Below are 72,089 nucleotides of genomic sequence, written 5' to 3' on the forward strand. Positions count from 1 at the left end.
ATGACACCAGTCTGGGAGAGTTGACTGATGCTTTAGATGCCAAAATCCAAAATAGAACAACAACAACAGCAACAAAACAAGACATACAAAGAGACAGGCAACCATGACATGTTTAAGGAACCAATTTCATCTCTAGATAATAAACCTAAAGAAAGGGAGATATATGAATTGCCAGACAAAAACTCAAACTTACAGATCAACGAATTAACCGAGAGCACAGATAGACAACTATACAAAATCAGGGAAATGATGCATGAACAAACGAGAATATCAACAAAGAGATAGAAACCATGAGGAAGAACCAAACGGAAATTCTGGAAATGAGGAATACAATACTTTATTTGAAAAGTTCACTGGAGGGGCTCACCCAGGCAGAAGAAAAAATCAGCAAATTAAAAGATAGGCCTTTCATCATTAGTGAACCAGAGGAAGAAAAAGTCAAAAGAATGAAGAAAAATGAAGAGAGTCTAAGGGACTTAAGGGATACGATCCACTGAAACAACATATACAAATGGGAATCCCAGAAAGTGAGGAACAGAGGAAGGGACAGAGAAACTGAAGAAAAAATGGCCAAAGGTGTCCCAAATCTGAGGAGAGAAAGAGACATACAAATTTAAGAAGCTCAATAAACTCTAATGTGGATATATCTAAAGAGACCTACATTAAGATATATGATCATCAAACTGTCAAAAGTCACGAATCAAGAGGGACTCTTGAAAGCAGAGGGAGAAAAGTGAGTGTTACATACAAGGGAGCTCCCATTAGATTGGTCAGCAGATCTCTCAGCAGAAATCTCTCAGATATAGAGAGTGGGATGATATATTAAAGTTATTGAAAGAAAAAAGTGTCACCATGAACATTACACCTGCCCAAACTATCCTTAAAAACAGGAGAAATTAAGACTTTCCCAGATAAGCAAAACCTGAGGGAGTTCAGCACCACTAAACGTATCTTAAAAAAATTCTGAAAGGCGTTCCACAAGTTGAAGTGAAAGGACGATAAATAGCAATACAAAAACATACAACCATATATAATTCCCTGACAAAGGTAAATATTTAGACAAATAAAGAGTGCCATAGTATTGTGATATAGGTGAGTTAACAACTTGTAAGTCTGGTATAGAATTTTCTTTAAAACAATTATAAATTTTTGTTAAGGATAAGCAATATAAAAAGAGGTAATTTGTGTCATAAATAAGATAAAGTGAGAGCGGGTAGGGATGTAAAAGAGTAGAGTGCTTACATATGATTTTTTCTTCCATTTATATTTAGTAACATGGGGGCAGGAGAAGTGGCTTAGCTGCTCACACCAAGATTCCTTTTACAGAGACAGACTTTATCTGAGCAGAGCTCTGAGATGAAAGGGAACCTGAGCTGGGGAAGGCACCACTTCAGCTACTCCATACAGCAAAGGAGAGAGAGAGAACACCCGAATTACATTTAAGCCTGTCAAACTTACCTCCTTGATTAATTTACAAAGTATTTTTCCTCTAAGATTGTATATAATTTTATTACATGCGATTGAATTTGAGTTGTTATTGGTTTAAAATAAGTTGTTACAGAGTGGGGGAATGAAGATGGCAGAGTAAGAGGACATGGAGCTCGCCTTCCCCAAGCAACACACCAAAAATATATATACATGTGGAACAATTCTAATGGAAAACTAACTGGAAACTGGCAGAAGACCTCCTATATGACCAAGGTTGCAAGAAAAATTCCCATGTAATCAGGTGGAAGAAAAGCACTGCATTGGGTTGAGACTTGTGCCCTTGGGAGGGGACTAAGAGGAAAAGGGAGACCACAGGGGCAGGCATTCACCCTGGGGAGTGAGTGGGTTGAGCCATAGACTGAGCATCTCAGTCCTGGCGTACTCCAGGGAGGAGACAAGCCCCCTTGGCTACTTGGAGAACTGCTGGGACAGGTAGAAAGGCTGGAGGAGCCTAGACTCCACTCGGGAGGAGTGTGCAGGTGCTGGCTTGCCACCAGACTGGGCGGAAAGAGGTCTGCCCTAGGGACTGCCCCCTCTCTGGGCCCTCCAGTCTGAGCTGAGGGAACACGTTGGACCCGCTCACTCCAAGTCACGGCTTGGCACTGGATCTGGGACAACAAGATCCTGGGAAAAGACTCCATCTAAAAGACACAGAGGAGACCCACAGGCCCAGGGAGAGGTCCAGTTGTGATGGCAGCAGCCGTTGTTGGTGCTTTCTCAAACAGTGCCATAGAAGCAGCCCCGACTTCTGACAGCAACCCAGCTGCTTCCATTCCCACAGCCACAACACTGGGATCCCAGGCCCGGGTGAAGAAATGCTCCAACCCTGCCCACTTCATGCCATAACCTTGCACTAAATCTGGGAAGACCGCAACAGGGGAAAAGACTCGATCTTGGGTTTTGTCTGAACAGAGCTGTAGAAACCTGCACAGACAGCACATCAGACCTTGGTAAGTGCACAGGCACATGAAAAGAGACTCAATGTTGCTAATTATTATAGAAATGCAATTCAAAACAACAAGATATCACCTCACACCTATCAGAATGGCTATTATCAAAAAGTCTACAAATAACAAGTGTTGGTGAAGATGTGAAGAAAAGGGAAATTTTATACACTGTTGGTGGGAATGTAAATTAGTGCAGCCACTATGGAAAGCAGTATGGAGGTTCCTCGATAAACTAAAAATAGAACTACCATATGATCCATCAATTCCACTCCTGGGTGTATATCTGGAATTAATGAAAACACTAATTCAAAAAGATACATGCACCTCAATGTTCATAGCTTCATACGTGCAATAGCCAAGGCATGGAAGCAACCCAAGTGCCCATAAACGGATGGTTGGCTTAAGAAGATGTGGGATATGTATATGCAATGGAATATTACTCGGCTGTTAAAAGGAATGAAATCCTGCCATTTGCAACAATGTGGACGGACATAGAAAATATTATTCTTTGTGAAATAATTTAAACAGAGAAAGACAAATACTGTATTCTATCACTTATATGTGGAATCTAAAATATAATACTAATGAATGTATGCTTAAAACAGAAACAGACACATAGGTATAGAAAACAATCTAGTGCTTACTGAAGAGGAGAGGGAAGGGAGGCGGGGTAAATTAGGGGTAGAGGGTTAAGAGATACAAACTACTATGTATAAAAGAGATAAGCAACAAAGATATATTGTACAGCACATGGAATTATAGCTCTTCTCTTGTAATAAATTTCAATGGAATACATTGTGTAAAAACACTGAATCCCCCACCATGCTGTACACCTGGAAATAATATAATATTGTAAATCAACTATACTTTTCAATTAAAAAATTTTTTTAAACTAGCTGAAGGAAAACAGAAAATTCCACGAAAATGTGGAATGAAACCATGCACTCTTTAAAAGCCAGTGGGTTAAAGAAAAAATTATAAGAGAATTTGGAAAATATCTGGAGATAAATGAAAATGAAGCCACAACATCCCATCTCATGGGATGTAGCAAAAGGAGCACAAAGAGAGAAATTTATAGAAGTGAACACTTATGTTAAAAAGGAAGCAAAATCTCAGACAAATAACTTTACCTTACATTTCAAGGAATTACAATAAGAAGAAAAAAACTAAACCCAAATTCAGCAGACAGAAGGGAAAAATAAAGATTAGAACAGAAATAAATGAAACAGAGAATCAAAAAAGAGTAAAAAAAAAAAAAAAATCAATGAAACTGAGTTGGTTTTTTGAAAATATCAACAAAATTGACAAACCTTTAATGAGACATAGTTAGACAAAAGAGAAGACTCAAATATCTAAAATAGAAATGAATGAGGAAACATTACAACTAATGTCATAAAAATAAAAAGAATTACAAGAGACTACTATGAATAATTATATGCTAGCAAATTGGATGACCTAAGATATGGATACATTTCTAGAAACAAACAACCTACCAAGGATGAATCACAAAGAAATAAAAGATATAAATGGGCCTATAACTAGTGGGGAGATTGACAATTAATCAAAAGCCTGTCAACAAAGGAAAGTTCAGGATTAGATGGTTTCACTGGAGAATTCTATCAAATATTTAAAGAATAATTAACATCAAGACGTCTTAGACTCTTTCAAAGAATTAAAGAGGCAGGGACACTCTCAAACTCATTCTATGAGGCCAGCATTACCATAATACCAAAACCAGATAAAAGATAACAAGGAAAGAAGACCACAGAGCAATATCTCTCATGAATATTGATACAAAAATCCTAAAGAAAATACTAGCAAACTAAATTCAACAGCACATGAAAGGGATCATATTCCATGACCAAATGGGATTTATACTGAATGTAAGGATGGTCCAAAACGTGAAAAATCAATCCAGGTACTAAACCTCATTAAGAGAACAAAGGGAAAAACCCATATGAGTATCTCAATTGATGCAAACAAAGCATTTGAAAAAATTCAACACACTTTCATGACAAAAATTCCCCTCAGACGAGGGAGGGAAGAAAACTACTTCAACATGATAAAAGCCATGAATAAAAAGCTAACAGTTAACATCATACTCAGTGGGAAAGCTTCCCCTTTAAGATCAAGAACAAGTGGGCAAAGATGTTCACTCTTGTCATTACTATTCAACATAGTACAGAAAGCTCTAGACAGAGCAATCAGACATGAAAAAGAAATAAAACACATATAAAATGGAAAAGAAGAATTAAAATAATCTCTGTGTTCAGAAGATATGGTCTTATATACAGAAAACCCTAAGAATTCCACACACACAAAAAAAACCCAAACTCTGTTAGAACTAATAATGAATTTGTCAAAGTTACAGGATACAAAATCAACACTCAAAAATCAGGGGCATTCCTATATGTTAACAATGAGCAAACTGAGATGGAAATTTGGGAAATATTCCCACTATACTACAATACTATAGACTTAAAAAGTATAAAATTCTTAGGAATATACTTAACAAAGGAGGTGAAAGACTTAGACATGGAAAACTGCAAAACATTGCTTAAAAAATTCCAAAGATGCTTCATATTAATGGAATGACACCCCAGGGTCATGGAATGGAAGACTTAATATTGGTAAAATATAATAATTGATAGTCATTATGACGGTTTAGTACTGGCATAAAGATAGATATATAGACCAATGGTATAGAATTGAGAACCCAGAGATAAACCCTTCTATATATGGCCAAATGATATTCAAAAAGAATGTCAAGACTACACAATAAGAAGAATACAGTCTTTTTAACAAATGTTATGATATGTTAACAAATATGTTAACATATGTTATGATATGTTAACAAATGTTATGATATCCATATGCAAAAGAATAAAGCTGGACACTTACCTTACACATGTACAAAACTTAACTCAAAATGGATTAAACAGCTAATTGTAAGAACAAAAACTATTAAATTCCTAGAATAAAACATAAGGGTAAAGCTTCAGGACACTGGATTTGGGAATGATTTCTTGGATATGACACTAAAACCACAGGTAACAAAATAAAAAATTGATTAAAAAGATGACAACAACAGGGCTTCTCTGGTGGCACAGTGGTTAAGAATCTGCCTGCTAATGCAGGGGACACGGGTTTAATCCCTGGTCTGGGAAGATCCCACATGCCGCAAAGCAACTAAGCCCGTGCTCCACAACTACTGAGCCTGCGCTCTAGAGCCCACGAGCCACAACTGCTGAAGCCCGCATGCCTAGAGTCCGTGCTCTGCAACAAGAGAAGCCACCTCAATGAGAAGCCCGTGCACCGCAACGAAGAGAAGCCCCTGCTTGCTGCAACTAGAGAAAGCCCGCGTGAAGCAATGAAGACCCAATGCAGCCAAAAAAAAATAAATTAATTAAATAAATTAATTAAAAAAATAAAAATAAACTCAAAAGGAGGAAAAAGTACTACATATTACGTGATGCATTAAAAAAAAAAAAAGATGACAACAACAAATTTTAAATCTGCACACCAAGATACACTCAAGAGAGTGAAAAGGCAATCTGCAGAATGGGAGAAAAATCACTGCAAATCATATATCTGAGACAGGGTAATATTCAGAATATCTAAGAAACTTCTTCAACTCAGCAATAAAAGTTAAATAATCTGATTTAAAAATGGGCCAAGAGATTGAATAGATATTTCTCCAAAGAAGATATACAAATGGCCAATAAGCATATAAAAGAGTCTCAGTATAATCAGCAAGGAAATGCAGATCAAGCCACAATGATATACCACCTCACACCCATCAGGATGGCCACTATTAAAAGTTCAGAAAATAAGTGTTGGTAAGGATGCAGAGAAGCTGGAACCCTGTGAACAGTTAGTGGGAATATAAAATCGTGCAGCTATTAAGGAAAGGAATATGGAGTGCCTCAGAAAGTTAAAAATAGAATTACCATATATCTAGCAATTGAGTTTCTGGATGTATGTCCTAAAGAACTCAAAGCAGGATCTTCAGGAGATATTTGCACACCCATTTTCATTGCAGGATTATTCACAATAGTCAAGAGGTTGAAGCAACCCAAATGTCCACCAACAGATGAATAACTAAGGAAGTGTGGTATATACATATATGGAAGAGCATGCATGCTTAAAAAAGAGGAAAATCCTGTCACAGGCTACAACATGAAGAAACTTTAAGGATATTATGCTAAGTGAAATAAGCCAGTCACACAAAGACAAACACTGTATGATTCTACTCATACTCAATATTTTAAGTAATCAAAATCATAGAAATAGAAAGTAGAAAGATAGTTTCTATGCGTAGGGGACAGGGGGTAGAATTAGCGATTTTTAGGTATAGTTTTAGTGTTGCAAGATGGAAAAGTTTTAGAGATTTGTTGCACAAAAAATGTGAATATACTTAACACAATGGAAATGTACATTTTAAAATGGTAAAGTTAACGTTATGTTTTTTTAACCACAGTGTTTACAACGTGTTATTGAACAAACTGCTTTACAAGATAATTTGTAAACCAATACAGGATTTTTAGAGTTCTGTTTGATTTTTAGAGGGCTCAATCAATTTGAACACTTGCATTTTCTTTGATCTAACACAAGTCTAAGAATCCACCGGAAGTGGCAAAAAGGTGTGTGTGCGCATGTATATATTTACATATAAATAAATAATATTTAATGCATACACATATTTATCTTAATCACCATAATAGAACATATTTATCAACAAGAAAAATGTAAAAATTTGAAACAATGGTTATACCATGAATACATAAAGGAAATGGTTAAATAAAGAATTATGTGAATACTATAGAATATTATGTATCCGTTAGTAGGCAATGATCTACATCTGTTATTATCAATGGCCTAGAAAATTATTTACAATATATTGTGTACTGAAAAATGGCAGTGTCAAAAATATATGAATAGTATGTACTATTTTTAAATATGACATACTTTCTATATTTTAATGGCATGTGCTAAGATGGAAAAAGCATCATACCTAAGAATTCTAAGTGTTGGGAAGAGTTTATTGGAGACATATGCAGATTGAGGATAAAGGAAAGGCTTGCATTTTCTACTCTATGTAATTCAGGGTTATTTCCACCTTTTACAATATATGTGCATAATTTTTGTAAATAAGGAAAAATAGGTCAAAGCAGGCTATTTCCACAAAGCTTTGTGTTAACAAACAGATGCTGTAGAGTTTAGCCCAAAGACAATTTTGTTGCAACAGTAGTTGCAGAATTAGTGTTTTAATCAAGAAATACTCCAGGGGCCTAAAGGAAAATGGTATTGATGTGAAAATGATGATAAAAGAATGAATACAGGAGATAGATCCCAACTGCCCTCCCCAATATAGGCTGCTGGGGGCTTGAGAAAATCACAGACTGAGGAAACTGTAATTTCTGATTTCCAGTCTGAACTAGGAGCTCAACACATTTGGTGATACCTTCATTTGTCCCTAGTCATCTCTCTGCTGAGTTCTCCTCTTCTTCATCTCCTTTACCTCCACTGTGCCTCACCTCAGCAGCTGACTCTACAGGGACCCTGAACCTTCAGACTGGCCCTGCCTTACTGGCTACTAACTACACTCACTGCTTCTCCTGCCTGCCAACCAGGTCACCTGCACTGTACACAGGCTCGTCCTTTGCTCCCCCCCTGAGTGGGCCCCCTTTGAAGGGATCCCCCATCCTCTCCTGGAGGCTGAGCCAAGCTATATATGGGGGTTTTCCTAACAGCACTTGAGAATGATTAGGATCCTTCCATCTAACAATCCTTTTTAAAAAAATTTTATTTAATTTTTTTTAAACTTTTAATTTTATATTGGAGTATAGTTGATTAACAATATTGTGTTAGTTTCAGGTGTACAGGAAAGTGATTCAATTACACCTATTCATGTATCTATTATTTTTCAAATTCTTTTCCCATTTAGATTGTTACATAATATTGAGCAGAGTTCCTGGTGCTATACAGCAGGTTATCTATTTTATATATAGCAGTGTGTACATGACAATCTGAAACTCCCTAGAACCCCCTAGCCACTGTTGTGTTTCTTCTCTCTCTTTCGCATCCAACTTCTTGAACGTGTGGTCTGGATTTGTGATCTCCCTTCTGAATCCCCCTTTCACATCACAACCTTCTGGCACGTGGCTCCTCAGCAGTTCCCCTAATCGTTCACACTAAAGTGACTAAGATCTCCTTTTGTTAAATTCAGCATTTCTTGAACTCTGCTCGGTACTTCACCTGTTGACCACAGGTGCTGCCCGGGGTGGGGGTGGGGAGGTGGAGTCTCCTCTGATTTTCTCAGGCTCTGGTGATACTCTTGCTGGCTCCGGTGATCCTTCCGTTTGCCTCAAGCGAGCCCAGCAGAAAAGTGGAAATGATGTAACTGTGAAGTGGACACACTGGGCTTTAAAATATCCCACTCAACCCATGGAAAAATCAGGTGTGTCCTAAGGCCTATAGAAACAGAAGAAATGGCCCAAGATACAGTGAACCTTTAACAAGTTCTCTGTAGTGCCTCTTATTCTTTATTCCTTCTCCTTTTCCCAACCACTTCTCTGCCCTTCTCCACCCCTCGTGCAAATAGCCTCGCTTTTCATTTTATTCTCGCGCACCTTCCCTGGATTCTTGCACGTGCGCCCAACGGCACCGCCCAGAAAACGAACTAGTTGCGTTGGACAGGGCGTGCACTTACTGTGGAAATCCGCTGGACTGAGCCTGACCCAGCTTGGACCGAGGCTGCGCTCCCACACAGAGGCTCGGGGAGCTCCGCACTCGCTGGTCCCGCGCCTCTAGCGGCGGTCCCTGGAAGTCTGAGTCGCAAGGCCCTCGTGGCAGGGACTGACTCACTTGGGAAGAGGCTCTGCCATGAGGTCAGTGAGGACCCTCCTCTCCCCAGGCCGTTCGCTCCCCTTGCTAGTCCTGCCCGTGCTCCTGGTTGACTCTCTCGGCAAGGATTTAATTTTTCACCCCGAGTGGGGCTTTGACTCCTATGAAATCACCATCCCCAAGAAGCTGAGCTTCCGTGGAGGGGAGCAGGGTGCGGCCAAGCACGTGTCCTACCTCCTGCACGTAAAAGGCAAGAATCACGTCCTCCACCTGTGGCCCAAGAGGTTTCTATTGCCCCGGAATCTGCAGGTTTTCTCCTTCACAGAACAGGGAAGGCTCTTGGAGGATCATCCTTATATACCCAGCGACTGCAACTATGTGGGCTTGGTTGAAGGAAGTCAGGATTCTAAAGCTACTTTAAGTACATGCGTGGGGGGTCTCCGAGGCATACTGAAAGTTGATGCCAACCATTACCAAATCGAGCCCCTCAGAGCCTCTTCCAATTTTGAACATGTCATATATCTCCTAAAGAAAGAGGAGGAATTTCCCAATCCGATCTGTGGCTTAACTGATGATGAAACAGTAAAGCAGTTGGCCGAGCATGAGAACAGGGCTAGGATACGTGACTTTAGTGAGGCATATATGCACCAAAAGTACTTGGAATTAGCCCTGGTCTTTGATAACAGTAGGTATTTATATTTGAACTCCAATCTTACTCAAGTCATAAATGATGCCATTCTTCTGACTGCAATTGCAGACTCTTACTTTCAAGATGTCCGTACGAGAATACAACTATTAGCTATGGAAGTATGGACAGACAGAGACAAGATAGCACTTAATGCCCCAGTGATATCACAAGTTTTAGGCCAGTTTGTGCAATACAGATCACGTGACCTAAGTCGTCGGATTCCAGCAGATTGGGCACACCTATACCTTAAAAAACAGTTTAGTGACGCGCTTTCACAGCACTGTGGACGTGTATGTAGTACATTGCCTTCTGGATCTACAAGTTCTATTCTAGATAAAAATATCCTTGGACCTGCCACTTGGACTACTCATGCTCTGGGCCATAGTGTGGGAATGACCCATGATTACAAATACTGCCAATGTAAGGGTAGACATAGTTGCATCATGGGCACTGGACGAACTGGGTTTAGTAATTGTAGTTATGCCGAATTTTATTCGCATGTTAGTTCAGGATTAAACTGTCTAACGGATATCCCAGGATTAGGTTATGTGGTAAAGAGATGTGGAAACAAAATTGTGGAAGAGAATGAGGAATGTGATTGTGGTTCAAGAGAGGACTGTAAAGAAGACCAGTGTTGCCAGCCAGATTGTAAATTCAAAGAAGGTGCCAACTGTAGCACTGGACTTTGCTGTCATAACTGTCAATTTCGTCCATCTGGATATATGTGTCGGGGGGAAGAAAATGAATGTGACCTTGCAGAGTACTGCAGTGGGACCTCAGCACTCTGCCCAAGTGACGCATATAAGCAGGATGGAACCCCTTGCAAGTACAGAGCCCGTTGTGTCAGAAAGGGCTGCCAATCCAGAACTATGCAGTGCCAAAATATTTTTGGAGCTGATGCCATGGGGGCTCCTTTTCAATGCTATGATGCAGTTAATGTAATAGGTGACCAATATGGGAACTGTGGTATTTTAGGAGTTCGTCAGTATGAGAAGTGTCCCAGAGAAAAGGCATTATGTGGCAGGCTACAGTGTATAAATGTCAAAACCATCCCTGATATGCCAGATCATACTATTCTAATTTCCACTCACCTGCATGAAGAAAATCTCATGTGCTGGGGCATTGGCTATCATCTAGCCATGGTACCTATGGGGTTACCTGACCTGGGTGTGATAAGTGATGGTACCTCCTGTGGTAAGGAGCGGATATGTTTTAATAGAAATTGTGTGAATAGCTCAGTCCTGAATTTTGACTGTTCGCCTGAGAAGTGCAACCGCCGAGGCGTTTGCAACAGTAACAAAAACTGCCACTGCATGTATGGCTGGGCCCCTCCATTCTGTGAGGAGGTGGGGTATGGAGGGAGCATTGACAGTGGGCCTCCAGGACCCCTAAAGAGGGAGGTGCCCGCCTCACTTCAGGTTGTGTCCCTTATGTTAATGCGCCTGATTTTCTTAATTATCTCAGTGATTGTTGTGCTTTTCAGGAAAATCATAGGAAGCTTATAAATCCAAAGAGAAAGAAACACCACCAATTAACACTGGAGCAGAACAATTCAAGGCCAAAATGACCAAGAAACCAAAAACGCAATCAGGCAATCCACAGTCACTCTATTACACAGGGTCATAAATTGAACAAGCTTCTCATTTATCCAAACACTTCTTCTTCCTTCTTCCTTCAATTTATTTTACCTAATGTTCTTTGAGGTTTTGATCAGTAAATAAAAGGTATTCTTGGTTTGGAAACAAATCAGTGCATTTTGCTTTCCTACTTCACTTTCCCCTTAGTTTGTGATCAAGTTTTGAATATCCTTAAAAGAATGCCCTAACAGCTTTCCGAACACAGAATACTGTGTGTTTCATAGAATTACAGTGGATTTCAGGGTAGAGTCCTGTCTCTCAGTTCCCAGCAAACAAAACCATTGTCTGCCTTTCCCTCTGCCTCCCTCATGAAATCCTCTGTGTCTCTGCCCCATGCTGAACCATAAATGGTAACTACCACACTTTATATATAGAATGCGATAGTTTGCAAGGGGTGTGTGTCCCTCAGTTAAGTATCTTCTGCTGTTACAGTCACTGTATGGTTCACCGTAGCTCCGTAGAAGTGTGGTCTCTGACTCAGTGTTTGGGTTGACCTCAGCTGGGTTGAGGACTGTAATCTACCGTAACTCCTGCATTGCACCACAGTCTACAAATGATGACAAGGTCTGGCAGTGTCCTGAGGACAAGGCTCTTAACAGAATTCTGTGCTTTGGGTTTCTGCTTGCAGGGGCGAGTCTTTTGTGAATGTGTGCTGGGGGACATCTGGCCCCAGGTTTGCCACACCCCTAAGGAGAGCAGAGGGGAGTGAGGAATACCTTCCATCCCAAGTACACCCAGGTCTGCCTCCAAGTGTTCTCCCCCACCCTTTTGCCTGGTGCTTTGGCTGGGAGGAGAGGAGGACTGCGTGGGCCCTTCGGAGGAGTCAGTGGCCACTTCTTGCTCAGCGAGGGTCTCATCACCCCAGACCTGTGTCAGCCCAAGTGTTTTGATCTTGTTCTGGGCTGAGTCCTCCTGCTGTTCCCTCACCTTGCCCAGGCAGCACTGCAGGTCCACTGTACCCCACCCCAATCTCCTCTTTTCTTAGCCACATAATTCTTCTAACTAAAGAAGGTGTGGGAGGCTCATGATAAAGAGTGGTGCCCTTAGACTATCTGGGGACTCTTCTTACTCAGAGGAGAAACACCGAAATAACCCCATCTTTGTGGTGATCATAATTTTAACATTTTTCAAGCTTGGCCATCATCAGAAAATGTCCTAGAAAACAAGGACATGTGCTTATAGCCTCAATACTGATAATGGTGGCTACCATTTATTGTGAGTTCACAGTGTGTCAGGCAATGTTCTAAGCACGTCACCAGTGTTAATGTGCGGAGTCCTGAAAATAACTCTGTGAGGTAGGTGTTATTATTTTACGGTTTTCCAAAAAAGAAATTGAGAAACATGAGGTTAAATAACTTGCTCAAGATTACATAACAGATATGTAATGACGTTATTCAAGGAAGCAGTATATAAATATTAGGAAAATGAATTTAGGGAGAAGGGTTTATTTAAAAACTGTAAGAATATTTACACACTAGTAAATTTTTTAATAAATTTAATTGTGATTATGTGTACATAATATATATCATTTAACCATTTTTTCTACCATATTGAGGAACAATTAACAAATGTAATAACATATTTACATTGTACAATGTGATGATTTTATATATATAAACATTTTAGAATGTCTACCAAGATCAAATAATTAACACATTCATCATCTCACCTAGTTAAATCGTTTAAAGGGAGTCTGAATGCTTACAAGCAACTCTCAGCAAATTTCAGGTATAAAATACTGTATTATAAAGTATATTTACCATGCTGTATATTAGATCTTCAGAACGTATTTTACTAATAATTATAACTGAAAGTTTGTACCCTTTGATTTACATCTACCCATTTTCCCCTCTGCCCAGCCCCTGGCAACCACCATTCTATTCTATTTCTATGAATATGGTGGGGTTTTTTTTTTACGCTTCACAAAGTAGTAATACCATATGTATTTGTATATCTCTGTGTTGCTTTTCACTTAGCATAATGCCCTCTAGATTCATTCCAGTTTTTCCAAATGGAGGATTTCCTTTTTCATGGCTGAATAATATTCCATTTTATATATGTACCACAGTTTACTTATTCATTCATCTGTTGAGGGACATTTAGTTTGTTTCCAAGTGTTGATTATTGTGAATAATGCTGCAATGAACATGGCAGGAAAGATATCTCTTCAAGATACTAACTTCATTTCCTTTGGATATATTATAATCCCAGGAGTGGGATTGCTGGATCATATGGTAGTTCTATTTTCATGCCTTATATTTTCAAGTCAATACTTTAGTAGTGTTAGATACATTCACATATACATGTTTGCCATTTGTATATCTTCTTTGGAAAACTGTCTATTCATGTCCTTGCCCATTTTTAAATAGAGATATTTGTGGGGGATGGGGTTTGCTTCTGAGTTGTGTGAGTTCCTTATATATTTAGGGTATTAACCCCTTATCAGATATATGGTTGGCAAATATTTTCTTCCAAATTGGAAGTTACCTTTTCATTTTGTTCATTGGTTCCTTTTTTTCAGAAGCTTTTCAGTTTGATGTAGTCCCATGTGTTTATTTTTGCTTTTGTTGCTTTTGATGTTATATCCAAAAATATCATTGCCAAAACCAATGTCAAGTGTCTTTTCCCCTATACTTTCTTCTGGGAGTGTTAGGGTTTTAGGTCTTATGTTTAAGTCTTTAATCCTTTTGAGTTGATTTTTGTGTATGGTGTAAGATGAGGGTCCAAATTCATCCTATGCATGTAGATATCCAGCTTTCCCAACACCATTTATTGAAGAGACTATTCTTTCCCAATTGTGTTATTTTGGCACACTTCTCAAAAATTAGTTGACTTATATGCTTGGGTTTATTTCTGGGCTCTCTAATGTGTTTCATTGGTATATGTGTATGTTTTTATGCCAGTACCATACTGTTTTGATTACTATAGCTTTGTATATAATTTGAAACCAGGAACTGTGATTCCTTCAACTCCGTTCTTTCTCAAGATTCTTTTGGCTATTCGGGGTCTTTTGTGGTTCCCTACTTATTTTAGAAAATTTTTTTTCTATTTCTGTGAAAAATGCCATTGGAATTTGATAGCAATTGTATTAAACATATAGATACCTTAGGATAGTATGTACCCTTTAATATTAATTCTTTCAGTCTATGAACACATGATATCTTTTCATTTATTTGTGTTCTTCAATTTATTTCATCAATGGCTTATGATTTTGTGTACAACTCTATCACCTCCTTGGTTAAATTTATTCTTAAGTGTTTTATTCTTTTTGATGCTATTGTAAATGAGATTTTTAAAAAATTTCTTTTTTTCATAGTCTGTTGTTGGTGTATAGATACACAACTTATTTTTAAAAGTATAAAATTTCCAAATAAATACAAAGGAGAAAAACTTTGTGATTTGGGGTTAAGCAAAGAGTTATAAGACACTACACCAAAAGGACAAGCCATAATAGAAAAAAATCAATAATTTGGACTTCATTAAATTAAAAACTTTCATGTTTCAAAAAACCATTATGAAAAGGAAAATACAAACCACAGAGTGGGAGGAAATGTTTGCAAATCATATATCTGATACAGGGCTTGTATTTACAAAATAAAGAATTATTTTAACTTAATGATAAGAAGCAACCCAATTTTAAAAATCAGCAGAAGGCTTGGATCGACATTTTACCAAAGAAGACACATAAATAGCTAAAAAGCACATGAAAAGCACATGACTCAATGTCATTAGTCATTAGGGAAGTGCAAATAATAACCACACTAATATATCACTTTACACCAACCAGTGGGGCTATGTTAAAAAAGACAGACAATACCAGGTGTTGCTGAGAATGTGGAGAAACCAGACCCTCATACATTTCTGGTGGGAATGTAAAATGATATATCCACTTTGGAAACCACTTTGACAGTTTCTTAAAAGTCAAATATAACCTTACCAAATGATCCAGTAATTTCATTCCTATAAATATGTTTAAGAGAAATGAAAATATAGGTCCACACAAGATTTGTTTGGGAATGTTCACAAGATCTTTATTCACAAGAACCAAAAACTGTAAAATTTGTTTACAAATAAATATTTGTATTTGTTTACAAATATCTATCAACTGATGAATGGATAAACAAAATATGGTGTTTCTACACAATGGAATTCTACTCAGCAATAAAAAACAACAAGATCTGATATAAGCTAGAACATGAATGAACTTCAAAAACATTATACTAAGGGAAAGAAGCCAGTTGCAAGAGAATATATATTGTCTTATTCAATTTATACAAAATATACAGAAAAGACAAATTTACAGAGGCAGAAAGCAGAGGTTGCTTGAGGTTTGGGGACGAAGTGGATATTGACTGCAAAGGAGTCAAATGAGGAGGGAAATTGAGGAGGTTAAAAAAATATTCTAAAACTGGACTATGGTGATGGTTGCATGACTGTGAATCTACCAAAAATCATTGAATCATACATTTATAATGGGTGAATGTTATTGCATGTAAATTTAACTTTTAAAAAAGACCTAGATATGGAAGCAACTTAAGTGTCCATCAAAAGATGAATGGATAAAAAAGATGTGGTGTATATATACATATATATATATATATATATATATATATATATATATATATATATATATATATACACACACACACACACACACACATACAAAATGGAGTACTATTCAGCCACAAAAAAATGAAATTATGCCATTTGCAACAACATGGATGAACTTGGAGTGAAATAAGTCAGACAGAGAAAGACAAGCACTGTATGATGTCACTTAACATGGAATCTAAAAAATGAAACAAACTAGTGAACATAACAAGAAAGAAATAGACTCAGCATAGAGAACTAGTGGTTACCAGTGAGGAGAGGGAAAGGGGAAGGGGCAAGCTAGGGGAAGAGGATTAGGAGGTACAAACTACTATGTATAAAATAAATAAGCTACAAAGATAATTGTACAGCACAGGGAATACAGCCAGTATTTTATAATAGCTATAAATGGAATTTAACTTTTAAAAATTGTGAATCACTATGTTGTACACCTGAAACATATAATATTGTACATCAACTATACCTCAATTAAAAAAAAAAAAAGTTGTCACTCCCAAATCAAAAGGTGGTGGCATCCTGAGATCCTGCAGTGGATACTGTGAGATGTGGTGCCACAACCTGGAGTCTGAGAGCCTGATATCTGATATCACAGCTTCAGTAAGGGATTCAGTGCCTGTGCCTTCAGCCTCTAGCTCTGGTAGTTCCCTCCAGAATCCACACTTCATTCAGGTAGGCTAAGGTGGTCTCAGCTCTCCAAGCAGTGCCAGGAGACCAGTGGCACCTGGTAGGGAAGGGAGAAAGCCACCAAGCAGGGCAGAACTCTGTGAATACTCAGGACAACTTAGACTCCGAAGCCGCCCCACATATGTTCAGACTAAAGAGGAGCGAGGGCAAGAACAGAGAAATAGAAGATAAAACATAAAAGCAGCTCTGAAAGACTTATAGATTATGAGATCTCATGCCTGGATGGGTGCAAACCAGCAATCTATCAGCCAGCTGCAGATACATTCACAACCCTCTGCCAGGCACTAGGTGACATTGACACCACAAGCCGGGTGGCTGGACACTTCTGGGCATTCACACACAGTCCGAGTGAGTGGATGCTGGACGTCCCAACGCCGGGCCCACAGCCCTCTCTGCCTGCTCGGAGTCACCTCAGGTAACAATCTCACCCTCTCCATCTGCCATCCACTTTCCCATTCTTCCCTCCACTTCAGCCACTGCACTCACTCACGAGTCCCCCCAGGTCCGGACACCCTGGTGTCAATGTGCTGTGCCCTGTGGATGCTTCCAGGGGTAGAGCAGGGAGCTTGGGTTTGCTCACCATGTAACCCCTGGCTAAAGCATACCTGGCACCTAGTGGCACCCAATTAAGGCTAACTGAATGAATGCTTACCAGGTAGGTATGGGATGGGAGTGGGGGTGGCGCATCAGGCATTCCATTGTGGATTATAAGGTTTTGGTTTCAGAGGGTCCCTGGAATGGGAAGATGCAAAAGGTTTTTCCATGGTGGATATTATTTAAGACCTTTATTCCAGCAGCTGAGTCAGAAACAAGAAAGATCATGATGGTGAAAAATGCCTGGAGGGCAACACTTGAAATGGCCCTGAGCTCCCCACCCAGGATGTTTTGGGGCCCTCAGCCTGGAGGACATTGGTGGGTGGGCGTGGGAGTGGACAGGGCAAGCTGAGAGAAGAAGGAGAAAGCTGGTGAAAACTGGTCAGCATCTTCTCCAACACTTGATATTTTTAGTTTCAGCCATTCGTATAGGTATGTAGTGAAATCTCATCCACATTTCAATTTCATCTTCCTAGTGACTAATGATGGTGAGCATGTTTTCATGTATCTGCCATTCATACCTCTTCTTTTGTAAAGTGCCTGTTCACATCTATTGCTCATTTTTAAGAAATGAGTTGTTTCCTTATTGTTTAGTTTTGAGAGTTCTTCATATATTTTAGATACCTGTCCTTTATTAGATATATGCTTTGCAAAGATCCCTATCCACCCCCACCCCCCGCCCCAGTATATGGCTTGTCTTTACAGTCTCTTAGTGTGTCTTTTGAGGAGCAAAAGTTTTAAATTTTGACTAGGTCTAGTTTATTAATTTGGTGTTTTATGAGTTTTGCTTTTATACTTTAAGATTTCATGTTTAGGTCGATGATCTATTTTGAGTTACTTTTTGTATATCGTGTGAGATTTAGATCCAAGTTCATATTTCTTGCTTATGGACATCCAATTGTCCCAAGAATATCTGCTGAAATTCTTTTCTTTCTCCACTGCATTTCCTTTGGGCCCTTGTCAAAAATCAGGTGCCCGTATGTGTGTCTATATTTGGACTCTCTGTTTAGTTCCACTGAGCTATTTGTCTTGCATTATGCTAATACCATCCTGTTTTAATTACTGTAGCTTTATAGCAATTCTTGAAATCAAGTGGTGTTAGCCTTCCAAATGTGTTTTTTTCACAGTTGTTTTGGTTAGTCTAGATCCTTGCATTTCCACATGAATTTGAGAATCAGCTTGTCAATTTTTACCCCTCAAAAAAATCTTGTTGGAATTTTTATTAGAATTGCAATGAATCTATAAATGAATTTGGAGAGAATTGACGTCATAACAAGGTTGATCCTTCCAGCCACTGAAAAAGGTAAATATGTCTATTTATCTAGGTCTTCTTTAATTACTCTCAGCAATAATTCGTAGTCTTCAGTGTGCAGGCTTTCACAGTTTTTTGCTAAATATTTTATATTTTTTGAGCTATTATAAATATTATTTTTAAATTTCATTTTCTAATTGTTCATTGCTTGTACACAGATCACTGGATTTTTGCATATTGATCTTATATTACAACCTTGCTAAACTAAATTATGAGTTTTAGTGGCTTTTTTGTAGATCACATTGGATTTTCTACATAGACAATCATGTCATTAGTAAATATTTCTTCATTTCCAATCTTGGTTTCTTATATTTCTTTTTCTTACCTTATTGCACTGGTTAGATTCTCCAGTACAAAGATGAATACAAATAGTGCGAGTGGAAATTCCTGCTTTGTTTCTGTCTTAAGAGGAAAAATTTAGTCTTTCACCATTAAATATAATGTTAATTGTAAATGTTTCCTAGATGCACTTTACTAGGTTGAAAAGGTTTCCTTTTATTTCTAGCTTTCTAGAGTTTTTTTTAATATATAAATTTATTTATTTTATTTTATTTTTGGCTGTGTTGGGTCTTTGTTGCTGCACGCAGGCTTTCTCTAGTTGTGGCGAGCGGGGGCTACTCTTCGTTGCAGTGCGCGGGCTTCTCATTGCAGTGGCTTCTCTTGTTATGGAACACAGGTTCTAGGTGTGCGGGCTTCAGTAGTTGTGGCACGCGGGCTCAGTAGTTGTGGCTTGTGGGCTCTAGAGTGCAGGCTCAGTAGTTGTGGTGCACAGGCTTAGTTGCTCTGCAGCATGTGGGATCTTTCCGGACCAGGACTCAAACCCATGTCCCCTGTATTGGCAGGCAGATTCTTAACCACTGTGTCACCAGGGAAGCCCTTTTTTTTTTTAAATCAGGAATTGCTATTGGATCTTGTCAAATTTTTTTGCAACTTTTGTTTTCTTTCTTTCTTTTTGCCACACTGCACAGCATGTGGGATCTTAGTTCCCTGACCAGGGATTGAACCTGTGCCCTCTGCAGTGGAAGTGCAGAGCCTTAACCACTAGACCACCAGGGAAGTCCCTGAAACATTTTCAAAGATGATTATATAGATTTTCCTTATAGTGGATTACATTAATTGGTTTTTGAATGTTAACCTTGCATTTTGGAGATGAACCTCATTGATAATGATGTGTTATCCTTTTAATATGTTGTTGGACTCAATTTGCCAATATTTTGTTTAGAATTTTTGCATTTATGTTCATGAGAAATATTAGTTAGTGGTTTCCTTTTCCTATAATGTCTTTCTCTGGTTCTGATACCAGGATAATATTAGTTTCATAAAATCAGTTGGGAAGTATTTCCTTCCCTTTAATTTTTGAAAAGAGTTAGTTTAAAATTGGTATAATTCTGCCTTAAAATTTGGTAGAATTCACCAATGAAGCCACCCTGGTCTGGAGCTTCCTTTGTGGGAAGGATATTAACTATAAATTCAATTTCCTTAACAGATATAGGGCTATTTCAGTGATCTCTTTCATCTTGAATGGGCTTTGGGAATTTGTCCAAGTTTTCATATAGATTGTTGAGTTTATTGACATGGAGTCACTCATGATTGTCCCTTATTATCCTTTTAATATCTGTAGAATCTGTGGTGTGTCACCTTTTTCATTTGGATATTAGATAATTTTTGTGTTCTCCTGTGTTTTTCCTGATCAATTTGGTTAATAAATTGTCAATTTTATTGATTGTCTCAAAGTAGTAGGTTGTTGACTTAAATATGCGCAACTTGAGACTTGCGAGTTAAGTTTTATTTGGGGCAAAATGAGGACTGCCGCCTGGGAGACAGCGTTTCAGATAGCTCTGAGAAACTGTTCTGAGGAGGTGAGGGGAGGAGCCAGGATATATAGGAGTTTTGCAACAAAGAGCAGGTAATTGGGAACGTCAAAAGATTATTGTTATAAAAAGAAAAACAGATATCTCAAGTTAAGGAATTTAGCTCTTTTCTATGTATGGGAAGATGCAAGAGACTGGGCTCACTGAAATCATTCCTTTGATATGCACCTTAGCTGTCTGGGGCCTGTATTTTCACATCCTGAGTTTCCTCAGGCTCACCAGCTCACGTTGGAGGGCTGCAATCATTGGTGACTGTGACATCCTTTGTTTATTGATATGGCAGGAAATATTCCATTTATAAATATTCCATTTATCAGTCCCTCCTCTTGGTCGGAAGTTCTACCAATGTTTGGGAGACATTTTATGACCAAATTTTGTCCCATGGCACTGGGAGGCTCATCCCAGATCAGGTGAAATTTCTTGTTGATACGCCACTTCAGGTGTTAATTTTTGGATTAGGCCCTGTTTAATAATCAGGTTAAAAATTCTCTGGATCCTCTGTCTTACTAGTCTATTATGATCCAGGAAATGTTTTCCCTGTTGCATCTTCCCATATTTAGAGTTGCACTATTACAATCATTGATCACATACAGAACTGTATATTTGATCAACTCCTTCAAGTCGCCTAGTCATCATTATTTTTGTTGGAGGCTCAGTCACACATTTAGTAATACAAAGAACAATAATCTTGTAAGACATGCAAAATACAAATAATATAGCTGATAACATTAATAGAGTTATAAGTAAATATTTAAGCCAAGAGCTTCCCACGCCAAACCAGTTTTCTAAGAGGTTGTCAAGACTTGGGAGTGCATCACTTAAGGCAGAAATCTGATTTTTCATATGGTTAATTAAACGTGTTATATTAGAGGATTCATCAGGTATGAAAACACAGCATTCAGTTGGAATTGTGGCACAGGTACCTCCCTGAGATGCTGTAAGGATGTCAAGGGCCACGTGGTTTTGCAGCACTGCTTTTCTCATCATAGAGACCTAAGAATTCAGTAGGCTAGTAGCCTGGTTACTATCACTGAGTACTGTAAGAGACAATGATCTTATGAAATAGGATAAGTAATGTAGCTAGTAATATTGACAAAGTCATAACGCAGCAGGGAGACGCAATCATAAACAATTTGGAAACAAAGAACAAATTAAAACAATTAGTATAACTAGTTGTAATCCAGTTGCAATAAACTATCAAGTCCATAGGAGAGCCAGCTGGAGAAGCCAAATTCTGGCAGGATCAGGTAGAGCGAAAAAGATAAATGTTTTATCTTTGTTTACAAGGGTATACTTTATCAACTTGTAGGTCATAGTATAAGAGAAAAGGTTTTTCTGAAAGACAAAGATTAAAGCTAGTATATTTCCCAAAGTCATAAAATTATAAATCTTATTCATCCGTTCATTCAGTCCCATATAATTGATTCCTGTTGATTTGGATGAAGTAATCAGGTTTTCCGTCATTTGTTACATAGTTCAGTGGTATTATCTAAAGGCCATCAGAAACTTATGTTTCTGATAACACCAATACGGTAAGAACTGGAGAAAAGAGAGAATGTCAGAGAAGGTCATCAATCCAAGAAAGTATAAAATCGATGGTGTGGTTGGACATGTTGGAGCTTGCAGGAAGATCTAAATTATAGACTGGAGCATAATAATAATTAGAAACAAATAAAATTATCTAACATTCCAATAGTTACGTATTTTAAAATACACTTCAGGGAGACTTCCTTGGACTGAAACCGTTTTAAACAACATTGTCATCAGACAAGGCCACTGGGTACGAAGGAGTAAGGCACAAGCAAGAGCATCCTGTGATCACGTCACCACACAGGAGCAAAAGAGAATTACGCAATCACAAAAATGATGAAATATTCTCCTAGTCCAGCTAACAAAATTCACTTGTTTCCTTACAAGTTAATTTTAGCTTCAGTCCCATCTTTTTGCCATCCAAATAAACCTACCAGCTCTAAGACATACTTCCTTTCTTTTCCCTCAATAAAATGTAATTCCATTCCTCATACCTTCTTTACTGAAAACACACATTCTACTTTTCTACTGTACACTGAAATGTTTCCGTATTGTTTCTAGTGGCTTTAATTACATGTTTAAATTAGAATCCTCAGCTCTTAAAAACCTTAATTTCTAATGAAAGAAGTAAGCAGTTATGAACTGTTTTTTACATTAGCATTCTGTAGATTGGTGAACATAAGTACCAATGATCATTTCTAAAAACATTTGTTTTCTTATAGAAAACATCTCAGGGTGACACCAAACATTTTCATTTATAGTCCTAAATACCTTTAGTTTCTCTATTTAGTAACTGATGTCTCAGTATCTTAATTTTTTTTGGAAATTATCTATTCAATAAACTTCCATTACTTCAACTAGCATAACTCTAGAATGCTGAGCTACCAAATACATGTAAAGATCATTTTAAGTAGACATTTCTAAAATATAATTATTTTTAAAGAGGTTACCCAAAAGTTCTTATCTCTTTTACATTTAAAGTCTCATCATATCAAGTTATTTTCCTTGCAACAGGTATAATAGTCTTATTTGACTTCTATTAAACCTAGGTACAATAAAGTATTATACATAATATTGATGACTCTGAAGACAAGTCTATATTAATTAGATCAACAAACTTTAATACCAGGTATCAACTTAATATTGAATATTTCCCAGTTCATGTGAACCTGAAAGTCATTTTGGCCGGTTTCTTCTATATTTAATTTGTAAGTGCTTACTTTAAATTGAATAGAGCTCTTTATAAATTAAATTTTGATAATACTTTTCAGAGGTAGAGATATCTCATGTATAATGCATACACAGACATATAAACAGTCAAAACTAGAGATCTCATGACTTTACTTAGAAACATGGTTATGAATGAGGTATTTCAACATAAAATTACTAGTTTACAAACAGTTGGAATACATTAAAGTTGCTTGCTCAGATGACTAAAGCTTTACTATTTGTAAAGTTTGGCTGAGGGAGCATTTTCAGTGGTTTGAATTTTAAAATTGCCACTTTTGGGCTTCCCTGGTGGCGCAGTGCTTGAGAGTCTGCCTGCCAATGCAGGGGACGCGGGTTCGAGCCCTGGTCTTGGAGGATCCCACGTGACGCGGAGCAACTGGGCCCGTGAGCCACGGTTGCTGAGCCTGCGCGTCTGGAGCCTGTGCTCCGCAACAAGAGGGGCCGCGATAATGAGAGGCCCGCGCACCGCGATGAAGAGTGGCCCCCACTTGCCGCGGCTAGAGAAAGTCCTCGCACAGAAACGAAGACCCAACACAGCCATAAATAAATAAATAAATAAACTCAAAAAAAGTTAAAAAAAAAAAATTGCCACTTTTTTTCCCCTTGGTTGTAGGTCTTGTCTGATTGAGCTAATTAGTTTCAGTCTCAGGTCCTTGTGGCCTGTATTTACATTCTGGTTCGTAGAGATTTGCAGGAGAAAGACAGTGGTTTTTAGTTCCCCAAAGGACAGGTCTGTCACCTAAATGATACTAAAATATTTTATCAGTGACAAGATTTCTAACTAAACTGAAATTTATTTTATGAGTTCTATGTTCTAGAACTTTAGAGTTTTATTATGCCTTCAAAGGTTTGTATAAGGCATTCAGCAAAGACCTTTATTTTGAGTTTACAGGTTAAGCTCAGAGCAAAAGCACTGTTTTTATTTTTATTAGCCCTTGAATGTTAGTTCCCAGTTTTTACTTATTTGTATGGTTCAGGTAACCCTATTGGTTTTCTTTAGTACGTTTAATATTTTCTGAGGGGCAATCTATATGTCTTGTCTTATAATATCAAGCAGGGGAAGTATTTCCCAGTGAAACATGTCTATCCCACAATATAATTAAACAAAAGAGATGTAACCACCTTATATAAAGCCCATTTAAATATACCCATTTTATACACTTTCATCTCAATTTTGTCAACTTTTATACCTTTAACTTTAGCTTTTATTAGGATCCAGTCAACAAGCTTTTATCTTACAGGAGGAGTTCTAAAATGTTTTCTTCTTTTTGTTCCCTGTCCATTTTATCTATTTTTATATAAAAGGCTCTGGGATCCCCAGAGTGGGGTTGAGCTGAGGAACTCTGGCCCTTTAGCCTAATTGTTGCCCCAAATAATTGTTGGTCAGGTGTCTCAGTGTAAATTTTTTCTAGCCCCTTAAATGTGTATTTTAAAACTGGGGTAAATAGAACACATTTGTTGGGCTTTTAAAGGGACCAGTAGGAGGTCCCTTTTGGCCCATTTAATCTTAGGTAGCATAGTAATATCAAACCTTGTGTTTTAATCACATAAATGTCCATTTTACTTATCCCATTTTAAATAACCATCTAAAGATTTTTTTATTCATTTGAGATAATTTCTTTAAAATTTCTACCTTGTTGGAAATAGTATCTAGACTTTCCTTACAAGATTTTTTCTGTTAACATTAATTATTCTAATGCTTTACTAGCATCTGTAAGACCCATTGAGGGGAAGCAAAGACCACAAATGAAGCTTCCCAATCCAGTTTTTCTTGTTGTACACTAAAGAAGTTCTTAGGTTAACCATTAGATATATCTATACTTTTTTTCCCATCTTTAGTTTGACTTTTGTTTTATAAGTACCAATAAAACAGCTGTTGATGAGAGCGCTCTAGATTCAATTTGTTAGTTTCTCCAATTTAAAAGGATCCGTCATTTGGCCATTAATAAATACATTTTAATAGTGATTCAAACCAATAAGACGCAAGAGGCCTCCCCATAAGCGTGCGGGGGAGGATGTCACCTAAGTAAAATCTGGAGAGTTTACTCTCAAGAAATAGCACAGCAGAGGCCAAGTTTCCAAAACACTTGTGCACACATTCACACAGAACATCCTAGGAAGATCAGGTAGAACATTTACATCTCAAAGACACAGGAAGAGAAATGCAAGTTTCCCCTTAGAAGACCTTTGTTTAAAGTCAAAATTCTGAAAAGATACTTTTATCAAGCCAGCTTTTTAAACTTAATTTAACTGTGTACACAATAAAAAGAACATCATCATTTTTACTGTGAGATTTCCTTTAATTTCCAATTAAGTAAATACTAATTGATGTAGAGGCTCGTAGGTCTGGATGGTTAACTCAAATTCCTTAGCAAATCCCAATGGATCCTGACTTGGATCTGGAAATTCCTTAGCCAAGGCTCTAAGTCCAGGGTGTGTAAGTAAGCACCAAGGACGGTTCACGTCTCCCTGTAACAGGTTTCTTCTTAAAGGGAGCTATAATCACTCTGAATTTTTTTTTTTTTTTTTAATCCTCCTATGCTGGGGAAGAGGGAGCAGCAGGAAGTGAAGAGTTGGAGAGAAGAAGAGCGCCTGGGTCAGGCACTTCTGATAGAAAAGGGTTTGTGGGAGGCGCAGAGGGAGAGATGGAGGAGTCAGAGACAGAGCGCTAGCAGCCTTTTTTAGTTCTGACATAGTTTCAGAAAGTTACTCTATCATTTCCTCTTTTAGAAGCTTCTAGATACCAATCAAAGTAAGCATTCCATTCAGTCTGTTTGATCTTACGACCAGCTTTTTTTTTTTTTTTCTAACCGTGCACGCAAAAATAGCAATTTTTGGAATATCGAAGAACCCCAATTTGGCCATTTAGGTTGAGCTCTCTTTTAGTATAATTTCCCCAATTAACTAGGTACTTGTAAGCATGAGCTCTGTATGTGTTGTACATGAACCTGGCTGGGGTTTTAGTCGGAGGTTGGTTTTCTGATGCCCCTTGTTTCTGTGTTTGAGAGATTCTATCTCTCATTTTAAGTTGAATTTGTCAGGGATAAAATTTACTAGTGAAATTGTGTGGTGGGCCAGTGCGCTGCTTGTGAGCTTAGCTCCTCTAGGCGTCACCCCAGAGTCATTTCAGCCCTCTTACGTGTCTCAGTTTCTCCCTTCGGTGGTCTAAGGTGCTCGGATCACTGAATGGCCAATTCTTATGCATGACCCTTGGATGAGGAAGCCTTTTCATTAATGAGTAGGTTTCCCTATGGGATCACTGCACGGCATGAGGACTCTGCCTCCACCACTCCCGTAAATTTCTCAGTCGCCTGAGAAAGCCAGAACCGGCCAGGAGGAGTCTTGTCTCTTTTCTTGGGAGCAAAGCTCTCATGTAAGATTTTCACTTTTATCCAAATTCTATTAAGGCAGCCGAATTGAGGAAATGCATCAGATCAGCCTCTTACCTAACCACTCAGCGCAGACCACTCAGTCTCCTGCAACTGAGCAAACCCTGGTATCTTTCAACCAGCCCCCCCCCTCCCCCCGCCAGTATCTTTCGACTGGGTGGATATTTCCCTGGTATCTTTCAACCAGCCCCCCGACCCTGTACCTTTCAACCGGGAGAAGTTAGGTACCTGCTACGCTGCCAAATAAACCTCAGCATCATCAACCAACACGGGAGACCCGAGAACCAGGAGAAACTTACCCAAATTCGTTGACTCTTCGAGGAGGTGGATGGGCGCAAGGGGCCTCTGCTGGTACTAAGGCTCCGGTTCCTCACAGAGTTCAGGCGAAGGAGAGATGTGTCTGGGTCCCTTCATGGTCGCCATAACTGTCGACTTAAAAAAAAAATATGCGCACAACGTGAGAGCTGTGAGTTAAGTTTTATTTGGGGCAAAATGAGGACTGCAGTCCAGGAGACAGCGTTTCAGATAGCTCTGAGAAACTGCTCCGAGCAGGCGAGGGGAGGAGCCAGGATATATAGGAGTTTTGCAACAAAGAGCAGGTAATTGAGAGCGTCAAAAGATTATTGTTATATAAAGAAAACCAGCTATCTCAAGTGAGGGAATTTAGCGCTTTTCTATATATGGGAAGATGCAAGAGTCTGGGCTCACTGAAATCATTCCTTTGATATGCACCTTAGCTATCTGGGGCTGGTATTTTCACATCCTGAGTTTCCTCAGGGCTCACCAGCTCATGTTGGAGGGAGGCAATCATTGGTGCCTGTGACATCCTTTGTTTATTGATATGGCAGGAAATATTCCATTTATAAATATTCCATTCCATTTATAAACATTCCATTTATCAAGGTCTTAGTTTCATTGCTTTTGTCTACAGTTTTTGTTTTGTATTTCATTGATTTACATTTTGATCTTTATGATACACTTTTGTCTGCTTAGTTTGGTCTTAAATTGCTCTTCTTTTCTACTTTCTTAAGATGGAAACTGAGGTAATTAATTTGAGACTATTTCTTCTTTTCTGACATAGGCATTTAGAGCTATAAATTCTTCCCTATTCCTGCTTTAGCAACATCCCTCACATTGTAATATGTTGTGTTTTCACTGCATTCAGCTCAGAATAATTCCTTGAGGAGCCCAGCTCTAGGCCAAAATCTTAGGTGTGGTTTTTCAGGCCTGACCATAGTCAGCTACAAGGTTTTGCCTGGCAGGCCTCACTAGAGTCGGTACATAGTCAGTGCATTGCAGTTCTCTGCAGGGAGGTGCAGTCAAGGACTCAGGCCCTCCTGGGCCAGCCGTAATCTTACGCATATCTGCATTCATAGCCCTCTGCATTCAAAGGACTTCTTACTGGGGCCTAGACTGAGGCACTTCTCTCCACTTTGACTCAGTACTTTTCCACTTCTGGCCCTTCCCCCTCTCCTGTCCTTTCTCTTTCTTCTTTCCCCCAAGGTCCCCGAGCCCATAAAAAGGTAGGAGTCTTTTGTTCAGGGCTCCTGGGCAGAGAAGATTCCCCACTCCCTCCCACCTGCACCATTTGTCATCTGACCCTCTCCTGGAGCCATTCTGGGGGGTGGGGGGGAATGGAACACTAGTGCTATATACTGAATGTTTGTGTCCCTCCAACATTTTTATGTTGAAACTTAATCCTCGGTGTGATTGTATTTGGAGATGGGGGCCTATGGGAGGTAATTAGATCATAAGGATGGATCCCTCATGAATGGGGTTAGTGGTCAGAAAAGCAACCCCAGAGAGTTCCCTTGCCCCTCTGTCATGTGAGAAAACAGCAAGAAGATTGTCAACTATGAACTAGGAAGCAGGCTCTCACCAATCTGACAGAGACTTGATCTTGGACTGCTCAGACTCCTTACCTGTGAGAAATAAATTTGGGTTGTTTATAAACCAACCAGACTATGATATTTTTGTTTTAGTAGCCCAGACTGACCAAAAGAATTCCAGGGAGCTGAGTACCATTGTCTTTTGCCCCCTGTCTACACTACCATGTAAGTAAATAAAGACTTGTTAGTTTCACTTTGTCTTATCCCAATTGACTACTCTGACACGTGGCAGCTGGACATTCCAAATTTCTTTTTGATTTCTTCTTTGAGTCATGGATAATTATTATATTTTATAAATATTTGGAGATTTTCCAGGGATCTTTCTGTTGATTTCTAATTTAATTCAATTATTGTCAGAGAACATACTTTTATGACTTGAATCCTTCTGAATTTGTTGAGACTTGTTTTGTGGCTTTGAATATGTCTATCTTGGTAAATGTTATGTGTGCACTTGAGAAGAATGTGCTATTGTTGGGTGGAGTATTCTATAGATGTCGATCAGGTAGAGTTGATTGATAGTGTTGTTCAAGTCTACTATATACTTGATATTCTACCTCCTTGTTCTATAAATTATTGAGAGAGGGGTAGTGCAATCTCTGATTATAATGTGAATTTGTCTACTTCTTCTTGCAGCTCTATCAATTTTTGCATCATGTGTTTTGAAGCTGTTATCAGGTGCATAAATGTGTGGGACTATTATGTCCTCTTGATGAACTGATCTCTTTATTAATATGAAACAACCTTCTTTACTCTGGTAATATAGTTTACTCTGAAATATGTTATATCTGATATTAATATAGCCACTCCAATGTCTTTTCGACTACTGTTAGCAGAGTATACCTTTTCCATCCCTTAATATATTTGTATCTCTATATTTAAAGTGTGTTTCTTGTAAGCTACATATAGTTGAGTATTGCTTTTTTAAAAATAAAATCTGACAATCTCTGCCTTTTAATAGATGTTTTGACCATTAACATTTAATATGATTATTGAAAGGGCTAGGTTCAAGTCTATTAGCTTGCTATTAGTTTTGGCTGTTGTTGTTTGCTTTTTTGTTTTGGCTATGCCGGGCAGCTTGTAGGATCTTAGTTCCCTGACCAGGGATCGAACCCAGGCCCCCAGCAGTGAAAGTGTGGAGTCCTAACCACTGGACCAGCTTGCTATTAGTTTTTGATTTGTCCCTTTCTCCCTCTTTTTCTGCCTCCCTTTAAATTAAGCTAGTGTTTTTTATGATTCCATTTTATCTTTTTTGGTTACTAGTTATAACTCTTTGTTACTTTAGTGGTTGTGTTAAGGTTTGTAGTATATAGCCTTAATTTATCACATTCTACCTTCTGGTGATATGTTTCTTTACACACAGTACAAGAACCTTAGAATAGTATACTTCCATATATCAGCCCCACCATCGGCCTTTATGCTATTGCTGTATGTATTTTATTTTTACAAATGTCATAAACCCCACAATATATTATTATTATTGTTGTTGTTTAAACAGTCAATTATCTTTTAAAGAGATTTAAATAATAAGAAAACAAATGTATATATTTTCCTATGTAATTACCATTTCTGGTGCTCTTCATTCTTTTGTGTGGATCCAATATCCATCTGGTATTATTTTCCTTCTGCTCAAAAGTCATCCTTTAACATTCTTGTAGTACATATCTGCTGGTGATTAATTATTTCAACTTTTGCATGTCTGAATACATCTTTCTTTCACCTGCATTTTTTTAAAGATAGTTTTGCTGGGTCTAGAATTCTAGGTTGACAGGTTTTTGTCTTTGAGTGCTTAAAGATATGAGTCCACTGTCTTATTGCTTCCATTGTTTCTGACAAGAAATTGGATGTTATCTTTCTTTTCTTTGTAGGTAGTATATCTTTTTTCTCTGGCTGATTTTTAAAATTTGCTCTTCATCTTATTTTTTAGCAGTTTAATTATGATGTTCCTTTATGTAATTTATTTATGTTTATAGTGCTTGAGTATGTTCAATTCTTGGATCAGTGGATTCACAGTTTTTGTTATGCTTAGAAAGTTTTCAGTTATTATTTCTTCAAATAGTTTTCTGTCCCCCTTCCTCCTCCTTTGTGGACTCTAATTATCCATATTTTAGCTCAGTTGAAGTTGTCCCACAGTTTACTGATGCTTGTTTTTAAATTGCGTTCTTCTTTCAGTGTTTCCTTTTGGATAAAATCTTTTGCTTATGCCTCATATTCACTAATTTTTTCTTCTGAATTGTCTGATCTGCTCTTAATACTACTGAGGAATTTTCCATCTTGTACATTCTAGTTTTCTTTCCTAAAAGTTAGATTTGGGTCTCTTTTATACCTTTCACTTGTCTATTTAATGTTTTGAATTATGGAATATAGCTATAATAACAGTTGTAATGTCCTTCTCTGCTAATTCTAACATCTGTGCCAATCTGGGTCAGTTCCAAATGATCATGGGTCCTATTTTCCTTTTTCTTTGAGTGCCAAGTAGTTTTGAATGGTGCATTTACTTTGTTGCTGAATAGTTTTATCTTCCTATAAATTTTAAGTTTTGTTTGGCAATGTAGTTAAGGTACTTAAAAACAGTTTGATCCTTTCAGGTTTTAATTTTATGATTTTTCGGATGGTCCAGAATAGTGCTGTCTAGGTATAAATATTTATAGCTTCTGAGGCAAGACCTTCCCCATCTCCTGTCAATGATAAGTTGTTTCACTGTGACTGTTGGGAACAGGTCTCTTCCCAGCACTTTGTGAGTGGCAAGTACTGTTCTCTCTAAAATAATTTTACCTTGACCTTGGGTAGTTTCCTCACATGGATGTGTTGATCAGTACCCTGCTGGACATTGGAGGGAAATCCTCTGGAGTTCTTTATGATTTTCTTCCTGTAGCTCTCTCTTCCTGGCATTCTGTCCTATGGATTACACCTGCTTTGACCTTCCTAGACTGTCAGCTCAATCTGCTCAGTTCAAAGGGGCCCACTGTACCTGGCTTGGAAACTCTCTCAAGGCAGTAAGTTGGGCATAATACTAGGGTTCAAATCATTTTTTCCATTTCTCAGGGATGATTGTCCTTCTTTGCCTGATGTCCAGTATCTCAAAAAGGGTCATTTCATGTATGTTTTCTGCTTCTTTAGTTTTTTTCAGGAGGTAGAGCATATCCAGCCATTGTTATTCAGTCTTGGCTGTAGCACCATCTTTTAAGGAAATCAAAGTTGGACAATATCAATCTAGATTTTGAATGGAGAAATTTACAAAATACAGAAAGCAATAGCCACATCGGGTTAAAACCATTAACCCTTAAAGCTTGTTTTTAAAAGCACCATACCAGTTGTAAAGACAGTTTCTGTTTGACCCTATGACAGAGAGTGCACAAACTCCATCATCCGTCCTCGCCCGAGAGCTGAGCAGATATTCCTGTGCAGTCTGTGGTGAAAATAGGCCCTTTGTGAGTTGTGCACTTTAGGAGCCTGTCAGTCTTGATCATTTCTCCTATCTCAAAGGTCCCCCAAAGGAAAGATGAACAATGAATATAAAGCAGCCCTAAGCAGAGTACTGTCTTCCTCTGGTTTATTGTGAGTCTCGTGGTTAATATTGGGCTCCTACATGATCTTCCTACATGAGCTACCTTTTATTCTCGGGAGCAAGGGAGAGACATCACCTTTGCCAAATCTGTGGGCTATAACCCAAGCCCTAAAGGAGAGATAAAGTTGCTCAGACACTCTCCCAGGCCCCTCACGGGGCTGCACCAAGAGACTCCAGAAAGGGAAAGGTTTCCATGCAGAGGATCATTTTCTTCCTGTTGACAAACAATATTTGTGTAACTTGCTTGTCAAGCAGTAGCTACAGCAGTAGATATTGTCTGCAAGTTGGGGGTATTGCTGTCCCCATGATAGAAGAAGAAAAGGAAGAGGAGCAGGAGGAGACAGAATCTATGTGAGATATCAAAATGTTTGGACTCCCTAGGCTGGAAGAAGCGGCACCTGGACTCACAGGTATCCCTGAGTTCAGAACCTTTTTGGGTGTGAAGGGGCAATTTCATTTTCTCCTGTCACTGCTAAAAACTGGGCCTTTAATGAGAGAAGAATGCAGACAAAGTAGACAAAGACAAGAGAGAATTAGCAAAACATGAGCAGGTAGTTTAACCATGGTCCAATGCATTTTTATCCCATGGACACCAACGTTCCCTGAAGTTGATTCCATACCAGGTAACACCATAGGGCACTACTAGAAATATTCTTTATAGCTAGACCAACAACTCTGAAGTAAAAAAGCTGTAGTTTTAGAGGGATAAATTAGGAGTTTGGGATTAACATATCACATTCCTATATATAAAATAGATAACCAATAAGCTCCTACTGTATAGGGAACTCTACTCAGTATTTTGTAATAACCTATAAGGTAAAAGCATCTGAAAAAGAATATATATATATATATATATATATATATATATATATATATATATATATATATATATATCTGAATCACTGTGCTGTATACCAGAAACTAACACAACACTGTAAATCAACTATACTTCAACTAAAAAAAAAAAAAAAAAGCTGTAGTTTTACTTCACTTTTTTTCTCAAACTACTCCCTCAAGAAAGATCCTCTTTTAGCAGTTGATACCAGGGTAAAAAATGGCATAAAGAAGTATGAACATACAAGCTTTTCTCTGAGTTTCAGTTCTTATTTACCATTATATTCTCTTTAGGAGAACGAGACCTAAGGTTCCCTACTGAGATTTTGTGTAATGACAAAATTTATTTTAGAGGAGCATGGCCACAATGGCCGAGTAGGAAGACCCTGAGCTCACCTTCTCCCATGGGCACACCAAAATTACAACTATTTACAGAGCAATTATTGATGAGAAAGACCTGAAGACTAGCAGAAAAGATCTTCTACAACTAAAGATATAAAAAAGGAACCATAATGAGACAGGTAGGAAGGGCAGAGATGCAGTATAGTCAAGACCCATATCTCTGGGTGGGTGACCCACAAATAGGAGGATAATTACAATTGCAGAAGTTTTCCCCAAGGAGCAAGGAGTCTGAGCCCCATATCGGGCTCCCCAGTCTGGGGGGTCTTGCACCAGGAAGACAAGCCCCCAGAACATTTGGCTTTGAAGGCCAGTGTGTCTTACTTTTGGGAGAGCCAGAGGGCTGTGGGAAATAGATAATTCACTCTCAAAGGGTGCACACAAACTCTCACACACTCAGGGACCCAGGGGAGAAGCAGTAATTTGAAATAAGCCTGGATCAGACCTACCTGCTAATCTCAGAGAGCATCCCGGAGACACAGGAGGCAACTGGAGCTCATCCTAGGGGCATAGACACTGGTGGCAGACCTTTGGGAGCTCGTTCAACCCCGAGGACACTGGAGCTGGCAAGCACCATTTTGGAATCCTCCCTCCAGCTTATTAGCTCTGGGACCCAACCCTGTCCACCTTATTGTGGGCACCAGTACTGGGACACCTCAGGCCAAGCAACTAGCTGGGTGAGGACATAGCCCCACCCACCAGCAGGCCTGCTACCTTAAGACCCCCTGAGCTCACAGGTGCATGGGGACCCAGCCCTGTCCACCAGAGGGCCCAGGAACTGGCCCAGCACACCAATGTGCCAGTACAAGCAGTTTAAAGTTAAATGATCCGAATAAGAAAACACCACTCTCTGGAGAGAAAAGTCTTTCACTGCAGACAACCTAAAAGCAGAAAGCTATCTTGTAAATGTTAAATTGGATATATGATGCTATAAAATTATGAGCAAAATATACCCATTCCTAAATGATGAGACGTCCATTTTATTTTGCATTTTCAAATGGCAACAAATAATTTGTATCAGATGATACATATCCCATACAATAGTCACTTCTCCAAGACGAAACAAAAGTTAGTAAACTGTACTCTCAATATTTGTATTCTTTATTTGACCTGCTCTGTCTTCCTTGGATTTAGAATTTGGAATATGGAAAATCTGGGTTTAAACTTAAACATACAACCGTGACAACATCGGAGTTGCTCTAGGGAGCTTTTCTCTGCAATATAACGTAAAGAAATGCTCCCCTAAGGCAGGGTCTAACGCAGGCTTGACATCTGGCACAACACACAGTCTACAACAAAACAGCCTCCTGATTTTTAATAGGCCAGGAAGAGTAAGAAGCCAAGAGTCATTTCATAGTGAGGGTGGAAAGAGGCACATGTGTATGCAGGACGGGAGGGGAGAGGCAAAGGCGGCTCTACGTGTAGTTCCATCCTGCTTATAAGAATCATCTGGGGGGGGGGGGGCTTCCCTGGTGGTGCAGTGGTTGAGAATCTGCCTGCTAATGCAGGGGACACGGGTTCAAGCCCTGGTCTGGGAAGATCCCACATGCCGCAGAGCAACTAGGCCCATGAGCCACAACTACTGAGCCTGCACGTCTGGAGCCTGTGCTCTGCAACAAGAGAGGCTGCGATAGTGAGAGGCCAGCACACCACGATGAGGAGAGGCCCCCGCTTGCCACAACTGGAGAAAGCCCTCGCACAGAAACAGAGACCCAACACAGCCAAAAAAATTAATTAATTAATTTAAAAAAATGTATCAGTGTTAATTAAAAAAAAAAAAAGGATCAAATCCCAACTAATTTTGAAAGCTCCCTCCTCAGCAAGACCCTAATAAGCAAAACCTTACAAAAAAAAAAAAAAAAAAAGAATCATCTGGGCAGAGACTTGAATTCCCATCGCAGTACTCTGCAAGGTCACATGCATTTTCTTCCTGCCTACATACATATCCAGATGGATGTAACTGACACTTATGACAGCTAAGTCCAACACTACAGTTGGCATCATGTTTCAGTTTACAATCTGGCTGGCAACATTCATTGTTTTTACAGCCCTCTTTTGAGCTACAGTCACATTCCTCTCCTTTGCCCACAACTTTGTCTCCACATCTCTTCCCTAAAAATGTTATCTCTGGTATATTATTCAGACAATCAGCTATTTTATATATTAAGTCTAAATAATTGATAAAACTACAGCTACTAAACCCATTATGCCCAAGACCCACGATGCACCTAGGACTGCCTCCCTTACACCGACAAGAGTCCTGAGTCATGCCTCATTCCCACAGCATGTCCCAGTTCATGTGTAGACACAGAAGCAGAAGAAACCATGTTTTCAGTTCCAAGAATACTAGTTGATGCACCATGATACTTATCACAAACACCTCCAATCCAGCCCCTCCCACGTGCATCACCAAAAGAATCTTTTACAAATAAGTGTGACCAATCTGTTTGAATTTGAGGATACTGGGCATCTCTTCTATACGTTGAAAAACAATGCAGAACATTTAGCAATTGTTTTTCACTAGTATTTATTTCCTCACTCTCAATCCACATTTGAATAGCTGCTCGATGTATCCGTAGATTCAGTGCCTGAAATTGAGAGTCCATAAAACCTGCCATGAGAAGTCCTTCAAAAGTGATACGGGTTAGATTATATCCCCTGAACACAAACCTCTTCGGATCAAATACGAGGAGCAATTCCATACACTTTCTGTGGTTATGTCTGCTAGTATATTCCAGCACCTCTGGTCTCTCACGTCTGGTGATCTGCTGTTCTATTTCTTCATCGGTTAAGCCACAGGCATTAGTGATAAAATCCTCATCCTTTAGGAGATAAAAGATGTACTCGAAGCTGGAGGCGTCTTTGATGGGCTCAATTTGGAAAACCCAGTCATCCATCTTCAGAATGCCTCTGAGGCCCCCCAGGCATGTACTTAGCGTGGCTTCAGACTCCTGGGAGCCTTCCACAAAGCCCATATAGTTGCAGTCTCTGGGTAAATAAGGGTGATCCTGCAGGAGGTCTCTCTCCTCCTCGAAGGAGAAGACTCGCAGGCGTGAGGGCAGCAGGAGCCTGTTGGGCCTCAGGGAGAGGATATAATTCCTGCCCATCGGGTTCAGGAGGTAGGACACCTGTCCTGGCACGGTCTGTTTCTCCATTCTGGGGTTCAGCTTCCTGGGGATGATGATTTACCCAACTCGGGGTGTAAATTAAAATCCTGTCCCAGGCAGCGTGGGCCAGCGCGGTTTGCCAGCAAGGTTAGTATCAGGTTGCAGCTGCCCAGGCACCGGGAAGTCTCCATTGCCCTCCAGCCTGAGCCTGGGCCCAGGGCCCGGTAAGAACCACAGTGGCTACCACTAGAGGCGCTAGAGGGTCCCGCGCAGGGCCAGACGGGCTGCTGGCGCTACCGGAGCTGCCCTGCCTGTTCGCCGCCCATCTTTCGGCGGCGTCGCAGCGCCCCTCGCAGGGCCTGGCCGGCCTATTCGGGCGCAGCTGTGGGCCTGAGCTCTCGGGGAGCCGGGCAGAGCGCAGAGCGGAAGTACTCGAGGAGAAAGAGCGCCCGGTCGCGCGGAGGGATTCGGAAGGGAGAGGCGAAGGGGGCCACTCTGGGGTGAAGCGACAGGAAAATTGGGAATCTATGAGAAGTATAAAGACTAATAACGTCTTCTCTTCTGGCGCCTGCCCTCTGCATCGCTCGACACTGAGTTGGTGTTATTTTAAAAATCAGAATGAAGATTTTATCTAGAGTTCTGGGTCTTAGCTGTTTTCATTTCTTAAGCTTATTGGTACAGTCTTCGGTAGCAATCTGGTTGGATAAACTAGTCATTGGAGAGCATGACAGTCTTACAGATTGCCTTTTACCAACCTGTGGAAAGCAGTATATTCGACCCAAGTCATGAATATTTGGGGGAGAATAACGGAGCCATATCAAATCTGCTTGTATAGGCAAGCAGATTAGCCTGCCTTTTCTGGTGATTGTGAGAGCCCCATCAGCTGGTCTGCCCTTCTCCTGGCACCCTTTTATCACCTACCCGAGGATCATTCTGTGGTGCAGAAACAATGAGATACTTGTTTGAAGACTGCTCCAGTCCAGGTCTTTATGTGCCTTGGAAAATATATATTATATTAAGTACATGCATGTATTCATTTAGTGCAGACAGTATTAGGAAAACAGTAACGTACATGAACAATAACAATAAAGCGTACTAGTTGGGAATTTCCATTTTTTCTACATGTTATATCTCTTCAGTTGTTGAGAATTTTTATTTTTTGTATGTAAACTTTGAATCCTGTGACCATGATAAACTAAAAAATTAATACTAGTGATTTTAAGATTTCTTAGAATTTTCTACATACATGTTTTCTGCAGAGAGTTTTATTTCTTCATTTCCACACTTCATTTCTTTTTATTCCTCTTTTTTTCCTTATTACATTGGCTAAGATCCCCAGAATAATATTGAATAGATGTGATGAGAGCAGACATCCTTACATTCCTCCCTATCTTTGGTGGAAAGAATGCAGCATTTCATCTTTAACCATAGTATTAGCTGTATGTTCTTTTTTTTTTTTTAACATTGTATGTTCTTTATAGATGCATTTTGTCAGGTTGAAGAAAGTTCATCCTATTCCTAGTTGGCAAGGGTTTGTTTCTTTTTAAAAGTATCCATGAATTTCAGTTTTGTTGAATGTTTTCCACATCTATTTAAATAACTTGTATAATTTTTCTTCATTCTATTAATAGAGTGAATAATACTGATTAGTTTTCAAATGTTGAACAAACTTTGCAATCATGGATAAACCAGACTTGGTCAGGATGTAAATATTATACCTCATATATGTCTGCTTTTGATTTGCTAATATTTGTAGATGATTTCTTGTGTCTTTGTGTATGAGAAATAGTTGTATGTAATTTTTTTCTTGTAAAATCTTTCTCAGGTTTTGGCATTAGGTTTATGCTTGCTTCAAAAATGAGTTGGGGGCTTCCCTGGTGGTGCAGTAGTTGGGAATCCTTCTGCCAATGCAGGAGATACGGGTTCAAGCCCTGGTCCGGGAAGATCCCACATGCCACAGAGCAACTAAGCCCATGTGCCACGACTACTGAGCCTGTGCTCTAGCGTCACAACTGCTGAGCCCCCGTGCCACAACTACTGAAGCCCACGTGCCTAGAGCCTGTGTCCACAACAAGAGAAGCCACCACAATGAGAAGCCCGCGGACTGCAACGAAGAGTGGCCCCCGCTTGCCGCAACTAGAGAAAGCCCACCTGCATCAACAAAGACCCAACACAGCCAAAAAAAAAAAAAAAAAAAAGAGTTAGGAAGTTTCTTCTTTCTCTATTCTCTGAAATAATTTATGTAATATTTGTATTATTTATTCCTTAAATAAATGAAAGAATTCAATAAGAAATCATCTGGGCTTGGATTTTGCTTTGTTTCAGTTTTTTTCTTTAATTATTATGAATGTGATTTCTTTCATATATAGAGGGAAATTATTACCTCTTTCTTTTGGTCAGTTTTGGTGAATTGCATTTTTCAAGAGATTTGCCCATGTTATCTAAGTTGTATTTATGGGCATAAAGTTGTTCATTATAATTTGTATCCTTTTAATGTATATAGAATATATCATCTTTTAAATTCTTGATTAGTTGGCTAAGTGTTTATCAGTTTTATTAATCTTTTCCAAAAATCAACTTTTGGCTTTGTTAATCTTTCTATTGTTTATTTTCAATTTCATTGATTTCTGCTCTTTATTATTTCTTTTGTCCCACTTACTTTGTGTGTAATTTGCTTGTCTTTTTCTAGGTTCTTAAGATGGAAATCTACATCATTGATTTTCAAGCTTTCTTCTTTAATATAAACATTTAAAGCTGTATATTTTCCTCTAGGTACCTCTTTAGGTGATCCCACAAACTTTAGTATATTGTGTTTTTATTTTCATTAAGTTTGAAGTATTTTTCAGTTTTTTGTGATTTCTTTTTTCTTTTTTTTGTGTATTATTTAGCAGAATGTTATTTTAGGCTTTGCTAAGGCTGGTCTAGAATAGGTCTTATTCTGAAGCATGGCACTTATTCCTAAGGTACAGACTTTCTGGTGTCTCAGCTGAATACCTAGTGTGCTAATGAGGTATTAATGAGATCTCCCCACACCCTGGATGGGCAGGAACTCCATCATTTATTTACCAACCCTGCTGGACCTCAAATATCTCTGAGCTATACTCAACCTTGTAGTAGCCATTCTCTGTTTAACCTCAGTTAGTCTTTTCCTGTGCAGATACAGCTCAATCCTTGGTAAAGTATTTACATGAAACGCCCACAGGGAATTTTGAGGTCACCTCTCTGCACAGCTTCTTTGTCCCTTCTTTGCTGGATGGAGAAGGCATGTGGCAAAGGATATGGGAGGCTTCTAGGAGCTGAGAGAGGCCCCTGGATGATGGCCAGCATGAAAATGGAGACCTCAGTCCCATAATCACAAGGAACTGAACTCAGCTGGCAACCTAAGTGATCTTGGGAATGAATTCTTTCCCAGAACCTCCAGAAAGAAACAACACATGGATGACAACCTAATTTTAGCCCATGGTACCCTAAGCAGAGGAGCCAGCTAACCCATTCCTGGACTTTTGACCCATTGAAACTATGAGATAATAAACAGTTTTTGCTTAAGTTTGAAGTCTGTGGTAATTTGTTATGCAGCACTAGGAAATGAAGCAAATATGGAATAAAAAGGACCTTGGAGTGGTGACAAGTACTAGACCATGGGGAAGGGTTGCCTGTACACTGAACAGGCTGTGTTGGGTCGGTTTCTTTCTCATCTAATTAGTATGCTCTATTAAGGTGAGCAGCTATACACAGATATTGGCACCAGATGAGTCCTGCAGAAGAATGAATTGCATGATATAGAGTAGACAAGAATACCTTGAACCTGGCATCATTCTATCATACTGCAAGATTCAATAAAAGAAACTCATGGGAGTCTAATGATTTATTCTCTTTTTAACATAAATAAGTTAATATGCAGAAGCAAAAGAGACTATGGAAAAAAAGTCAGAGTTACCACAGGAAAGCAGTTTACATTCTCATGATTCATCATGAGTGTTCTGTTGGAGGGAAGTGGTACGAGGTTTTCTCTTCACAAGCTAATCCTCACCCTGGGAAGATGTCAGAGAGCTCTGGATTCAGAGCACATTTGTTGGGGCTGCTGACTAGTTATGTTTTCTGCAGCTGGAGATGTGAGTGGTGTGTTTTCATGGCCACTACGGGCCTCCATATGTTTGCATTACTCAAAGCCAGAATCGAATAAATCCCAGAAGGTCTGGGTATTTCCCTTTCCTCAGTTACCCCAGGAAATGGCTTCCGGTCCCTCTGCAGAAGGCCTGGAGGAAGATTTACAGCATACACTTGTGGCTGCTTTGCAGGATTCAGTCTTTCTCAAAGAGACTCAGTCTCCTCTCAGTCAAGGAGTTCCAAGTCTAAGAAAAGGAAGCGAGGTCACAAATTCCACTACGGTGACTCAGTTACATTGCTGTTACCTCAAACCAGATTTTTTTCTAATTATGTAAATCAAACCTTTATGTAGTAGATTTCTTGTCTATTTCACTCCTTGGGACCTCACATGATGATTAATCACCACCACACATCCCTGCCCCTCAAGGAATGTAGTTACTCCCAGCTTGTCTCTTGATGGTTAAGTGCCACCACCTGTCCTGTGTTCCTCCACAATCCTGTTGTTCCCACCAACATCATGGATGTTGGAAGCCAAATCCATGCCACTGTCTCCCACCATTACCTCCAAGCCTGCAGAAGATACACACCACAAGGCCTTTTCCTGGGCGCCGGTGCTCTTCTCATCCATGCATGTCTTAATGCCTTGGTGAAGAGAATGTCTTCTGCACCTTCCTTGTTGGGAGACAAAGAAACAGGTAAATACTGCTACACAGACCTACTGACAATTGGGACTGTGGAAGAGGGGTCACTGAAATGATGGAAAGATGCCGCTACTGCCAAAATCTCAGTACCAGAGCAAGGAGGGAGAGGGGAAGAATACTGACCCCCACTCTCTTCTCATCTTCCAGGCTCCATCTGGTGCCTCCCATTGGCCAGACCCGAGAGCCTGCAAGCAAGGGACCCCAGAGCATGCATCTTGAAGGGGGCAAGACTCCAGTGGCACAAAGCAAGACAGAGATGCTTGGAGAGTGGATCAAGGGGCAAGTGGTAGGGATGGTGAGTGTGGGACAACAGAAGAATACCAGCTAATACATTAGATAACACTAATTTCATACTTTCTGGGCATTGTTCTATGCATTTTACATGTGTTAAATGGATTTAATCATCACAAAACCCTGCAGGGTAGAACTATTACTATTCCTGACTTAGCAATGAGGAATCTGAGTCTAAACTCTCCCACCATCTGTGCTCACATTCAGGAAAGAAAATTCAGCATAAATCACTAAACCAGGAGTCAAGGTGTTGGGGTTTTCAACTGTCACTCCAACAGACATGTTATAAAGAGCAAGCCATTTCCGACTTTTAAAATTTGACCTTAAAGGGTCCGGTAGCATTGGGGCTGGGGGAGCCATGTTCAGTTATGTGTTGAGGAGTATACAAAGAACGCCAAGCTAAAGGAAGAAGCAAAAGACGTCCAAAGGGAACCACAGATCATGTGACCTCAGAGTCAATGGCTGCATCAACCACTAATGGCTTCTCATTTCCCCAGAGTGTCCACAAGACCTAGCCATGCTTTGTTTCTGCTAGATGTTTCTCTGTCCTTTCAATAAGCCCACTTGAATTTGAACTGGAGATTATTTCTCCTTCACCAGAAACAAAATCTCAGCTGTACACAGTCTCCAATGAACCATGAGTGCAGAAGTCAGGCTTATCCCTGCTTTGATTCCACTATCTTCCTTACAAAATGAGGAGGAGGGAGTGATGACCACCAAATTCTCCTCTGGCCTTGACATTCTGTAATTCTGGTTCCTTTTCAAACACTTTGATTTTGGAAGCATATATCCTCAAGTAGCCAGTTGAACACCTTCTGTCTACTGTGTCCAGGCATTCCTAGGGTTATTTCAGATAAAAGGCTCTCAGGTTGCTATACTCATAAACATTGAACCAGTTCCATGACCATCTGTGTCATGGCCATATATTTGCTCATTTGATGTGTGCATAAAAGGAAGTAGACAAACAGCAAACTTGCATATTATAAATTTTGTCATATAAAAAGGAAACAAAGGCAAGACATTGCAATAAAACCATAGATTTATCAATTTTAAAGCCGAACCCCATGAAGAATGGCCATAAAATTCTTATCTAAAGAGCGTTTAAGGAATTGTTGGACAAGGGACATCATTCAAAGAGGTGTGAAGAAGTTTTTCAGCTAGCATATGGTCTATATTAGAAAGAAAAATAAACAAAGAACTTGTGTTTTCTCTGGAAAAACAACTGATGGCCTTTTCCAAAAAAATTACCTCTATTTGACTCTACACCTTGACATGGAGGCTTAAATTTGATGCCCACTTGCTGTTTCTTGGCATTAACCTGTCATTCCTCTCCTTTTAAATCTTCAAAAGACCCGAGTTTCTCCAGATACGATATTATTTTGTTTGACCATCCTTATCTTCAAGGATTACCAAGAAGGGACAAAGTGTATTTACCTGCCCATGGGCACAGGTATCATGATTCACCATGAGACACTTCCCTACTAGTGACCCCAGGGTCTCCTGTTCTCTAATCACTTGAACACTCTGTATGGTTTGATTGGAACTCATGCTGGTCCTAGGATTCCTTATACAACTGACCTACTCCTTGAAGTCCAGGATGATGGTGGTAGTGGACTTGACTCTGTATCCCATACTCATGTTCCTGAAGTCATCAGCCATGTCTCCAGACAAAAAAATTCACACGTATAGATAGAGGAACCCCTTTGGAAGTAGCAAAAGCTTTCTCCCTTCTCATACATTATTGGTGTGAATGTAAAATAATTTACCCTCTATGGGAAGAAGTTTGGAAGATTCCTTATAAAACTAAACAACTACCTATTCTATGGCTCAGTAATTCCTAGGTATTTATCCAAGAGAAATTAAAACATATGCCCACAAAATGACTTACGTGAAAATGTTCATAGCAGCTTTATTATTAAAACAAAAACTGAAAACATTCAGGTATCTATCAATAGAATGGATAAACTATGATATATTCATTCTATGGAACACTAAAAGGGAACAATAAAAAGGAATAAATTACTGATATACAAAACAACATGGATGAATTGCAACAGTTTATTGAGTTGAAGAAGTCATGCACAAAAGAATACATACTCTTTAATTCCATTGATAGAAATTCCGGAATTCAAAATTAATCTTTGATTAAAAAATATCGGAACAGCTCTTGCCTATGCATGGGGTAGGAATTGATCAGGAAGGGACACAAGGGACTTTCCAGGTGATGGAAATGTTCTATAGCTTTATAAGGGTTTGATTTATACATTTGTATGTACTTGTCAAAACTCTGCAAATGTATACTAGGTATTTGTGCATTTCGTTGCATGTAAATTTTACCTCAAAATTTTTAAAAATGTAAATAAATATTAAACTTTAGTAAGTGATATGTATGTTGAAGTATTTAGAGGGAAGTGTACTGATGTCTGCAAACTACTTTGAAATGCATCCAAAAAACCCCCATGGACTGATGGGTAAATTGGGAGATGTGTAAATGTATAGCTATATGGTAAAGCAAGTATAGTAAAATGCTAATTATAGAATCTAAGTTATGAGCATGCAGGTAGAAGTATATCACCTTTGTAAAAGTCTTTCACTTTGTTTTATGTTTGAAATTTTTTGTGATGGTGAAGTATTTCAGTTGTTTGGAGATCCCACAAGGAGGGAAACCGCCATCCACATCATGCCAGCCACATTAAGGATTGACTATGTTCATTAGAGCATCACCTTCTCACCCAGAATACATTTTAGAAAGTGTTCATTTTTTAAAAATCTGATATTTATTAACTTCTTACTATGTACCAAGCACTGTGCAAAACTCTTTGCATTCATTATCTCATTTAATGTTCAAACTTTCCTATGGTAGTTGTACAATTCATATCTGATTTTATTAGTAGGAAGATATTCTTGAGACTAAGTATCTACCTAAAGACCCCCAGTTAATAAGAAGCAGAGCCCGGTGAGAACCTGAGTTTCTGATGCCAAACCCACTAACAGACAGCTACGTTCCCTGTCTCCCTCCAAATCCATTATTTGCCTCAGGAATCCTGCACATCAATGCCATTCTTTTAGAGATAATAAGGAGCCCAGAAAAGAATACAGATTGTCCCACATGTGAATTCTCTTCTCATTAAGGTCTGAGTCATTTTCTTTGGGTAGTCTTTAATCCCGTACTCCTGAGTGATGTTACAGCACAGGAAATGACTATCTTACTTTTTGAATTAAGAAGAAAATACAGTTAACTCCCCTACATACGAACGAGTTCCATTCTGAGAGTGCATTCATAAGTCCAATTTCTTCATAAGTCCAACAAAGTTAGCCTAGGTACCCAAATAACACAATCGGCTATGTAGTACTGTACTGTAACAGGTTTATACTATTCACACAAATAATACATAAAAAACAAACAAACAAAAAATAAAGAAAACATTTTTAAATCTTACAGTACAGTACCTTGAAAAGTACAGTAGTATAGTACAACAGCTGGCATACAGGGGCTGGCATCAAGTGAACAGGCAAGAAATAAAGATACTGTTCTACTATACTCTATACAGTATATTGCACTTTTGTGTACAGTAAAGTACACAAAAGTGCAACCACTTGTAGAGGATGCACGCACGTGACAATGTACGCCAGACACATGAACTAATTTATGTGGTTGGACATGTGAATGCACGTTCGCATCTTTGAGAGTTCGTAACTCGAAGGTTTGTATATAGGGGACTTAGTGTATTAAAAGACTGACACTTTCTAATGAACTTAACCATACACTTATTCCATGACCCAGCAAGCCCTCTCCTAGTGATGGAATGAAAACGTGTGTTTCCCAAGAGACTAAGAATGCTTATAGCAACTTATAGCTTATAGCAACTTTAGTCAGAAGTTGGAAATAGCTAAAATGTCCATCAGCCAAGAATGAGTAATCATAATAATAAATAACCTGTGCTATATTCATGCAATGGAATGCTACTCAGCATTATAAAGAACAAATTATTAATACAGGTAACAATATGGAAGAATCACAAAACATTACGTCAAGTGAAAAAATACAGACACAACAGAATACATATTATATGATTTTTTTCATACAAAGTTTCAAAGAAAGGCGAAATTAATCTATGATATTAGAAGTCAGAATAGTTGTTGCTTTGATGGGAGGATTGGATGGAAAGGAGCAGGAGGGAATTTTCTGGGGTGATGGAGATGTTTTATATCTTGATCTGGGTTATTGTTACGCAGGGACATAGATTTGTCACTTCTCTTTTCTGCTCCCCTCCACTAAATTTCATGTTTATTGCTCAGAAGCAGAAATATTTGGATACAGTCATACTTTGTTTTATTGAGCTTTGCAGTTTTTTTTTTTTTTTTTTTTTTACAGATTGGATGTTTGTGGCAACCCTGCCTTGAGCTAATCTATTGGTGCAATTTTTCCAACAGCTATTGCTCACTTCATGTCTCTGCCACATTTTGGTAATTCTTGCAATATTTCAAACTTTCAAATTATTATTATATTTGTTATGGTTATCTGTGATCAGCGATCTTTGATGTTACTATTGTAATCGTTTTGTGGCACCACAAACTGTACCCATATAAGACAGTGCACTTAGTAAATACTGTGTGTGTCTGGCTACTACACAGACCCACTGTTTCCCCATCTCTCTCCCTCTCCTCAGGGTTCCTTATTCCCTGAGACATAACAATATTGAAATTAGACCAATTAATAATCCTACAATGACCTCTAGATATTCAAGTGAAAGGAAAAGTCACACATCTCTCACTTTATACCAAAAGCTAGAAGTGATTAAGTTTAGTGAGGAAGGCATGTCGAAAGCTGAGATAGGCTGAAAGCTGGGCCTCCTGCACCAAACAGTTAGCTAAATTGTGAATGCAAAGGAAAAGTTCTTAAGGGAAGTTAAAAGTGCGTCTCCAGTGAACACATAAATGATAAGAAAGAGAAACTGCCTTATCGCGGATATGGAGAAAATTTTAGTAATTTGGGTAGAAGATCAAACCAGTCACAACATTTCCCTAAGTCAAAGCCTAATCCAGAGCAAGGCCCTAATCTCTTCAATCCTCCAAAGGCTGAAAGAGGTGAGGAAGCTGCAGAAGAAAAGTTTGAAGCTAGCAGAGGTTGGTTCATGAAGTTTAAGGAAAGAAGCTGTCTTCATAACATTAAAGTGCAAGGTGAAGCAACAAGTACTGATATAGAAGCTGCAGCAAATTATCCAGAAGATCTAGCTAAGATAGTTTATAAAGGTGGCTACACCAAACAACAGATTTTCAATGTAGACAAAACAGCCTTCTATTGGAAGAAGATGCCACCTAGGACTTTCATAGCTACAGAGGAGAAGTCAATGCCTGCCTTCAAAGCTTCAAAGGACAGGCTGACTTTTGTTAGGGGTTAATATAGCTGGTGACTTTAAGTTGAAGCTAATACTCATTTATCATTCAAAAACTCCTAGGGCCCTTAAGAATTATATTAAATCTACACTGCCTCTCCTCCATAAACGAAACAACAAACCCTGGACGACAGCACATCTGTTTACAGCGTGGTTTACTGAATATTTAAGCCCACTGTTGAAAACTACTGCTCAGAAAAAAAGATTCCTTTCAAAATATTACTTCTTATTGACAATGCACCTGGTCACCCAAGAGCTTTGCTGGAGATGTACAATGAGATAGATGATGTTTTCATGCCTGCTAACACAAAATCCATTCTGTAGCCCATTGAGCACAGGGAACTCTGCTCAATATTATGTAACAACCTAAATGGGAAAAGAATTTGAAAAAGAATAGATACATGTATATGTATAACTGAATCACTTTGCTGTACAACTGAAACTAACACATTGATAATCAGCTATACTCCAATATAAAATAAAAAGTTAAAAAAAGAAGTAATTTTAACATTCAAGTCTTATTACTTAAGAAATACATTTCATAAGGCTATAGCTGCCATATATATGGATCTGGGCAAAGTAAGTTGAAAATCTTCTGGAAAGGATTCACCATTCTAGATGCCATTAAGAATATTTGTGATCCATGGGAAGAGGTCAAAATATCAACATTAACAGAAGTTTGAAAGAAGTTGATTCCAAACTTTATGGATGACTTCGAGAAGTTCAAGACTTCAGTGAAGGAAGTAACTGCATATGTGGTGAAAATAGCACGAGAACTAGAATTAGAAGTGGAGCCTGAAGATGTGACTGAACTGTTGCAACTTCATGATAAAACTTACATGGATGAGCAGTTGCTTCTTATGGATGAGCAAAGAAAGTAGTTTCTTAACATGGAATCTGCTCTTGGAGATGATGTTATGAAGATTGTTGAAATGACAACAAAAGATTCAGAATATTACATAAACTTAGCTGACAAAGCAGTGGCAGAGTTTAAGACAATTGATTGCAATTTTGAAAGAAGATTTACTGTGGGTAAAATACTATCAAGCAGCATTACATGCTACAGAGAAATGATTGATGAAAGGAAGAGTCAATCAGTGTGGCAAAATTCATTCTTTCTTATTTTAAGAAATTGCCACAGCAGCCCCAGCCTTCAGCAGCCACTACCCTGATCAGTCAACTGCCATAGGTATTGAGGCAAGACCCTCCACCAGCAAAAAGATTATGACTTGCTAAATGCTCAGATGCCGGTTAGCATGTTTTAGCAATAAAGTATTTTCTAATTAGGTTTGTACATAATAGACATAATGCAATTGCATACTTAATAGACTATAGTGTAGTGTAAACATAACTTTTATATGCACTGGGAAACAAAAAAATTCTGTGACTTGCTTTATTGTGATATTTGCTTTATTGTGGTGGTCTGGAACCGAACCCACAGTATCTTCAAGGTATGCCTGTATATGTTCTATGCTTCCATCCTACTAATAAATGTTCTTAGGGTCTTACTTTTCACCCCAATTTGCTTATCAAGGTAATGTTTTTGAAGACAACCCCCTCAAAAATGAATTATAGTACCTGCTATTATACAATCTTTTCACACCTCTACATATGCGTAAGTTATTCAGAAAATATAGAAAATGGAAGCTAACATATATTGTGTATCTTCTATGTGTCAAGCACTGTCCTAGAGATTTTAATATATTGAGTTTGGTCCAGCAAACACGTTTTGAGCACCACCCAAGTGCCAAGTGCCCAAGATAGAGATTAAGTCACATCCCTGTTCTTGAGAGTTGCATCCTGGCCCACGAACAAATAATTTCCATACAATGAGAGAAATGCTATTACAAAGGAGGGGCTGGTTTAGGGCAGGGTTCATGGAGGGGATAAACCCTGGGATGAATGTACTGAAGGATGAAGAAGAGAGCTAATCATGTACAGACTTTTCAATTTAAAATTCTGTGACATAACTTCCATTGTGCTTCCTAAGCAAATCACCTGAGGCTTTGTAGCTGGCAGAGCTTGTCACATATATAGACAATAGATTGCCCAGGAAATGTGGAGAAGGGGAGATTCCTCTATACCACCTGTCTCCTACATTGGGGCTGAGTGGGTTGTCATAAACTCTATTGTCGCCAAGATAAGGGTTTCTCCAGGCTGGCTGTAATGAACACCTCCTCGGTGACTCATTTCCTCTCTCCCACTGATAGGATTTGTTCCAGTATCTTGGGATATTACAGGGCTTGCTTGCAACAGTACTCATGGTCAATATCTCCATCAAATATAATACGACAATGTCGAAGGCTGTAAAAATTTGCACCCTAGGGGGGCAAGGAGGAACTCTTCAATAGTTTCTTAAAATAATGAGGGGTTTATGCTGTTTTCTCAGGATTTAGGATTGGAAAACATTTCAAGACTCTCCTTCTCATTATATAATCACTTCAGATTTTTCCACATCCCTCTACCAGACTTTATTTTTTGCATTCTCCTAAAGCAACTTTTTAAAAAATCTCTTTCTCTGATCATTCCGTTAGGTGCTCCCCACTCCCTTGCCCCTGCCTGATTGAGGTTCTTTTTTCATGCCAGTCTAACAGTACTAAAATGTTTAGCTGTCAAAAAATAATTGACTTTTTTCTTTTGAATTTCCTAATTTTATTTTATCTTTTATACATCAGATTCTTATTAGTTATCAATTTTATACATATTAGTGTATATATGCCAGTCCCAATCTCCCAAATCATCACACCACCACCTCCCCCGCCACTTCCCCCCTTGGTGTCCATACATTTGTTCTCTACATCTGTGTCTCTATTTCTGCCCTGCAAACGGGTTCATCTGTACCATTTTTGTAGGTTCCACATATATGCGTTAATATACGATACTTGTTTTTCTCTTTCTGGCTTACTTCCCTCTGTACGACAGTCTCTAGATCCATTCACGTCTATACAAATGACCCAATTTCGTTCCTTTTTATAGCTGAGTAATATTCCTGTATATATATGTACCACATCTTCTTTATCCATTCATCTGTCGATGGGCATTTAGGTTGCTTCCATGACCTGGCTATTGTAAATAATGCTGCAATGAACATTAGGGTGCATGTGCCTTTTGAATTATGGTTTTCTCTGGGTATATGCCCAGTAGTGGGATTGCTGGGTCATATGGTAATTCTACTTTTAGTTTTTTAAGGAACCTCCATACTGTTCTCCATAGTGGCTGTATCAATTTACATTCCCACCAACAGTGCAAGAGGGTTCCCTTTTCTCCACACCCTCTCCAGCATTTGTTGTTTGTAGATTTTCTGATGATGCCCATTCTAACTGGTGTAAGGTGATACCTCATTGTAGTTTTGATTTGCATTTCTCTAATAATTAGTGATGTTGAGCAGCTTTTCATGTGCTTCTTGGCTATCTGTATGTCCTCTTTGGAGAAATGTCTATTTAAGGCTTCTGCCCATTTTTGGATTGGGTTCTTTGTTTTTTTGATATTGAGATGCATGAGCTATTTATATATTTTGGAGATTAATCCTTTGTCCGATGATTCTTTTGTAAATATTTTCTCCCATTCTGAGGGTTGTCTTTTTGTCTTGTTTATGGTTTCCCTTGCTGTGCAAAAGCTTTTAAGTTTCATTAGGTCCCATTTGTTTATTTTTGTTTTTATTTCCATTACTCAAGGAGGTGGATCAAAAAAGATCTTGCTGTGATTTATGTCAAAGAGTGTTCTTCCTATGTTTTCCTTTAAGAGTTTTGTAGTGCCCGGTCTTACATTTAGGTCTCAAATCCATTTTGAGTTTATTTTTGTGTACGGTGTTAAGGAGTGTTCTAATTTCATTCTTTTATATGTAGCTGTCCAGTTTTCCCAGCACCACTTATTGAAGAGGTTGTCTTTTCTCCACTGTATATTCTTGCCTCCTTTATCAAAGATAAGGTGACCATATGTGCGTGGGTTTATCTCTGGGCTTTCTATCCTGTTCCATTGATCTATATTTCTGTTTTTGTGCCAGTACCACTGGCACAACACTGTAGCTTTGTAGTATAGTCTGAAGACTGGGAGCCTGATTCCTCCAGCTCCATTTCTCTTTCTCAAGATTGCTTTGGCTATTCAGGGTCTTTTGTGTCTCCATACAATTTTAAGATTTTTTGTTCTAGTTCCATAAAAAATGCCATTGGTAATTTGATAGGGATTGCACTAAATCTGTAGATTGCTTTTATAGTCATTTTCAAAATGTTGATTCTTCCAGTCCAAAACATGTAAATCTATCTATCTGTTTGTATCATCTTTAATTTCTTTCATCAGTGTCTTATAGTTATCTGCATACAGGTCTTTTGTCTCCCTAGGTAGGTTTATTCCTAGGTATTTTATTCTTTTTGTTGCAGTGGTAAATGGGAGTGTTTCCTTAATTTCTCTTTCAGATTTTTCATCATTAATATATAGAAATGCAGGAGATTTCTGTGCATTAATTTTATATCCTGCTACTTTACCAAATTCATTGATTAGCTCTAGTAGTTTTCTGATGGCATCTTTAGGATTCTCTATGTATAGTATTATGTCATCTGCAAACAGTGACAGTTTTACTTCTACTTTTCCATTTTGTATTCCTTTTATTTCTTTTTCTTCTCTGATTGCCATGCCTAGGACTTTCAAAACTATGCTGAATAATAGTGACGAGAGTGGACATCCTTGTCTTGTTCCCGATCTTAGAGGAAATGCTTTCAGTTTTTCACTATTGAGAATGATGTTTGCTGTGGGTTTGTCATATATGGCCTTTATTATGTTGAAGTAGTTTCCCTCTATGCCCACTTTCTGGAGAGTTTTTGTCATAAATGGGTGTTGAATTTTGTCAGAAGTTTTCTCTGCATCTATTGAGATGATCATATGGTTTTTATTTTTCAGTTTGTTAATATGGTGTATCACATTGATTGATTTGCATATATTGAAGAATCCTTGCATCCCTGGGATAAATCCCACTTGATTATGGTGTATGATCCTTTTAGTGTGTTGTTGGATTCTGTTTTCTAGTTTTTTGTTGAGGATTTTTGCATCTATATTCATCAGTGATATTGGTCTGTAATTTTCTTTATTTTAGTATCTTTGTCTGGTTTTGGTATCAGGGTGATGGTGGCCTCATAGAATGAGATTGGGAGTGTTCCTTCCTCTGCAATTTTTTGGAAGAGTTTGAGAAGGATGGGTGTTAGCTATTCTCTAAATGTTTGTTAGAATTCACCTGTGAAGCCATCTGGTCCTGGACTTCTGTTTGTTGGAAGATTTTTAATCACAGTTTCAGTTTCATTGCTTGTGATTGGTCTGTTCATATTTTCTATCTCTTCCTGATTCAGTCTCAGAAGGTTATACCTTTCTAAGAATTTGTCCATTTCTTCCAGGTTGTCCATTTTATTGGCATAATGTTGCTTGTAGTAGTCTCTTAGGATGCTTTGTATTTCTGTGGTGTCTGTTGTAACTTCTCCTTTTTCATTTCTAATTTATTGATTTGAGTCCTCTCCCTCTTTTTCTTGATGAGTCTGGCTAATGGGTTATCAATTTTGTTTATCTTCTCAACAAACCAGCTGTTAGTTTTATTGACCTTTGCTATTGTTTTCTTTGTTTCTATTTCATTTATTTCTGTCTGATCTTCATAATTTCTTTCCTTCTACTAACTGTGGGTTTTGTTTGTTCTTCTTTCTCTAGTTCCTTTAAGTGTAACGTTAGATTGTTTATTTGAGATTTTTCTTGTTTCATGATGTAGGCTTGTATTGCTATAAACTTCCCTTTTAGAACTGCTTTTGCTGCATTCCATAGGTTTTGGATCATCGTGTTTTTGTTGTAATTTGTCTCTAGGTATTTTTTGATTTCCTCTTTGATTTCTTCAGTGATCTCTTGGTTATTTAGTAATGTATTGTCTAGCTTCCATGTGTTTGTGTTTTTTATATTTTTCCCCTGTAATTGATTTCTAAACTCATAGTGTTGTGGTCAGAAAAGGTGCTTGATATGATTTCAATTTCCTTAAATTTACTGAGGCTTGATTTGTGACCCAAGATGTGATCTATCCTGGAGAGTATTCCATGTGCACTTGAGAAGAAAGTGTAATCTGCTGTTTTTGGATGGAATGTCCTATAAATATCAATTAAATCTAGCTGGTCTATTGTGTCATTTAAAGCTTGTGCTTCCTTATTAATTTTCTGTTTGGATGATCTGTCCATTGGTGTAAGTGAGGTGTTAAAGTCCCCCACTATTATTGTGTTACTGTCAGTTTCCTCTTTTATAGCTGTTAGCAGTTGCCTTATGTATTGAGGTGCTCCTATGTTGGATGCATATATATTTATAATTGTTATATCTTCTTCTTGGATTGATCCCTTGGTCATTATGTAGTGTCCTTCCTTGTCTCTTGTAACATTCTTTATTTAAGTCTATTTTGTCTGGTATGAGTAGTGCTTTTCCAACTTTCTTTTGATTTCCATTTGCATAGAATATCTTTTTCCATCCCCTCACTTTCAGTCTGTATGTGTCCCTAGGTCTGAAGTGGGTCTCTTTTAGACAGCATATATATGGGTCTTGTTTTTGTATCCATTCAGTGAGCCTGCATCTTTTGGTTGGAGCATTTAATCTGTTCACATTTAAGGTAATTATCAATATGTATGTTTCTATTACCATTTTCTTAATTGTTATGGGTTTGTTTTTGTAGGTCCTTTTCTTCTCTTGTGTTGTAGAGCTGGTGTGGTGGTGCTGAATTCTCTTAGCTTTTGCTTGTCTGTAAAGCTTTTGATTTCTCCGTTAATCTGAATGAGGTCCTTGCCAGCTAGAGTAATCTTGGTTGTAGGTTCTTCCCTTTCATCACTTTAAATATATCATGCCACTCCCTTCTGGCTTGTAGAGTTTCCACTGAGAAATCAGCTGATAACCTTATGGGAGTTCCCTTGTATGGTATTTGTTGTTTTTCCCCTGTTGCTTTCAATACTTTTTCTTTGTCTTTAGTTTTTGTCAATTTGATTACTATGTGTCTCGGCGTGTTTCTCCTTGGGTTTATCCTGCCTGAGACTCTCTGTGCTTCCTGGACTTGGGTGGCTGTTTCCTTTCCCATGTTAGGGATGTTTTTGACTATAATCGCTTCAAATATTTTCCCAGGTCCTTTCTCTCTCTCTTCTCCTTCTGGGACCCCTATAATGTGAATGTTGTTGTGTTTAATGTGGTCCCAGAGGTCTCTTAGGCTGTTTTCATTTCTTTCCATTCTTTTTTCTTTATTCTGTCCCATGGCAGTGAATTCTACCATTCTGTCTTCCAGGTCACTTATCCATTCTTCTGTTTTTTTTTTTAATTTTAGAATTTTATTTATTTATTTTATACAGCAGGTTCTTATTAGTTATTCATTTTATACATATTAGTGAATATATGTCAATCCCAATCTCCCAATTCATCACACCACCACCACCTCCCCCCCCGCCACTTTCCTCCCTTGGTGTCCATACATTTGTTCTCTATATCTGTGTCTCCATTCTTATGCCTCAGTTATTCTGCTATTGATTCTTTCTAGTGTATTTTTCATTTCAGTTATTGTATTGTTCATCTCTGTTTGTTTGTTCTTTAATTCTTCTAGGTGTTTGTTTTTTACTTATTCTAGGTCTTTGTTAAACATTTCTTGCATCTTCTCCATCTTTGCCTCCATTCTTTTTCCGAGGTCCTGGATCATCCTCACTATCATTATTCTGAATTCTTTTTCTGGAAGGCTGCCTATCTCTGCTTCATTTAGTTGTTTTTTCTGGGGTTTTATCTTGTTCCTTCATCTGGTACATAGCCCTCTGCCTTTTCATCTTGTCTATCTTTCTGTGAATGTGGTTTTGTTCCCCTGCAGGATTGTAGTTCTTCTTGCTTCTGCTGTCTGCCCTCTCACAAAGTAACTGACTTTTTCAAAAAACTTCCAGTAGGCACCAAGGGTAAAGTATGAAACTCCTTACTAGTTAAAATGGGTAGTAGGTGAGTTCCTGTCATATTAAAGCTGAAGACAATTTTTGCTTGACCTCAAATGATGAAGCAGTGAAAAGCTCTACTATCTGACTCAAAATGGAGTTCATTGGTCATTTGAAGAAGAAGGCAAAGGATCACTGCCATCCAAGTTTCAATCAGGGAAACTGGCGTCAGAAAACGCCATATCCTGCAGATATGATGAAGATTTCTTACTGAAGTATAACCTAGGTGTCAGCTTGGTGATCTAATTAAATTTGACTAAAATCCAAGTTCTATAACTTTCCTCCAAAACTTCTCACATTTCCTTCAAGTTCTCAGGACTTACTTCTACAAAGTTGCTCTCCGTTTCTAAGCTCCCTCAAAAATAAGAACAAATTCTCTTTTGTTTCATATCAATCTGCTTCTATAAGAAATCCACTCCCATCCTTGTGGTCTTTCCTGTCCAGTGTGGAAGCCACTAACCACATGTAACTGCTTAAATTTAAATTTAATTGACAAAAATTAAATAAAATTAAAAATTCAACTCTTCATTTTCACTAGCCATATTCCAAGTGCTCAATGGCCATATGTGGTTAGTGGCTACCACATTGATAGCACACTTTAGGACATATCAATTATCACAGAAAATCTTATGGGGCATTTGTACTAGTGTGTCATGAATTGATGTGTGCTTACTGAATATTTATGGATATACGTCAAGAGGTCATATTTCTACTTTCCATCAGAAAATTCACTTTGATCTAAACATTTTTAACCACCTTTCTCTTTTCAGCAATGTACCATCCGTCTATAGAGATATTTCAGTGTACATGTTTCCACTTGGAGGAGTTTCTTAGGAAGCAAAGTAGAATCATCACATAGATGACAATAAGATGCTTTCAAGTGGGTTTAGAGCATGAATTTTTCCAAGAGAAGAAGTAAAACATTTCTCCCTGAAAAAGTGGTGAATGTCAAAAAAACAACAAAAAACAAGCAACAAAAAAAAGTTAAGTGAAGCTTTTGTCTGGGAAAAAGAAAGATATGAGTGAGCTTGCTTGTTCTCTAGAAGAAAACATCTAAGAAGAAAAGGGACAGGTGAGGAAGCAACTACTCTTTCTTAGGTCACTGGTCAGATTAGCACTAAAACCTCCTGAGCATAAGATTATAGAGATGAGGTAGGCATGATCCCAGACCTGAAGTAGCTAAAATATTTATTAGGAATCAGGCAGAAAACAGAATTTAAATACAGGTATGTGCTCTTCAATAAGTGGTGCTGGGAAAACTGGACAGCTACATGTAAAAGAATGAAATTAGAACACTCCCTAACACCATACACAAAAATAAACTCAAAATGGATTAAAGACATAAATGTAAGGCCAGACACTATAAAACTCTTAGAGGAAAACATAGACAGAACACTCTATGACATAAATCACAGCAAGATCCTTTTTGACCCACCTCCTAGAGAAATGGAAATAAAAACAAAAATAAACAAATGGGACCTAATGAAACTTAAAAGCTTTTGCACAGCAAGGGAAGCCATAAACAAGACGAAAAGACAACCCTCAGAATGGGAGAAAATACTTGTAAACAAAGCAACTGACAAAGGATTAATCTCCAAAATATACAAGCAGCTCATGTAGCTCAATATCAAAAAAACAAAAAACCCAATCCAAAAATGGGCAGAAGACCTAAATAGACATTTGTCCAAAGAAGATATACAGATTGCCAACAAACACATGAAAGGATGCTCAACATCACTAATCATTAGAGAAATGCAAATCAAAACTACAATGAGGTATCACCTCACATCAGTCAGAATGGCCATCACCAAGAAATCTATAAACAATAAATTCTGCAGAGGGTGTGGAGAAAAGGGAACCCTCTTGCACTGTTGGTGGGAATGTAAATTGATACAGCCACTATGAAGAACAGTATAGAGGTTCCTTAAAAAACTAAAAATAGAACTACCATATGACTCAGGAATCCCACCACTGGGCATATGCCCAGAGAAAACCATAATTCAAAAAGAGTCATGTACCACAATGTTCATTGCAGCACTATTTACAATAGCCAGGACATGGAAGCAACCTGAGTGTCCATTGATAGATGAATGGATAAAGAAGAAGTGGCACATATATACAATGGAATATTACTCAACCATAAAAAGAAACGAAATTGAGTTATTTGTAATGAGGTGGATGGACCTAGGGTCTGTCATACAGAGTGAAGTAAGTCAGAAAGAGAAAAACAAATACTGTATGCTAACACATATATATGGAATCTTAAAAAAAAAAATGGTTCTGAAGAACCTAGTGGCAGGACAGGAATAAAGACACAGACGTAGAGAATGGACTTGAGGACACGGGGAGGGGGAAGGATAAGCTCGGACGAAGTGAGAGAGTGGCATGGACATATATACACTACCAAATGTAAAATAGATAGCTAGTGAGAAGCAGCCACGTAGCACAGGGAGATCAGCTCGGTGCTTTGTGACCACCTAGAGGGTGGGATAGGGAGGGTGGGAGGGAGACGCAAGAGAGATGAGATATGGTGATGATATATGTATATGTATAGCTGATTCACTTTGTTATAAAGCAGAAACACACCATTGTAAAGCAATTATACTCCAATAAAGATGTTAAAAAAAAAGAGATAAATATGTAGTATGAATAAACTGCTTATCATAGTGCCTGACAGCAAGAAAGCACTTTGTACATGGAAGCTGGTGATAGTGGTAGCAGAAGTACCAACAGTGGCATTGTTACTGACCAGGGTTCTTGGCCTCCTTAATCAATAGAAATTCATCAGAGGCCAGACAAGAAATTCAGGCAAGGCTTTATTGGGGCCCCTGCTGCAGCAGGCGGGAGCAAGAACAAACAACAGGTTCCCTTGCTTGCTCGTTTCCTGAGTGGGGGCGAGCTTGTTCTTTATATGGGGTGAGGGTAGGGGTGTGTCCAGGGGTTGGGCCAGAGGGGTGGCTTAGGTGTTTTGCTCACCCCTTAGGTGGTGGTGTGCGCAGGGGGCATGTGCAGTATCCTGCTTTTGCTCCTGACCCCCTGTTTTTGCTCCAGGCTCTTCAAAAGTGGCAGCTGGGTTTTTTGGTCTCTGTATCTTTTGTCCAGAATTTGCACCAGCTGAGCATGCAGGCAGTTATGTTTAGTCCCATACAGCTTTTTTGTATTTTGTTGCTTGAGGAGAGGTGTGTCCAGGTGCAAGCATTGCAGCACCGCAGCAAAGGGTCCCAGATCCCAGCCTGTCTCAGCATAAAGGCGTTCTTTTTATTTAACATCAAATGATGTTTGTATTTCTAAAGGTAGTAGAAGATGAGGTATTTAAGCACATGAGTGTCTACGTTGTTTGTTCCTAGTACATTTGATGTACCCCTTTGTTACCAAACCCAGGTTCGGTTGCTTCTTGCTCAAGAGCCAATAATTCGAGAGGCAAGTGTAGTAGAAAGGAAAGGTGCTTTAATCAGAAAAGCCAGCAATCTAGGGAGAAGGTGGACTTGTGTCCAGAGACCAACTCCGAAGATTCTGCTCAGCCATGACGGTTTTTAAAGGAGAAAAAGGAGGAAGAATCTCAATGAATCATCAACGCAGGAAGTTGGATTCTGCATCATTCCCCGTTGCTTGCAGACTGGCTGACTCTTCAGATGTTATCTTGCCTGCATGATCAACCTGCAGGATTGCTAAGGGGGCTGTTGAGAATAGAGAGCTCGTCATTTTTTAACCGCTTAATTCTTCATTCTTACTTCTTTTTATCTAGGAAAAGAATCAGCAAGTTAGACAAGGCATGGTGTGCATTCAAGAGAGCATAAGTCAGGAGTTAGGTTAAATTGCCTAGTGAGCTCATTCCTATAGTTAAGTTCTTTTAAGGTTAGAGGGGAACAGAAATGGGCAAACAGGAAAGGAGCAAAAGAGCTGCTTTCACCTTGAAACCTTGCCTGCTGTGCCTCAGCTGGATTAGCCATTGTCCACCATTCACAGGTACAAAGCATAGCACAAGCAAAGGATCTATGTCAATAATGAGCGTCATGTTCCAAGATGGAGCTGAGGCTGCTGCACCGGAAGCTGTGTCTCAAAAGGACCATAAGACCAGGTTGTGAGCGTCTTTAAATGTCAGACTGAGTGGAGAGCTTATCTGAAAGCAACAGGAAGCCCCTGGAGATTTATAGGCAAGGAATGAAGTAGAACAGAAGAATGGGGCAAGCAAGTGACAACAGGGTCATCTCAGTAGGGAGAGAGGAAATGCTATGTGACCACAAAAAAGTCTGTGAACATGCACTGGGGGTGGAAAGACCCCTGCACCCACCAAGAGCATTGGAGTGCAGCCACACTGGCACAAAGTCCAAATTTCCTAGCTTGGCATCCCCTTCATCCTCTGGGCCCTCTGTGTTTCCAGACATCTCCGCTTCTTCAGAAACCTCAGTTTCAGTGATGCAGCCCGTTCACCAACCCACTAGCCAGAGGAGCTTGTGCCTTTCTTGATCACAGCTTCCCTGGCTTCTGGGCCCTGACTGTCTCCTTCTCTTCTACAGTGCTTGCCTGACAGATGCCCTACAGTTAAGGCAAACTTAAGTGCTTGCTTTGCTGCCACCGTTCCTCTGCTCACCCACTCCCTTCACCTAAAATGTCCCCCTCCTCTTGCTACTGACTTTCAGCCCCCCTATTCTCAAGTTCCAGCCAAGTTGCCATCTAACCTGTCCTGCGTCCCCCTAGCCAAAACACCACTCCCTCCTTGTAATGCCTAAAACTACCAATTTATGCCCCTCATCCACTCTTTTGAGGTCTTGAATTATACCTGTTTGATCTTGCTACCAGTGTGGGGATTCTGCTATAGTTGCTGAGGATGTCTGTTCCAATTATGTATTCCATAACTGGGGAGATTACCACAGGATGGGCTTGGGGACCCACTGGGTCCACTGTGAAGTAGTCCTGAGCTAAAACACCATTGATCACCCGACCTCCATAAACCCCTTCTCTGACTGGCAGACCACAGTGATGTCTGGGGTCTCCTGGAATCAGTGTCAGTTCAGAGCCAGTGTCCAGTAATCCTTAAAGAGCTGATTACCTCCTTTCCCCCAATGCACAGTTACTCTGGTAAAAGCCCACAGTCCCCTTTGGAGAAGGCTACGAGAAAGATGAACAGTATAAAGATTTGGCAGCAGGGAGGGATCCTTCCTCCAGGGCACTTAGCCTTCCCTCCATTCAAGGCGAGCCAGGTCTTAAACTGGCTCAAGTGTGGGAATTGCTTCTCTTTGCCATCATAACTTGTAATTGCCTTTTGTTTGTGCGCAGCCATCATCCTGAGACCTAGCTGTGCTACTGGATGGTTTTACTACAAGTCCTGTTGCTAGGGATACTTCCAGAAGCTGAGGAGCTGGTCTGATGCTGAGGTAAGAAATCTGGCCCATGCTTGGAGAGGCTTCTCTAAAGCAAGGGGCCACCCAAAGCTCCAGGTATCATTCAACTCAGAGCCAAGGGTCCTTCCTTGGCATCCTGAGAAGTAACCTGGCTGGTGAAATGGAGAGTAGAGGGTTATGTGCTCAACTCCTTTCATCGTGTAAGCATTGATGGAGCGTGTGCTATAGGCCCAGACCCTGGACGGGCTGCAAAGACATGAGGATGAACAAGGAACAGCCTGCCCTCAAGGAGTTCACTGTCAGGGAGAAAGACAGAAATACATAAATCCAAAGACGATGAGATGAGGAACTTACAGAAAGAACAACTGAATTGCCGTACAAGATTTACCAGCAAGAGAGCCGTGCGTGTGTAGACAGCCTCAGAGCCACCTGACGGAGACCGAAGCATTCCAGACAAATGCAAGGCCTCACTGTTTCTATAACCCAAGAAATGTATTGGTTTTATTTCACTGAGGCTTTTCTAAGAGATACCCACATAGCCAGTCAGAATAAGTTACCTCAGAGTGTTGGGAGTCGTGCTGCTGTGTCTCTGAATTGTGGTTGTTAAACTGAAGTGACTGACCGAGGAGCTACGTGGGGAAATGGGGTGTGATCTGGGCCCAGAATGGCCTCAGAATCCCTATAAATCAATAACTCAGAATGAGGAAGCACCTATCACATGATAGCTACTGAGGATGCAAAGGTCTTTTCTGGCCTTAAAAAGTGCAGAACTGATGCAAGATTGTGACATTTAAGCAAAAAATTGCCATGTGGTATGAGCATAAGTGACTTTCCCAAGATTACACCGAGAATAACCAGCAGAGCAAACCCAGGGAAGTTGGCCCCAATGCAATGCTTTCCTAAGCAGATGTGAATGATAGCAAAAAAGATAAAAAGAGCCAAACATAGAAAGGACCGCCCGGATTCTGTCCACTGAAAGAAGAAAAAGCTCATGGACAACAGTGGACTTCTCCTCAGTTCTTGGGAAGCAACTTGGAGAAATCCTGGACAGATGTTCGTACTGCCTGTCCCTGGAGAGTCCAACACTAACTCTACCAAGACAAAGAGGAAGATATCTGGGGGGCTTTGGAATAATATAGACCTGAGTTTAAATCACGCTCTGCCACACATTAGTTGCAGCTATACCTCGCTTTACCAGTTTTCTTCTGTAGAATGGGGATAACACTTTTATCCCATGGGGTTGTTGGGAGGATTCATGAAAAGAACTTGCAAAAAGCCTGTGGCACACGGTGGAAGCTCAATTCAGGTTTTCAAGGCAAAAACGATCCACATGATTGATACCAAGCCTTAGCAGAGTTAACCACTCCTGAACCAGAGTGCAGAGAAGGTGCCAGGAAGGACCAGAGAAATTGACACCACGGCCGCTGTGCTCCTTGGTTCCTAGCTGGCATCTTAGTTCACAAGACTCCTGGAGGTGATGGAGGTGGCAGTTAAAATGACAGGAAGACCTGATCTTGGACCGATCTTGGACCGAAGAGGCAGCGCTCTGAGTTCTAGCTGTGTGAACTGACAGGAAAGGGAAACATCATTTAAACAGACGGAGACTGTTGCCTCTTCTGTCCCAGGAATCTTTTGTAACTGGTACACTCACTACACGTTGACTGGTAATCCAGCTTCCGTGCATCACAAATTTAAAAGTCAAATGAAATTACGGGTATATGGATGGACCTAGAGTCTGTCATACAGAGTGAAGTAAGTGAGAAGGAGAAAAACAAATACCGTATGCTAACACATATATACGGAATCTTAAAAAAAACAAAAGAAAGGTTCGGAAGAACCTAGGGGCAGGACAGGAAGAAAGACGCAGACGTAAAGAGTAGACTTGAGGACACGGGGAGGGGAAGGGTAAGCTGGGATGAAGTCAGAGAGTGGCATGGACATATATACACTACCAAATGTAAAATAGATAGCTAGTGGGAAGCAGCCGCATAGCACAGGGAGATCAGCTCAGTGCTTTGTGACCACCTAGAGGGGTGGGGTAGGGAGGGTGGGAGGGAGATGCAAGAGGGAGGAGATATGGTGATATATGTATATGTATAGCTGATTCACTTTGTTATACAGCAGAAAGTAACACAACACTGTAAAGCAATTATAGTCCAATAAATATGTTAAAAAATGAAATAAAAAAAAGAAATTACGGGTATAAAAACATTCTGGTATTATCAAGTGGTTGGTAAATTATCATTAAGCAGTCACCGCATCTAGTCCTGAGCAAGTTCAAAGGCAAACATGAGAGTAGCAACCACAGCCAAAACCATGTTTTTATTAAATTAATTTGTTTTATTATGTAGGCAGATCCTGTAACACAACCCCAAAAGAGCATAAAGTATATATCTTTGTCTAGCTATAAAATGTACATATATAAAATGATTTCTTTATTTGGGCAGTAAGTGTCTTGTTAGAGAACAGCACATTTTACAATCAGTGGTTTCTTAGGTTTGTTGAAGTGCAGTATTATAATACATAATTATAAAAATTCTATCCTCGTAACAACTCCCTCGTGTAGTCCTAATTATTTCCTCCATTTACAGATAAGGAAGAGAGGTGAAGTGACTTGTCAAGGTCACATACACTAAAGACAGGCAAGACCAGGACCCCAGGCACTTCCACTGGCCCTAAAGCTCGTGCCCTTGCCTCGAGCTGCCTCCCCCTCTGAGGCCTGACACCTGTGACAGTTGTGTTTTCTCCCAAGGTGACAGGAAGTCTTCTGTGGGGCTTAGATCCCAAGGGGAGGCGGGGGCTGTGTGTGCCCATGCTGCCTGGTGCTCTAGGGCTCTGAGGTGAGGGCCGTGCTTTTCTTTTTTTTCTAATTTTTATTGAAATATAGTTGATTTACAGTGTTGTGTCAGTTTCAGGTGTACAGCAAAGTGATTCAATTATACATATATATACATATATATATTCTTTTTTAGATTCTTTTTTCTCATAAGTTATTACAAGATATTGAGCTCCCTGTGCTATACAGTAGGTCCTTGTTGGTTATCTATTTTACATATAGTAGTGTGTATATATTAATCCCAAGCTCCTAATTTATCCCTCCCCCCCTTTCCCCTTTGGTAACCATAAGTTTGTTTTCTAACTCTGTGAGTCTATTTCTGTTTTGTAAATAAGTTCATTTGTATCATTTTTTAGATTCCACATGCAAGTGATATCATATGATATTTGTCTTTCTCTGTCTGACTTACTCAGTTAGTATGATAATCTCTAGGTCCACCCATGTTGCTGCAAATAGCACTATTTCATTCTTTTTTATGGCTGAGTAATATTCCATTGTGTATACGTACCACATCTTCTTTATCCATTCCTCTGTCGATGGATATTTAGGTTGTGGGCTGTGCTTTTAAACCTCACATCTCCTCCTTGCCCTCAGCTCGAGTGTCAGTCATATGGAAACGGAGCCCACCTGGCATCTATCCTGAATTTAAAGGAAGCCAGCGCCATAGCAACGGACATAGGTGGCTGTCAAAGAAACAAGCCCGTATGGGTCTGCCTGCATGACCTGCAGAAGGTAACCTCAGACTTGGCCCACAAATGACCCCTTGGGAAAGCCAGATAGATAGCCCCTCTCTGGGAAACAGCCCCAGGCCTACTGACAAGGGCACGCACAACAGATCTTCTTCAGTCACCTGCCTCCGATTGATAGAGGCCAAAGCTTCAAGGTTAGGGAGGAAACAATTTCCTCCACTTACAGACCTATCTAATTAAAGTTCTCCCACATTTTTGAACACAAAATTACCAGCTCTTCAGAGCTTTTAAAAAGAAGTTTGTGTAAGTATATACGGGTATATACAAATAAACACACACACACACAGACCTGTTATGAGACCAAGCTTAGTTAAACCCCCATTAGATCTTGAGTTAAAGCTGGAAACTTTCAGCTAAGCTTTTTGCTAGATGCTATCATGTTTTTTATGTTATCCTAAACTTTCTTCACTGGTCCCTCATTTTACCCGCCTCAATACCTCATAGAAAGAAATGACATGTGAGGTTGCTGAGGTCTCTATGTGGGATCTGCAGTTTACAGATTCTTTGTGGGGCTTCTATGTTAACCCTAAAAAACACAAAGAATACAAGGAGAAATACCCCAGACTTTCTGTTTCTTGATAAACTTTGCCATAGATGTTACATATATTTTATACAATGAATTTTACGTTTTTATATATTCACATTGCTATCAATCAGAGCTCTCTCATTCAGAGATAGGATAAATACGTACATCAATTTCTACCAGATATTTTTTTGTAATTTAATTTTTTTACCTTCATGACTGAGGCTAATAAACAGTCTAACAAATTGTGCAATGTCTCTAGTTATCAAAGAAATGCAAATTAGAATAACAATATAATTTGACTTATCAGATTATTAGACTTTTGCTTTGTCTTAATGAATAATATTTTTAAGGATAAGGAGAAATTTCCCAGTAAATGAGGATGTAAATTCCTACAAATGAACTGTTTTTGGAAAGCAGTTTGGCAATAAATATCAATATCCTCAAAATATTCATGCCCTTTGGCCATTAATTCTACTTCTGGGATTCTAGCTTTAAAGAATAATTTTAAGTACAGAAACAGCTTTGCAAATAAAGTGGTTCATAGCAGTATTCTTTGCAATACTTGTAAATTGGAAACAATGTAAACATAAATCAATAGGAGAATTAGTAAGGTAAATTATGGTGCACTCTTACCATTAAAAAATGTTTGGAATGCAAGATGCTACAAAATTGAATATATATTTTAAAGGCCACCACATTTTTCAGTATATAAAAATATTGTGATAGAGAAAAATGGTTTCACCAAAAGTAAATATGGTAAAATATTAGTAACGTTTTCCTCCTAGAGATTAAACAGAGTGACTTTCTTATTTTCCCATCTTTACACATTTCTGTGCTTTCCCAGTTTTTACAATGAGAACCATGTTTTAAATGGGTCTGGGCTGTGAGCAGGTGGGCAGGCTGATGTGTACATGTCTCCCGTCTCCTGTCATTTGCAGGGGCAGCAGTGGAAGTGGCTCGATGGGGCCATGTATATTTACAGAACTATGTCTGGCAAGTCCGTGGGTAGGAACAAGTACTATGCTGAGATGAACGCCAAGAACAGTAAGTTCTATTGCCTCTCTTGCCAAATCGCAGCTCCTTCCCTTTCCCATTAAGAGCAAAGATGCACATTGACTACTCTTTGCTCCATTTCACACCAGCAACTCTTTTTTTCTACAAGGCAATGGTCTTGTCGCAGACATTATTTACCGACCATTTTACAATCTTTGCCATATCACTGTACCAGCGGTTCAGTTATCAATATTTTCTTTAAATCCACTCACTTTTTTCTTTCCGTTTTTTTGATTTTTAATAACTCATTTTTAAATTGAAGTATAGTTGATTTACAGTGCTGTGTTAATTACTCCTGTGCAGCAAAGTAATTATATTCACTTTTTTTCTTAAATATGTTTATCTTAAAATTCTGTTACATACCATGAGGGGGAAATATGTCACATTTGGGGAAAACCAGGCTACAGGGAGCAAATATATGTGACTCCTTTCTGGCTTCTTTATAGTTAGGGCTCCCCATGAGCCCTGGAAACCTCGCCTTTGCCTGGGTTATTTCCTCATTTGTTTCTCTGAGGATGCAGTGCCCAGAACCTCAGCTGCAGGCTGCACACAATCACTGCAGCCTCATTTCTCTTGCCTGCCTTCATTCTTTGCTTTTTTAAGTCTTTGCTTTTTTAATGCTAATAAGCTAGGGTTTTCAGCCTTGGTACAAATGACATTTGGGGGTGGGTAATGCTTTGTCTTGGGGCCTGTCCTCTGCATTGTAGGTTGAGCATACCCTAGTCACTCACCAGCAGATGCCCGTAGCATCCACACAGACACAGGTTGTTACAACAAAAAATGTCTTCAGACTTTGCTAAATGTCCCCTAGGGGGACAAAATCACTCCTATTTGAGAACCACAGCTAATAAGTGATATGAAAAGAAAACAGAATGTCAAAGATAAAAAGCACACTTGATATGAAACAGAACATCCCAGTGGGTTTAAAAAGTCATCATAGTGTCACTAAGACTCCCCCACTAGCCAGGGGGTGGGTCAGGGACACAGCCCGGACTGAGGACTCAGGTACCGGGGCTCAGGTGGAAAGGGACGTGGAACAGGCTTTACTGTTGTCTGAGGAATAAAGCTTATATGCACAAAAGAGTGAGAGAACTTTCTGACAGCAAAGGATGAATGATGGCCATGTGGAGACAAACTCTGAAGCAAGCTCTAGGCAAACCCTCAGAGGTAAGTGGGTCATATCACAGACCAAGGAAGGACTTTCCACAGTCTTGCAGAGACTACAGCTGCTGCTGTTAAAGGAATAATTCATCTCAGATGGAAAGAACACACCAAGACCAATAGGTAGAAGCTACCAAAATGTGGATTTCTATCCAAATTAAGGAAAAATATTTTGAACAATCAGCACTGTCCAAAAACATAATGGGCTACCCCAGGAAGTAGTGAGAAACCCATCACTAGAGTTAACCAAGCAAAAGTGGACATTGTAGTTGTTGTTGTAGTTGCAGCATTAAAAGTGTTAAAAGAGGCTCACAGCACATGAGAGTCAACTGAGGAACATTTTAAAAATATGAATTCCAGGGATTGCTTTAGACCGACAACATGAGAATCTCTAGGGCTGGATGCCGGACCAAGCTTCAGGGAAGCAATGGACCAGATGCCTCTCAAAGTCCCTCCCATGACCCTAAGATTTCACTCGGACAAAGTTCTCAAACAAAAATCTTTCCCCTGTCAGTCCGTGTTTACATCAGCAAATTTCCCAACGACAAAGTTTCCTGTGTGGGGCTCAGAAGCCAGACGTCCACCTGAGGATGCCAGGCCATTGGACGCTACCCTTCCCATTCACTCAGCCCAGCTCTCCACTCTCAGAATACAGGCTCTCAAGGCAGAAAAGTACAAGGAATGAAGCAAGGATTAGAAACTGGTGCAGGTAGAATAAAAGGACATTCCCTCAGCCTCATCAATGTCACTTTATATTTGTATAACAGATTCAGCCTCACCAACTCAGTGGCTAAATTGTTTTTTTAAGATTCACAAGGTTTTTTTAGGCCTCACACTCACATCCTGTGTGTGTGCCTGTCTGTGTGACTGGCCTTGTTCCTTTTTTCTATCTATTTAGAAAGACCCTGACCCTCTGGAAAATTGTATTTCATGGTGCCTCCTGACTTATCACCTTGAGATACTGAATAATGATAACTAGGGTTCTATAACTGAAAAATAAATTTCATATGCAATATAGTTTAGGTCAAAACCCTGGGCTCTGCATTCTGAATGCCTGGGGTTAGGAATCCAGCTCCTTCTCTCAGCTGTGTGACCTTGACCAGATTTTTTACTTCTCTGTGCCTCAGATGCCACTCTGTAAAGGGGAAAAAATACTACTACTAATCATCGTAATATATGTCAAGTGCTTATCACGGTGCAGGCTTGGCTCGTGGCTCTCGTGGCCTGGAGGGGCGAGTGCACCCCTGCACTTGCCCCTCTGGTGTTGAGGAATGGAGGAAGAGAGTGAAAAGAGACACCTCCCTAAATTAGTGCCCGCAGGGGAGCTTGCTAACGCTTGGTTGTTTGATGCCTCGTGCCACGTTCTCTTTGCCCCGCACCATGACAGTGCCCAGAATGCTTGCATCTCCAGCTCATTTACACTCTGCGGCCCCGCTCTGGGGCCCGTGGCTGCAGGAGTGAGAAGGACCCATCCTCTATACCTCCCGAGAGCCAGGCCCATGAGGGGGCGTGCCTCACCCCGCCTTGCCTGGCTCTGCCTCCATATGCCCTCTCTCTCAGGGCTCTCATCCCATCGACCCAGCACACACTGGTACTGGCGTCAGGGCCAGACCTGCAAGTCAGAGCCAGGCAGACATCCAGCTGGGGAACAATGCATCACTCCACGGCGGACGCCCCAGCAGGACAAGTGATTCTGCGGAGCTTGGTTTCTGGAAGGGAAATAATTGGACCTCTCTTCAAAAATACTTCAGTCCTTCAAAAGTCCTTCTTCTCAGTCCTTCTTTATAAATGAGTGGCCAGATGGGACACGGCTGGCTTCAGCAGCTTCCAATTCTTTGAACTTCGGATGGGCTCTTTGTAGCTCCTCAGCTGTGGACGTCAGGAAAGATCACCGTCTGTTCCTTACAGCATCCTGTTTCAGACACGAAAGAGCCTCTCGTTTTCAGTTGGTTTATGTCAAGCCCTGCCTTCCCTCAAAAGCAGTGCTGGTGTGGAGTGTCTGCAATTGTGTGTGACGTTTAAATTATTTTTCTTTCCATTAGCAAAGTTAGTACCTCTTTTAGTCAGGATTCTCCAGAGAAATGGAAGAAATAGAAGGGAGAGAGAGAGAGAGAGAGATTGATTTATCTTAAGGAATTGGTTCATGCGATTGTGGGGCTGGCAAATCTGAGGTGCACAGAGCAGGTCAGCAGGCTGGACGTCCCTGTGAGTTGATGCTGCAGGCTTGAGGCTGACGGTAGTCTGAAGGCAGAATTCCTCCCTCTTCCGTGGACCGCAGTCTTTTCTCTTAAGGCCTTCACTGATTGGCTGATTACTACATGACGGAGAGTAATCCGCTTTACACAAAGTCTGCTGATTTAAATGCTCATCACATCTAAAAAGAAAAATACCTTCATAGCAAAATGTAGACCGGTGTTTGACCAAACAACTGGGCACCACATGCTAGCCGAGCTGACCGGTAAAATTATGTACCTTATCCGTGGGTGCAAGCAAAACACCCCAAGGAGGGCTTCCCTGGTGGCGCAGTGGTTGAGGGTCCGCCTGCCAATGCAGGGGACACGGGTTCGAGCCCTGGTCTGGGAGGATCCCACATGCCGCGGAGCCACTAGGCCCGTGAGCCACAACTACTGAGCCTGCGCGTCTGGAGCCTGTGCTCCGCAACAAGAGAGGCCGCGATAGTGAGAGGCCCGCGCACCGCGATGAAGAGTGGCCCCCGCTCGCCACAACTAGAGAAAGCCCTCACATAGAAATGAAGACCCAAAAAAACAAAAAACAAAAAACAAAAAAAAACACCCCAAGGACACTGATAAGCTCAATACACAATCAAACAGATTTAAAGGTCTGTTTATTTTCTTACAGATTTTTTTAACTTGGAACAGCAAAGAATACAGCAAGCTCCAACACTTCCTATGCAAGTACCGACCATAGAGCAAGAATCAAGATCCTGCCAACCCTTGCTCAAGCCCCTTTCCTCTTCCTTCTCTGCCATGCTGGTGACCTGATCATTGTCTCGGAGAGTATACATAGCAGCTAAGACTGATGAGGCCCTTACTGCACTGACATTTTTAAGCTCAGGGGCAGGGACGTCCACATTGGTATGACAGTGTCTTCTAGCTCTAAATGTTCACCCCACAACCCCTTTCCATGGTACTCTCCTCCTCCCCACCTCTAGCTGCCCTCAGCAGACGAGGGGTATGCATCTCCCACTGATGAAAGAGCCAGGTCTTTGGCCATCGGGGATAAAGTTTTGATGACAGGAGAAAGAAACTCGGGAAAGAGCCTCTAGCCCTCTTCTGCGTCTGCATCCCTCTGCCCTCTCCCTGTGGCCCTCATCCTCCTCAGCCACCTGCTTATTGTTCCATTTGCCATGGGGAACATTTACCAGCAGAGTCTCTACTAGGGTGATGTGGACCGTAAATTCCAGGGCCACCTTTTAACAGATGGTTGTGTGCATAGAAGGCTGCTCTGTTCCACTTCAGTAGCGGTGAGAGTGAAAAGGTGAAATACGACTCAGAAAACACACCCAAGTGTTTCTCCATTACCTTCCTTCCAGTCTCTGCCTCCCACCCCCCCTTAGAAGAGCTCCTCCCCGGCTGCAGCCCTGGTGTGATAAAGGAGAGATGGAGGTGACATGCCTGGCCAACCTCTAAGTAGGCTTGAGTGGGTGGCAGTTTACTTCGTTGTAAGCTCTGCAGCTCATGAGGGGAGATGACAGGCACAGCAGGTGCAGTGGAGCTGACCTGGCCTTCGGTGCTCTTCTCTCTCCTGCTGCTGACAACTCACGTGGTCTTGCTCCAGTCTCTTTGCCTTCTGAGGTATGTGATTCTTTATGAGGTGGTGGCTCCAATACCGAGGAGGTCATTCTTTTCCTCCCTAGGTCGGGAATCTACTTGGCAATGTAAGACAAAACAATACGGACTTGACAATTACAGAAAATATGGCTTTGGTGTGATCCCATGCCCGTTTCTTAGCAGGAAAGGTCGCCAGAGAGGAGAGGACACGTGGCTTGGCCATGCAATCCAGGCTATGCAGATGGCCACTCACTTCACCCACATGGCACTGCTGAGTAGTAAACACAAAATCTTATACCCCAACCTGAAGATGATCCCCTATCACCTAAGCAGCCTAAGACTAGCTACCGAGCGCCGGCTGAAAGAAGAGAGGGGAAATGAAACAGATCATTGGCCCCACCCACCTCCCCCTTCTTCTGTCCTTCCTTTCTTCTTCCTTCCTCACATCACAACCTTGTCACCGTTTTGGTTGTCAAAGAAAAACATCAGAAATAATGTATTGCTCCCCCGAAGCGTTAAACAGCTTGTTAACCCAAAGGATAAATCTCTTAACAGTGAGAGTTCAGATAAGGTGACAGGCAGATGCAAAAGGGTCATTCTTACGAAGCATACAGTTAGCTTCGCAAAAAGCAACCATCAACTCCCAGGAGGGCTCTGGGGCAAATCACTGTCAGAGAATAAAACAAAAGTATCAGATTCCATGATGGAGATGGTAAATAAACGGGGATTACCAGACTGATAGGAGCCATGTAAATCTTATTAGATTAAGTGCCAGATTCTGTGGTATTACCTGCAAGAAGTGAAAGGATGTAAATGAAATGTGGATGACAATCCCCCAAAAAGGTAGAGGTTCTCAGTTTTTTTCTGACTATGGCTCATACGAGAGATAAAGGACACCATGGCTCACCTATCTCCTCTAATTCAGTTACACTTTCCAAAGGAAAAATAATACATCATGATAGCAAAGAAGTAGAGATGAACAAAATAAAAATCCAAAAAGTAAAAAACGTCAGATACACCAACATAAAACAAAAAGTAAAACCTAACAGTCATTCTATAAATATATTAAAAGTATTTTAAAAGTACTTAGAAAGAGTTCCAATTGAAAAGCCTCACCAACTGAAAACAATCTTGGTGATGTAACAATAACTAAGCCCCCTCCCTGAAATTGCTGAAATGCCAACAATCTGCATGTACACGTGCACAGTGCAAGCTTTATTACCTTCCCATTGTCTTATTGGAAGGCTGGGATGGTCCTTGGTCAACTCTAGAACTATGCTGATTTTCATTTATGCATCTGGAATTTTAGTAATCCTTAATAATTCACTGAGTAGGGGTATCATTCAACAAAATTTTGAATGCATGCTATGTGCTAAGAACTCATTTCAGGAACTGGGAATCCATCAGTGAACAAAGAAGATAAAATTCCTTGCCATTTAGAGCATTCACTTCAGCAGGGGTGAGAAGTGGATGTAGGAAAACGATTAACTAAATATGTAAATAAAGTACAATGAGGGCTTCCCTGGTGGCTCAGTGGTTGAGAATCTGCCGGCTAAT

The 72,089-nt window shown here is 39.7% G+C and overlaps 2 protein-coding genes and 1 pseudogene across 3 annotated transcripts in view; 2 read left to right on the plus strand and 1 right to left on the minus strand.

The window, feature by feature from the left end:
- The first annotated feature begins 8,235 nt into the window (after positions 1-8,235).
- ADAM30 (ADAM metallopeptidase domain 30) lies at positions 8,236-23,709 on the plus strand. The gene has a single exon (XM_082458554.1). The coding sequence runs from the start codon at positions 9,321-9,323 to the stop codon at positions 11,472-11,474; it is 2,154 nt and encodes a 717-aa protein (XP_082314680.1). The 5' UTR covers positions 8,236-9,320; the 3' UTR covers positions 11,475-23,709.
- An 11,942-nt stretch (positions 23,710-35,651) lies between these two features.
- Positions 35,652-45,567, minus strand: LOC309659865 (disintegrin and metalloproteinase domain-containing protein 30 pseudogene; annotated as a pseudogene). The gene has a single exon. The product of its transcript is annotated as a disintegrin and metalloproteinase domain-containing protein 30 pseudogene (transcript).
- Positions 45,568-59,097: 13,530 nt separating this feature from the next.
- The window catches only part of REG4 (regenerating family member 4), a gene marked incomplete at its 5' end in the record, with an annotated part of 13,244 nt that continues 252 nt past the window's right edge, over positions 59,098-72,089 (plus strand). Inside the window, 6 exon segments of the mRNA XM_082452112.1 lie at positions 59,098-59,155; positions 60,352-60,407; positions 60,411-60,449; positions 63,847-63,984; positions 65,466-65,621; positions 69,511-72,089. The exon segment at positions 69,511-72,089 is cut by the window's right edge and continues 252 nt beyond it. Coding sequence (XP_082308238.1) covers positions 59,098-59,155; positions 60,352-60,407; positions 60,411-60,449; positions 63,847-63,984; positions 65,466-65,621; positions 69,511-69,669 — 606 coding nt within the window. The 3' untranslated portion in view covers positions 69,670-72,089.

Source organism: Balaenoptera physalus, assembly GCF_965194825.1.
Source record: "Balaenoptera physalus genome assembly, chromosome: 1".
Classification (NCBI taxonomy): domain Eukaryota; kingdom Metazoa; phylum Chordata; class Mammalia; order Artiodactyla; family Balaenopteridae; genus Balaenoptera; species Balaenoptera physalus.

What these genes read in the sequence shown, in the direction of transcription:
- ADAM30 (XM_082458554.1), top strand. Translation starts at nt 9,321, where the DNA reads ATGAGGTCAGTGAGGACCCTCCTCTCCCCAGGCCGTTCGCTCCCCTTG.